This window comes from Tiliqua scincoides, chromosome 5, assembly GCF_035046505.1.
Source record: "Tiliqua scincoides isolate rTilSci1 chromosome 5, rTilSci1.hap2, whole genome shotgun sequence".
NCBI lineage: Eukaryota > Metazoa > Chordata > Lepidosauria > Squamata > Scincidae > Tiliqua > Tiliqua scincoides.
This window is the reverse complement of record NC_089825.1, coordinates 104,620,639-104,686,986: the sequence shown is the minus strand read 5'-3', so window position 1 is coordinate 104,686,986 and position 66,348 is coordinate 104,620,639. Positions and strand designations below refer to the sequence as shown.

The window sequence follows — 66,348 nt, the reverse complement described above, 5'->3', positions numbered from 1 at the left end:
TTGTGGTTCGGCTGTGAGGCACAGAAGCATCGAGCAGGTGTGCAAAGCAGCTCGTAACAGGTTATGGGCCCAGCACACAACAGCTTCTAAGCTGAGAGCACGGAACTTTAATTTACGTTTGCTGTGCCAAGTTTTGCCCTAACCAAAACACCCCGGTGAGTCTGCTGAGCGTCGTTTAGCTCAGAGACCTTTGTACAGAACTGCATGATGGCAGTAGTCCAAGGATATTCTCTCACAAGGCTAAATGAGCACAATTACAGGGGCTGGGCTGTGAAAATGAAAGCCCTACTCGTGAAAGAGTCACTGTGGCATGTTGTTTGGACTGTGCAGTTGGATGAAAGCTCTGAAATGACCACAGCGAATGAGAAAGCCCTGGCCACAATCATTTTGGGTCTGGAGGACTCTCAGCTTCTCCACATCCGTGGCTTGGAGTCAGCGCACCAGTGCTGGAATGCACTCCGTGCGGTGTATGTGTCTGACTCAGCCGTGTCGAAGGTCAGCCTAACAAGAAGGTAGTGCCTGGAACCTGGCACGAGCATGACTGACCATTTACGTGCCATGAGGCAGCTATGCGCCGACCTAGAGGAATGAGGCCTTCAAATTGCAGAACTGCAACAAGTTTTTATAATATTGTCTTCCCTCGATGGATCGTATGACACGACGGCAACAACCTTGGAAGCCCTCCCAGAGCGGCAGCTCACTCTGTCCTACCTAACCGGCAGGTTGATGGAGGAGGAAATGAAGAGAGCTGATAACCGCTGGGAGCGTGGGCTAACTGCCAAGGTATCTACAGAGAGGGAGGATGTTCCACTTAAAGCAGCTGTCCAGGGAAATGGAGAGAGCCCTGGAGTGTTTGTTGTGCGGCGTTGCTATGCCTGTGGATCTACACGGCATCTACGACGTGAGTGTCCCTCCCTGAAAGATCGCTTTGCAGGGAGGAAAGATACCAGGCGGAGGAGGGGCGGCAAGAGCTCCGACGTGTCCGTCGTTCAGCTGGAGGAGCAGGAGAGCGAGCACGAGTGGCTGCTAGACAGCGGAGCCAGCCAGCATGTGGCCTGCCAGAAAGAACTGTTTACATTCCTGCAACCAAATTAAAAGGCTACTGTACATTTAGCTAATGGACTCGACTCCCCAGTGAAGGGGGAGGGCACAGTGACGGTGCTGGGATTTGATGGGTCTGTATGCAATGTATTGTATGTACCTGAGCTCAGACATAATTTACTGAGTGTTCCTGTGTTAGACAGAAAGGGGTATTGTGTAACATTTGACCAAGGGAAATGTAAAATATTGTGTGGTGATAAGGTCTGTGCGCAAGGCACAGAAAGAGGTGGCCTTTATGTACTTGACAGTACACTATTTGAAGGTGCCACAAACCTCTGCAGAAATGAGGTGGAGCACGACAGTTGCTGTCACTTTTGGCACAGGAGACTGGGGCATCCGTCCTATGCTGTGCTAGAAAGGACAGTGCAGAACACCAGTGGCATAAAATTAGAGAAATGCCAAAGGTACCTTGATTGCCAAACCTGTAAAAAGGTAAAATCAAAGGCCTGTCCTGTCAACAAGAAGAGTGACAGACAAACGGACAGACCGTTTCAAGTGGTATCTGCAGATTTGATAGGGCCACTTGATACGTCCATGGGGGGAGCAAAATACGCTCTGACTTTGATCGATCACCATTCCAGGTTCAGTTACTGTTATCCACTTAAAAATATATCTGACACCAGTCAGCACATACGTGAGTGGGTGAAGTTCGTGGAACGAAAATATGCCTGAAAGGTTGGGGAATTGCAGACCGACCGAGGCACAGAATTCACATGTGCAGAATTGGATAATTGGCTGAAAGCACAGGGCATATGTCACAGGTGTACAAACAGGGAAGTGCCTGCAGAAAACGGGATGGTAGAAAGACGCAATGGGTTATTGCAAACAAAAATGAATGCATTGTTGTTAGACGCAAACCTGGGCAGACGTTATTGGGCTGAGGCCATGCAGACCGCAAACTATCTAATAAATCGTCTGTGGACATCTGGAATTGGCAAGACACCGTATGAGGCTTCATATGGTAAACCCCCATCTCTAAGACACCTCCGAACTTTTGGTGTGTCTGCCTGGGTCCAAATCTGCAAGGGACAAAAACCTGGGAGTGAAACGGAAAAGCTAACGTTTCTGGGTTACAAAACAGGCTCAAAAGCTTACCGTTTCTGTGACATAAATTGTAAATTAACAATCTCCCGGTCAGTTGTGTTTAATGAGTCGGAGGGGTGGAGCAGACTTTCAGCCACAGAACCAGAGCAAAGCAAAGTAATTTTGCCTGAAGCGCCAGCCAGCAATCCGCCAAAGCAGAAAGATAAGAGCAGGCTGGAGGGGCCGAGTGCTGAGCAGAGGCAAAGGGACGATTTAACCCTAAAAATGCCAAAATTAGAGCCAGACTCCGAGGAAGCAAGTAAATCTGACATACCGAGGCGTTCAGAAAGGGCAAATAAGGGAATGCCTCCCAGTAGGTATGGTTATGATGGTGAAACAAATTTTGTCACTATATGTAATGTGAAAACAGCAAAAGAAATTGTGAAGTGTAATAAATTGCATTACATGCCCTGGGAAAGAAAACGTAAACTAACGTGTGTAACAAGCTGTGAAAAGATGTATGTAAATGAAATACTGAAATGTACCCACTGTAATGAAAATGTTGCCTTGCTGGAGGGAAATGTAACCATGAATGTAAATGCACTGCACAGCCAGAAATTGGGAGGGGTCTCACGGGTTGAACCCCGGCCTGGCTGGTAATTTACTGGCTGCACAGTAACAGGCCTGAAGCCTTGGCCAAACCAGGAATGCACAGCATCCTGGGAGCTTCATGCTGATGCAATATCTGGTGATATTGCATCAGGTGATTTCATGTGTGTGTGTGTGTGTGTGTGGCAGCAGCTGCACAGTCAGCATGACTGTGCAGTAATTCCCAATGCTGTGATTGGCTGCAAGAAATATAAATGTCCAGCAGAGGCAAGCAAGTGTGTGGGAGAAGCAGAGCATTGTGGGCTGGAGGCTACGTTGGTTGGAGAGTGGATCGTGTACCGTTTGTACTACTTTGGACTTTGTAAATATCTGTACAAAAGTAAAGGAGGAGTGTGGTGGAGAACTTCTGCCTCTGAGTCTTCCTTGTCTCCGGGGGTGATTGTGGTTCGGCCGTGAGGCACAGAAGCATCAAGCAGCTGTGCAAAGCAGCTCGTAACAATTTACAACAATCAACCATATGATCCTGCATTAGGTGCTATCTATATTAAAATCAACTCCTCTTTATTATGGGCACATATCCTGGAGGAGACAGCATGCAGCTGCCATTTCCCTCTCAAGAGCCACCATTCAACCCGATGTCTACTGCTGATGACTTGACCTTTTCAACCCTAAGCCCTGTAAGGGGCTCAAGGCACCAAAAGGATTTGGTCTACTCAAAGCCTGAGAGCTTTAGAAAGAAGCCTCTAGATTCAAAGACAATACTCTTCTTGAGATTGGTCCTGGGCCTCCCTCTGACTTTTTGCTTACTTCAGGGCACACAACAAATCCCTGCTTCTGCACCCTGTCTTGCACTACACCTACCAGCTCTTCTGCACCCTGTCTTGCACTACACCTACCAGCTACAGCCACCCTGGCTAAACATCACATTTTAGGGATAGTCCTGGGTAGGCAAAAAAATGCCATGCCTACAGCTAATTAGGCAAAGAGCAACAAAGTCCTACCCCATCCCCAAGAGTAAACAGATAGTCACTGCTTACCCAGACAGTTGGGTAGGCTGGGGTCACGACACCTGAGTGACAGGACCTTGTACACTGAGAGTCCAGTCCTATCCTTTCCTCTCCACTGGTGCAGCCACACCAAAAACAGCCACACTTTGTTGGGGGGCAGTGATCAGGAGGCTTCAGAGGCAAAAGGAGATTTAAATCCCCTTACACTTCTGTAAGCCTCCACTCCAAAGTGGATCTTTTGAGACCTGTGCTGGCAACTGCATTAGCACAAAAGTGAGGAGAGAAAGGGGTGGGGAGGCTGCACTCCATTGCTGCTGGATCCACCCCTCCTGCAGCCTCCCCACCCTTTCCCACCCAGTTTTGCTCCTCCCCACGCCCACATTTTGTTCAGAAAGAGGGACTCTGTCAGGCTCCCCAAGCCTGTCCCATTCACGACAATGGAGGAAGCAAATCCACATGCACATTCTTTGGATGCAAAATATCTCTGCTACAGCAAACGTCCAAAATGTGAATGCTGATAAGCTCAAGGATATTTTGTAAAGCCCTATTCCCCTTTTTGAGAGGTTCTCATGTCAATATTCCCAGCATATGAATCATGCTTTCCACTGAGATGAATGGATTAGAAGCCTCTATTGAAGAGGCTTTCTGTAGCTTTTGCTTTAGTCCCATTGCACTCTTAGAACATACAAATAAACAAGAGATGGTCCTGCAGAACATCAGTGATCTTTTACAATGACCATTCCCAACACATATGCTGGGGGGTAACATAGACCAAAGATTCATTCAAGCAAATGTTAGCATAGAACCTTTCATTTCACATATTTAAGTGCTACAAGCAATCCTACATAAGTCTGAAGCCCCAGTGCAAACTGAATCAAGTACATACACAACAGCAGCATAGTACCAAAGGTCCCTGGGTCTTGTGAGTATGCAAGGGAGAAAAGAGCCCCTCTGGGTGTTTCAGCAGTAACTATTAGCATCACTCAGAAATTCGTGACTGGCAACCCCAAATGCATGGACTCTGAATGAATGGACAACTTCATTCACCCTAGTGATGGGAAGAGATGGGAATTCTAACAAAAGCAACAAATATCCACCCTCCCTTTCTTGAAAAGTGAAATAGATGCAAAAGAAAATGCGGTTGAGACAAAATGAATTCATTTGTTGTATAAAACAGTTTCATTTTGCTACTTCTTCAAATTGCATCAGACAACATACCAAGCAGGACGTGCCCAGAAGCCTAGATAGTCACAGCGGCTGTCAACAAGGACTCCCCACATTCAGTTCTTCATTTTCTTCTCGGAGGCTAACCATTCTTCCAGAAGCGGGTTTGGACCAGAGATTACAACGAAGACATTTCTGCCCCTAGTTCTCTCATGATCTTGTAACTTTCAAACTGACTAATCAACTCTCAATCACTTGGTGACTCCTGAGCAGAGTTTTGTTTGTTTTACAAATCACAGGAAAGTGGAGTCAAATGCTGCATACATCAGAGTAATGAACTATGCCATGGGTTCTGTCGTATCTAGAGTAGGTTAGTTCATGAAAAGCAAAATGAAAAAAAAAATATATATATAGCATTCTCAGAATGTATCTTATAACACTACACACGATGTGCCTAGAAAGGCATGAAATAACAAATAATGCCTGCAAACTTTTTTTAAATTGTGAATTCATTATTTTTGGTAAGCAAATATATGATGGAAGAGTTCTGCAGAGACCCTTCATTTGACTGCAAAAACCAAGCTCAAGCAGAATGCAACAGAGAAATCTCTGTTGTGAATGGGGAATAAAGTCACAAGGGGATCATTAAAATATTGTCTAAATGTTAGATAACATAATTGGATAAAAGTTGATGTCAATGGCCAATGTCAGAAAAGAATGCTTATTCTCTCTCTCTCTCTCTCTCTCTCTCTCTCTCTCTCTCTCTCTCTCTCTCTCTCTCAGACCTACACAAACCCAATAAGATTTACAGTTGAATCCTAACCAACTTTCTAATACTGATGCAGCTCCACTGTAGCCCTGAGGTAAGGGAACAAAAGTTCTCTTACTTTGAGGAGGCCTCTGTGACTCCCCCCACCCTCTCCAGAATGCACTATGTGCCCTGTTGGCACGGCATCGGTGCAGCAGCAGCAATAATAATAATAATAATAATAATAATAATAATAATAATAATAATAATAATAATAACAACAACAACAACAACAACAACAACAACAACAGGTATTTATATACCGCCTTTATTGGTCTTTATTCAAGACTTTATTCAAGGCGGTTTACAGAGGCAGGCTTTATTTAAATCCCTTATTAAATAGGGATTTTACAATTGAAGGAAGGTTCTTTCTTTCAAGAACCACTACATTCATTCCGATCTGGCTTCGCATTCTGGCCTCCATCCTCCCACGCTCAGAGCAGATGGAATAGCTCGGCTTCAGCTTGTCAGCTGCTTCAAGGTCGCACAGCGCCAGTGGCCTCGACCTGGCGACCTTGTGGATGTTATCTTCAGGCAGACGGAGGCTCTACCCTCTAGATCAGACCTCCTGCCCAATAGCAACCATAATTTTATGCACAAGGTATCCTTATTATTATTTGGTAAGATACCACTCCATTAATTTTGGCGTTCGCCAAAAATGTGGTGAAGTTAGCCCAATTCATTCATTGCTCTCATGAGCGCCTCACAGAAGTGGTATGTTTTGTTCCTGGTTGCAATGGAATTCTAGGAACTGCAATGTCTGTTAGGAAGACGTTATTTGGATTTTGTTATTCTGGTTGCCATAAATTTTTCAACCAGTTTTCTAATTGTGTTTTTCATTTCTGTGTTTCTCAGTGTGAATATCATTGGGTTTAACATTGGAGTGATAAGAGTGTACAAGACTGAGGCTACTTTGTCCACTTGAAAGACTTGGAAAGGTCGGTCATAAATGAACATTGCGGGAACAAAATTCAAACAAATGACTATGATCTGTGCAGCACAGGTGGAGAGGGCTTTGCGCTTGCCTTCTGTGACATGTATTCTAATCTTCCCCAAAATGACACTGTATGATACAAGCAAGATGCAGAAGACTAAAGTGAGGAGCAGGCCACCGTTAGAAACCATGAGCAGCTCAGTGACATACGTGTCTGTACAAGCCAGTTTGATGAGTTGTGGGACATCACAGTAGAAGTTATTCAAAATGTTAGGACCACAGAAGGGTAACTGAGCTATGAGTGTGATCTGAACAACGGAATGAGCAAAGCCACCCAACCAAGCTCCTGCCACCAAGCCTATGCAAACACTTTGATTCATAATTAGCAAATATTGCAGTGGTCTGTAGATAGCAATGTACCTGTCAATAGCCATCACAACTAAAAAGAAGTCCACAGCACCTGCAATGAAATGGAAGAAGAATATATGTGTGATACACCAGTCGTAGGAGATGGAGTTTGTATGGGAAATCAAGCTCCACAGCGTTCTGAGTGCAGTGACTGTGGAGTCACTGATGTCTACGACAGCCAGATTGGCCAGAAGGAAGTACATGGGTGTGTGCAGGTGAGGTGTATAGATCACAGTCAAGATGATGGTGAGGTTCCCAAGCCAGGTTGTGATGTAAATAGTAAGAAAGATAAAGAAGAGGATGGACTGTATTTTTGGATTCTGAGAGAAGCCCAAGAGAATAAATTCGGTCACAGTTGTATTTGGGTTCTTCATAGCCATTTGATGCTCTCACAATGTGCCTGCAAAGAAAATTGCACAAGCATTTATGTCCATTTCTGTGAGAGAAACAAAAGTTATTTGAACAGTGGCTTCGGGTCAACAATTCTTTTTATTAGATATTCACTGATGATGCGATTATAGCATAATCTTAGGCACTTTTACTCAGAAGTAAGATTAATTGTTTTCAATGGGACTTTCACCCAGGACCAGATGCATAGCACTGCAGCCTGAGAGTTCAATCTTATGCACATGATGCACCCCCGGAACTTGTATTTGGGGGCACAGTATGTTATGTGGCTGTGGGAAATGATGACATGCCCTACAGCACAGCCAGGCCTTGGCCACAAGCAGTAATCAGCTGCAGTGGTACACTAGCAACCTGCCAATGACCGCCAATGCCTGTCAGCTTGGAGGGGGAGGAATGGGGTGGAGATTGAGTTCTGGAGAGTCTAGATGGAGTCCAGGAGCAGCAGCAGCAGCAGCGCACCACCAATATCCTCCTTCCAGGCCTTAGTTCACCTTCTCAGGTCCACTTGAACTTGCACCAGCAAAATAGGAGGTGCAAGTCCACTTTACCTATGTCATGCTTCTGCCTACCCAGTGAGTTCTGTGCCAGCTAAATAAATGGTGCAAGTCTGAGGAGTCTTGTGTACAGGCCTAGGAGGACAGGATACAGCAGAGGCCTCATATGTTGAACCTGCCCCCTCCTGGGCCTCATCAGCCCCATTCTGCCCTCCCCACCCCAAAATGCCCCCTCCCCACCTATGTACCAACCGCCCTAAGCCTCTGCACTGCTCGCCACTTTTCTTACCTCTACCAGCAAGAAGAGTCTGGTCACAGTGCGGCGGGCTAGCGTAGGCCTTCCCACTGGTGCTGCTGGCTCCTGAGCAGTTGAATACATGCTTTCCAACACATTTGTGACACCCTATGCCAGCCCAGCAGCTGCTGCACAATTGGACCCAGCACTTAGGATTGCACTGTCAATATCTTATCATAAGCAGGAGTATCTCTAGGAGGAGAGAGGAAATAAATTTAACCAGAAAGCAATATCAGATGATTTAGGGCCTTATACACTTATAGACACACATACACTGATCACCGTGCTCATTGCCTGGAGAGTTCATGCCATTAACCATGTGGAAGGGGTGGCTAGTCTGAACAACCCATTAACATGTGCCCATAGACCTTCTTTAAAATAATACCCCTTACCAAATGATTAGACATTACCCAACCTTTAGGCAATGATGGGTGAGCCCTTGGAACTGATACGGGGCAGCTTCTCCATCATTCACACAGACATCTGCTTGACATCTAGGTGTAGATCATATAGGTGTAGATGAGGTCCAGTTGTGCAAAGTACTGGTTAAATTGTGTTGATATTGTACCTAGTGCACCAATTACTATTGGCAGCACTTTTACATGTGCTTATACACATTATGATTAGGATTAGGATTAGGATTAGGATTATTTCTGTTCAACTGACCCTCCCACACACACATGATGAAAGATATATGCACTCATATCAGGTGCACCCCTCTACACGTTCTAGCGGGATGTTTCAGACAAATCCCCCCCTTGCAATTAAGGAAATGTGCTCAGATTCTTGTGGACATGAAGAGAGAGGTCGAACATGAGTACTTCATTTTCTTTTACATCTAAAAGTACTTCAAGCATCTTTTATTGCACTGGGTTGATCAGAAGAGCATTCAAACCACCCTAAAGAGACTTGTATGGCCAAGTTAATGTTTCCAAAGAGAAGATGAAGGATTTAATTGGCATTGCCTTACCCCTGCCATCACCCCTGGAAGCTCATGAGGATTATCCCTTCTCATTTTCCATCAGCCTCTGGCATTGTCTGAACTTAAGTGTTCCGTTTAAGTACCAAGGCTTGAAACTACTGATACACCCATCATCCATCTCTTATTATCTAGCCATTGGTGTGGAGCCTTCTTCCACCCAAACAATAAAAGAAGTTCAGCTTTGAATTATAAATGGACCACACTTATTGATTTACAACAATCAATTATATGATCCTGCATTAGGTGCAATCTATGTCAAAATCCTCTCCCCTTTATTATGGGCACATATCCTGGAGGAGACAGCGTGCAGCTGCCATTTCCCTCTCAAGAGCCACCATTCAACCCGATGTCTACTGCTGATGACTTGACCTTTTCAACCCTAAGCCCTGTAAGGGGCTCAAGGCACCAAAAGGATTTGGTCTACTCAAAGCCTGAGAGCTTTAGAAAGAAGCCTCTAGATTCAAAGACAATACTCTTCTTGAGATTGGTCCTGGGCCTCCCTCTGACTTTTTGCTTACTTCAGGGCACACAACAAATCCCTGCTTCTGCACCCTGTCTTGCACTACACCTACCAGCTCTTCTGCACCCTGTCTTGCACTACACCTACCAGCTACAGCCACCCTGGCTAAACATCACATTTTAGGGATAGTCCTGGGTAGGCAAAAAAATGCCATGCCTACAGCTAATTAGGCAAAGAGCAACAAAGTCCTACTCCATCCCCAAGAGTAAACAGATAGTCACTGCTTACCCAGACAGTTGGGTAGGCTGGGGTCACGACACCTGAGTGACAGGACCTTGTACACTGAGAGTCCAGTCCTATCCTTTCCTCTCCACTGGTGCAGCCACACCAAAAACAGCCACACTTTGTTGGGGGGCAGTGATCAGAAGGCTTCAGAGGCAAAAGGAGATTTAAATCCCCTTACACTTCTGTAAGCCTCCACTCCAAAGTGGATCTTTTGAGACCTGTGCTGGCAATTGCATTAGCACAAAAGTGAGGAGAGAAAGGGGTGGGGAGGCTGCACTCCATTGCTGCTGGATCCACCCCTCCTGCAGCCTCCCCACCCTTTCCCACCCAGTTTTGCTCCTCCCCACGCCCACATTTTGTTCAGAAAGAGGGACTCTGTCAGGCTCCCCAAGCCTGTCCCATTCACGACAATGGAGGAAGCAAATCCACATGCACATTCTTTGGATGCAAAATATCTCTGCTACAGCAAACGTCCAAAATGTGAACGCTGATAAGCCCAAGGATATTTTGTAAAGCCCTATTCCCCTTTTTGAGAGGTTCTCAAGTGAATATTCCCAGCATATGAATCATGCTTTCCACTGAGATGAATGGATTAGAAGCCTCTATGAAAGAGGCTTTCTGCAGGTTTTGCTTTAGTCCCATTGCACTCTTAGAACATACAAGTAAACAAGAGATGGTCCTGCAGAACATCAGTGATCTTTTACAATGACCATTCCCAACACATATGCTGGGGGGTAACATAAACCAAAGATTCATTCAAGCAAATGTTAGCATAGAACCTTTCATTTCACATATTTAAGTGCTACAAGCAATCCTACATAAGTCTGAACCCCCAGTGCAAACCGAATCAAGTACAAACACAACAGCAGCATAGTACCAAAAGTCCCTGGGTCCTGTGAGTTTGCATGGGAGAAAACAGCCCCTCTGGGTGTTTCAGCAGTAACTATTAGCATCACTCAGAAATTCGTGACTGGCAACCCCAAATGAATGGACTCTGAATGAATGGACAACTTCATTCACCCTAGTGATGGGAAGGGATGGGAATTCTAACAAAAGCAACAAATATCCACCCTCCCTTTCTTGAAAAGTGAAATAGATGCAAAAGAAAATGCGGTTGAGACAAACTGAATTCATCTATTGTATAAAACAGTTTCATTTTGCTACTTCTTCAAATTGCATCAGACAACATACCAAGCAGGACGTGCCCAGAAGCCTGGATAGTCACAGCGGCTGTCAACAAGGACTCCCCACATTCAGTTCTTCATTTTCTTCTCGGAGGCTAACCATTCTTCCGGAAGCAGGTTAGACCAGAGATTACAACAAAGACATTCCTGCCGCTAGTTCTCTCATGATCTTGTAACTTTCAAACTGACTAATCAACTCTCAATCACTTGGTGACTCCTGAGCAGAGTTTTGTTTGTTTTACAAATCACAGGAAAGTGGAGTCAAATGCTGCATACACCAGAATAACGAACTATGCCATGGGTTCTGTGGTATCTAGAGTAGGGTAGTTCATGAAAAGCAAAATGAAAAAAAAATATTATAGCATTCTCAGAATGTATCTTATAACACTACACACGATGTGCCTAGAAAGGCATGAAATAGCAAATAATGCCTGCAAACCTTTTTTAAATTGTGAATTTATTATTTTTGGTAAGCAAATATATGATGGAAGACTTCTGCAGAGACCCTTCATTTGACTGCAAAAACCAAGCTCAAGCAGAATGCAACAGAGAAATCTCTGTTGTGAATGGGGAATAAGTTCACAAGGGGATCTTTAAAATATTGCCTAAATGTTACATAACATAATTGGATAAAAGTTGATGTCAATGGTCAATGTCAGAAAAGAATGCTTATTCTCTCTCTCTCTCTCTCTCTCTCTCTCTCTCTCTCTCTCTCTTTCAGGCACACACCCAATAGGATTTACATTTGAATCCTAACCAAAGTTCCAACACTGATGCAGCTCCACTGTAGCCCTGAGATAAGGGAACAAAAGTTCTCTTACTTTGAGGAGGCCCCTGTGACTCTCCCCACCCTCTCCAGAATGCACTACCTGCCCTGTTGACACGGCATCGGTGCAGCAATAGCAAGCATAATTTTATGCACAAAGTATCCTTATTATTATTTGGTAAGATACCACTCCATTACTTTCGGTGTTCACCATAAATGTGGTGAAGTTAGCCCAATTCATTCATTGCTCTCATGGACACCTCACAGAAGTGGTACGTTTTGTTCTTGGTTGCAGTGGAATTCTAGGAACTGCAATGTCTGTTAGGAAGACGTTATTTGGATTTTGTTATTCTGGTTGCCATAAATTTTTCAATCAGTTTTCTAATTGTGTTTTTCATTTCTGTGTTTCTCAGTGTGAATATCATTGGGTTTAACATTGGAGTGATAAGAGTGTACAAGACTGAGGCTACTTTGTCCACTTGAAAGACTTGGAAAGGTCGGTCATATATGAACATTGCGGGAACAAAATTCAAACAAATGACTATGATCTGTGCAGCACAGGTGGAGAGGGCTTTGCGCTTGCCTTCTGTGACATGTGTTCTAATCTTCACCAAAATGACACTGTATGATACAAGCAAGATGCAGAACATTAAAGTGAGGAGCAGACCACCGTTAGAAACCATGAGCAGCTCAGTGATGTATGTGTCTGTACAAGCCAGTTTAATGAGTTGTGAGACATCACAGTAGAAGTTATTCAAAATGTTAGGACCACAGAAGGGTAGCTGAGCTATGAGTGTGATCTGAACAATGGAATGAGCAAAGCCACCCAACCAAGCTCCTGCCACCAAGCCTATGCAAACACTTTGATTCATAATCAGCAAATATTGCAGTGGTCTGTAGATAGCAATGTACCGGTCAATAGCCATCATAACTAAGAAGAAGTCCACAGCACCTGCAATGAAATGGAAGAAGAATATTTGGGTGATGCACCAGTCGTAGGAGATGGAGTTTGTATGGGAAATCAAGCTCCACAGCGTTCTGAGTGCAGTGACTGTGGAGTCACTGATGTCTATGAGAGCCAGATTGGCCAGAAGGAAGTACATGGGTGTGTGCAGGTGAGGTGTATAGATCACAGTCATGATGACGGTGAGGTTCCCAAGCCAGGTTGTGATGTAAATAGTAAGAAAGATAAAGAAGAGGATGGACTGTATTTTTGGATTCTGAGAAAAGCCCAAGAGAATAAATTCGGTCACAGTTGTATTCGGGTTCTTCATAGCCATTTGATGCTCTTACAGTGTGCCTGCAAAGAAAATAATTGCACAACCATTTATGTCCATTTCTATGAGAGAAACAACAAGCCATTTGAACAGTGGCTTTGGGTCAACAATTCTTTCCATCAGATATTCACTGATGATGCAATTACAGCATAATCTCAGGCACTTTTACTCAGAAGTAAGATTCACTGTATTCAATGGGACTTTTGCCCAGGAATAGATGCATAGCACTGCAGCCTAACAGTTCAATCTTATGCACATGATTCACCCCTGGAACTCATGTTCTGGTGGCACAGTATGTTTTGTGGCTGTTGAAAACGATGACATGCCCTATAAGCAGCAAGCAGCTGCAGTTGTACACCAGCAACCTGCCAGTGACCCACAGTGCCTGTCAGCGTGAGTGGAGGGTGGAATCGGGTGGGGCATGGGAGGAATGGGGTGGAGATTGAAATAGGGAGAGTCCAGATTGAATCCAGAAAGGGGACCGTAGCAGCAGCAGCGGCACCACCAATATCATACCCCCCATCTCAGCCTCAGTTCACCTTCTCAGGTCCACTCATACTTGCACCAGTAAAATAGGAGTCCACCCTTACCCATGTAATGCTTCAGCCTGCCCAATGGGATGGCTCAGTTCTGTACCAGTGGTGCAAGTCTGAGCAGCCTTGTGTAGGGTATTCAGGCCCAGCAGGATAGGTTAAGGTGGAGGCCTCCTATGCTGAATCTGCCCCCTCCCAGGTCTGATCAACCCGCATTTTGCCCTCCCCCACCCTAAAATGCCACCTCCCCACCTCTGTACCACCTGCCCCAAGCCTCTGCACTGCTCACCATTTGTTTTACCCCTACCAGACTTGTGCTACTGATTCCCAAGTCGAAAACATGCTTTCCCGACACATTTGCAACTCTCTAGGCCAGTCTGGCAGCTGCTGTGCCACTGGAGCCAGCATTTAGGATTGCACTGTCAATATCTTATCCCAAGCAGGAGTAGCACTAGGAGTAAACAATTTATCCAGTCTGAGATCTCCTAAAGATGCTGAAATAAATTTAACCATAAAGCCTAGTTGGCATCCTTCAGTCTCGGAAGACCATGGTGTCATGCTCTGAATGGTGGCTCTGGAACAGAGTGTCCTCTCCAGTGCATGAAGCCTGGGTAAAGTAGGTATGGAGGATAGACTGTTACCCATGCAGCAATCCTCCCTCTCCACGTCGCTGAAATGGTCCAATGGAAAGGCAGAAGCCAATACGGTTGGTTCCAGCGGCGTCGCAGGAGTTGCCAGAACGTGACTGTGTTCAGCCATGAACTGCCTCAGGGACTCCGGCTCCGGATTTTGCCTTGAGGTTGACTCCTGAAGCCTTTTCCATAACTGGATGTAGCCACAAGGCAGTGGAGGTTTGAGATCAGAGTTTTCCTTCTCTCAGATGAGCTACTTTCCCAGGCTGATGAGTCCCATCTACCCGGTGGCTGTTTAGTCGCCTCTTACAACAAGTACAGCCAAACTGAGGGCCTATTCTTATCCCCAGCCCCCAGGGGAGACCATAAAGCAACATCATATGATTAACGGCCGAATCCTAACCTACCCTTGGGCTGGTGCCAATCCCTGGCACCGGCCCAGAGGCGTTGCGAAAGTGCCATAAGGCACTTTTTTGCCACTTTGGGAGTTGGGAGGCCACCTCTGGTGCCATTGCGCCAGAGGAAAGGTAGGTCTGCGCCAGCCATGTTGGGCCAGATGGGTGCCTGGGGAGGGTGGGGGGAGGGCAGAATGGGTGCTTTCCAGAGCAGAGGGAAGGCAGGTAGCAGGTGGGCCTGTAGGCAGGCCTGCTGAGGGCGAGCAGGAGATGAGGTCAGGATCTGGCATTGAGGTTGAATCCTAATACCACTCCTGGGCGACCCGGTGCAGCTCCAGGCTGCTCAGATCTGTGCCACCTCTGTTCCAGCGCAGGTTAGGATTGGGCTGTTAAGCAAGTAAGTAATGTCACCGGTGGCCATCCTACACAGAGAGTGAGTTTGGATGCTATTTTGTTGTCGGAATCAGCTGTGAATTGGCACATAAGGGACAGCCGTGGACCTCCTCAGGCCCCGTCAGGAGCCTCAGTGAGGCTTCCTCGGGGTCCTAGTAGCCGGTGCTTTTGCCCCATCTCACCCTATGGTAGGCAAGCAAATGATAAGTGATGTGTGTGATTATACTACACTTACAGCCTGATGCCAACACTCACTGCCTGGAGAGTGCATGCCATTAATCATGAAGGAGATGGTTAATCTGAACCACCCATTAACACATGCCTCTGGGCCTTCTTTAAAATAGTCCATCCCCCCCTTGCCAAATGATTAGACATTACCCATTGACATTTAGGCAATGATGGGTGAGCCCTTGAATCTAATCCAGGGCAGTTTTTCCATTTAAAACGCTTGGGAACGACGGAACTGGATCTATCATTTTACAATTTTTTTTTTTATCTAACTGCAAAACTGAAATATAACTAAATGTAATTTTAGCTTCAAAGTAAGAGAAATGTAGAAGTTATCCGGTAAGCCTTAACTGTAATCCTACCTTCCCACTGCTTTTTGTTTCCAGCTGACTATGGACTAGTTCTGACATTATTATTATTATTATTATTATTATTATTATTATTATTATTATTATTATTATTATTATTATTATCATCATCATCATCATCATCATCATCATCATCATCATCATCATCAGCGGGATGTTTCAGACAAATCCCCCCCCCCCCATGCGATTAAGGAAATGTGCTCAGATTCTTGTGGACATGAAGGGAGAGGCCAAACATGAGTACTTCATTTTCTTTTACATCTAAAAGTACTTCACGCATCTTTTATTGCACTGGGTTAATCAGAAGGGCATTCAAACCACCCCAAAGAGACTTGTGTGGCCAAGTTAATGTTTCCAAAGAGAAGATGAAGGATTTAATAGACATTGCCTTAACCCTGCCATCACCCCTGGAAGCTCATGAAGATTATACCTTCTCATTTTCCATCAGCCTCTGGCATTGTCTGAACTTAAGTGTTCTGTTTAATTACCAAGGCTTGAAACTATTGATACGCCCATCATCCATCTCTTATTATCTAGCCATTGGTGTGGAGCCTTCTTCCACCCAAACAATAAAAGAAGTTCAGCTTTGAATTATAAATGGACCACACTTATTGATTTACAACAATCAATTATATGATCCTGCATTAGGTGCAATCTATGTCAAAATCCTCTCCCCTTTATTATGGGCACATATCCTGGAGGAGACAGCGTGCAGCTGCCATTTCCCTCTCAAGAGCCACCATTCAACCTGATGCCTACTGCTGATGACTTGACCTTTTCAACCCTAAGCCCTGTAAGGGGCTCAAGGCACCATAAGGATTTGGTCTACTCAAAGCCTGAGAGCTTTGGAAATAAGCCTCAAGAGTCAAAGACAACCCTCTTCTTGAGATTGGTCCTGGTCCTCACTCTGACTTTTTGCTTACTTCAGGGCACACAACAAATCCCTGCTTCTGCACCCTGTCTTGCACTACACCTACCAGCTCTTCTGCACCCTGTCTTGCACTACACCTACCAGCTACAGCCACCCTGGCTAAACATCACATTTTAGGGATAGTCCTGGGTAGGCAAAAAAATGCCATGCCTACAGCTAATTAGGCAAAGAGCAACAAAGTCCTACCCCATCCCCAAGAGTAAACAGATAGTCACTGCTTACCCAGACAGTTGGGTAGGCTGGGGTCACGACACCTGTGTGACAGGACCTTGTACACTGAGAGTCCAGTCCTATCCTTTCCTCTCCACTGGTGCAGCCACACCAAAAACAGCCACACTTTGTTGGGGGGAGGAGTGATCAGGAGGCTTCAGAGGCAAAAGGAGATTTAAATCCCCTTTCACTTCTGTAAGCCTCCCCTCCAAAGTGAATCTTTTGAGACCTGTGCTAGCAATTGCATTAGCACAAAAGTGAGGAGAGAAAGGGGTGGGGAGGCTGCACGCCACTGCTGCTGGATCCACCCCTCCCACAGCCTCCCCACCCTTTCCCACCCAGTTTTGCTCCTCCCCACGCCCACATTTTGTTCAGACAGAGGGACTATGTCAGGCTCCCCAAGCCTGTCCCATTCACGACAATGGAGGAAGCAAATCCACATGCACATTCTTTGGATGCAAAATATCTCTGCTACAGCAAACGTCCAAAATGTGAATGCTGATAAGCCCAAGGATATTTTGTAAAGCCCTATTCCCCTTTTTGAGAGGTTCTCAAGTGAATATTCCCAGCATATGCATCATGCTTTCCACTGAGATGAATGGATTAGAAGCCTCTATGAAAGAGGCTTTCTGCAGGTTTTGCTTTAGTCCCATTGCACTCTTAGAACATACAAATAAACAAGAGATGGTCCTGCAGAATATCAGTGATCTTTTACAATGACCATCCCAACACATATGCTGGGGGGTAACATAAACCAAAGATTCATTCAAGCAAATGTTATGGACATGAAGGGAGAGGCCAAACATGAGTACTTCATTATCTTTTACAGCTAAAAGTACTTCATGCATCTTTTATTGCACTGAGTTGATCAGAAGAGCATCCAAACCACCCTAAAGAGACCTGTGAGGCCCAGTTAATGTTACCAAAGAGAAGATTAAGTATTTAATTGGCATTGCCTTACCTGTTCCAATTACTTCACGGAAGAATTGAGATGGTGCCACATCACAGAGTAGATGAGTTTAAAATTCAGCCAAATTGTGGTTTCAGCAGTGTGTCTCTTGTTATGACTTCATATATTCTTCTACCACATCTCACATCTAAGACATTATCGACCCTTCTTTCCTCAGCCCTCATTACAATGTTAAACTCTTCTGTCTATCTACACAGAATTTACATGTCGCATAGCAATATATGAGGTTGTAAAATGAGGTTATCAGTGGCATGAAACAAGCTTGAATGTTCTTCTTGCCGTAAGAGTCATAGCATTTATGTAGTGCTTTGTGTGATTCTTCAGTGTGCAAGGAGAATCCAAACACCAAGCTTTCTGTGGTCAGGTGTAAAAAATCTGGAACTATATTCTCATTCCATCTGTGTAGCACAATACTGTTGCATAAACTAAAACTGCTCCAGTTTTCCAATATAGGGGAAAAAAGAAAGTTGAGCAAATAATCATATTATATTTTTGGTGGTGCCTAATGCTGTTCTCATCAGTGAGGATTTGAAAGTGAACTTGGCACATAAAATTGGTCAGTTCCTAGATCCTAAACTGGCTTGCACTCTCTGACTGAATTATACTATCTGGTTTTTAATTATTCCAAGCACAGGCTTTGCAGCTACACTGACTAAGCAATGCAAAATGCATGTTCATATCATGGATTCAGCAGTGGGAGTGCTCAGTGTAGATATCGGTACATCTGTTTTCCAAAGAAAATTTTGAGATTCAAAGGTATTGGGAAAACAATACTCTGCACTCAGACAAAACTGTGTCTCTATTAACTTACCATCTTTTTCTTCTTTGTTTTTGTTTTTAAAAAAGAGAGAGAAGCACAGCTGAGTTCCCCCAGTGAATTAATGAAGTTGTTGCTTTGAGGATTTGGCCCTGGACCCCAGAGGACTTCATTAAAGAATACATATATTTTTGGAAGTTCTTTTTCATTTGCTCTAGACATCATGAGCACCCTCAAGTGGACAGAAATGAAAAATAAATTGTCAGGAGGGATGGGCAACAGAATCATCCAGTTCCTCTTTGTAGAACAAAAAATGTTCTGCTCTTACAAACCTCCAGAATAGAGTGTGAAAGCTGGAATGGCTTCTGCAATTTTTATTGTGCTGTCGCTGTATCAAACCCAGGATGTTAAACATCTCCAACATTTCAGGAAAGGAGTTCTGTCATCCAGGAAGGGGCAGTTAAAAAAAACAAAAACATCAGAGATATATAATCATAGAATCATAGAGTTAGAAGTTACCTACAATGTCATCTAGTCCAACCCGCTGCCTGTAACAGGAAATCTTCCTAGAGCAGTGGTTTTCAAACTTTTTCATCTCACAGTACACTGACAGGGTGCTAAAATTGTAAAGGCACTCCATCAGCTGTTGTTTTTTTACTATCGACAAGGCACACCATGCTGTCAGCGGGAGGTTCACATCTCCAAACAGCCCTAATAATAAATGACCCTCCCCCAAACTCCTGCGGCATGCCTGTGGACCATTTGTGGCACACCAGTGTGCCATGGCACAGTGGTTGAAAATCACTGTCCTAGAGCATCTCTAGCAGGTACCTGTCAAGGTTCTGCTTGGAGATCTCCAATGAGAGAGAATTTACCACCTCCCTCGGCAATCTGTTTTACTGCCAAACTGCTCTGATGGTCAAGAATTTCTTCCTGGTGTCCAATCGGAATCTATTCTCTTACAGTTTGTACCCCCTGGATCTAGTTCTACTCTCAGAAGCAGCTGAGAATGTATATCACATACATGAATTTATACTGTGCTGACTTACATAGATCAATGGTTCCTTTCCTCCAAAACAGAAAAGGAAACAAACTTCTTTTGCATTCAGAGATCTGACCACAGAAGAGGAGATTCTGAAGAAAGAAACTTTTGGATGTAAACCAAATTCTCCTTTCAAAAAATCAACAAGGGACTTTGGTCCCAATCATATGCATGCCGGCACATTTGCGGGCCCTAGCACCAGTGCTACGCCAGTGCTGGCCGGCACTGGGCTAGCACTGGTGGAGCTCTGGAGCTCTGCTGCTTGGCTGCCGTGCAGACCATGGGCAGTGGAGAGGTAGGTGGAGGCGTGGGGGAAGGAGGGGAGGAGGCATTCTGAAGGGAGGGAGGGAGCGGGGTGGTCGGGAAGCGGGACCAGTGGATCCAGAGCCTCCATGTTGGCTGCCTGACACAGAGGCTCTTCATTCTACGCCAACCCTCAGGTCACCATAGAATTGAGACGCTGCACTGCAAGGCTACTTGCTTTAGCTGGGGGAAGGGAACAAAAGTCCTCTTCTCCCGAGGAGGAGGCAGTGGCTGCCTGGAGCAGGCTGAATGCGGCGGCATCCATTTTCGGCACCGCTGGAGCCCTGGGTGCTGGGCAGCTCAGGATTGGGCTGTTAGCAGGGACTCAGCATGGAACAATTCTATTTAGCAAAGTTAGATAATTTAATTGAAATAAACTGAGCCACTAAGGAAAAAAAATATTTATTGTAATGACCCTTTAAGAAAATTTAGTTTTTTACTGGATCACTCAAAAGCAGGGGTCTCCAAACGTTTTGGCCAGAGGGCCACATGAAATATCTGGTGCAGTGCTGAGGGCTGGGAAAAAATTTAAATATAAAATTTAAATAAATAAATTAGGGATGGAACTTAGATGAATGAATAAATGAATGAGTGGGCTCATTCACTCAGCTTCTCCGGTCCTCAGAATACCCTCCAGATGCAAGCAGAGCACAGCTCTGGTCATGTTCAGTTGAGTGTTCAGTCCTCTTTCAGGGGACAAGAGGCTGGCCGCAGGCCGGATAGAGGCTCACTGCGGGCCGCATCTGGCCCCTGGGCCGGGGTTTGGAGACCCCTGCTCATAAGCAAAACTGGAACTGAAGAACTGATAGTTAACTCTGAAAAACAAATGCTTCATAATATAAATATAAACATGTCTATGTTTGAAATGCACAGTGATGATTCATCCAGCCAACCATGTTTATGTCCCATTTAATCTTTGCTTAAATGTACCCACTACATTTCTATTCCACTCCTAGTTTTCTTTCATGGAAGTATGTGCGATCTCCCCCAGTTTATCTTTACTGCCTTGAGAGATCAATGAAGATGACTAACAGTGACTAGCAGCCCAATCCTATGCATGCCTACTCAGAAGTAAATCCCATTAGAATCAATGGGGCCTACTGCCAGGAAAGTGTGGATAGGATTGGGCTGTAGGTCAATACCTAAGTCAACACCTAGGTGGTACTTATTCAAATCTTTGTAGCTACATGGAGTCTGGAATTTGGGCCTTCCTGATCTGTCTAAACCACTAGACACTATACCAGACTAGCAATCCTCTGTTGAGCTCAGATGATCTTACATGTGCATAACTGTTGCTGGATAGCACCTTAATGTTTCTGTTCATTTCTTAAGAATCACTATGCTTTTCTTGAACACATCCCTTAAGGACTCCTTAACCTTCTCATTCCTCAGACAGTATATGAAAGGGTTTAGCATGGGAGTCACTATTGTGTTCAGCACAGTGCCCATTTTGTTGAAATCTAGAACATTCCCTTTGGTGGGGCGGACATAAATGAAGATAGAACTCCCATAATATAACGTCACCACAGTGATGTGAGAAACACAGGTTGAGAAGGCCTTCTTCCGCCCTTGCGCTGTCGGCATCTTTAGGATAGCAGTAATTATATAGATGTAGGACACAACCGTTACAGAAAGTGAGCCTAGCAGCAGTATACAAGACGTCCCAAAGTCAACCTGTTCAGCCAGTGATGTGTCTGCACAGACCAGTTTCAGCAAGGGGGCGCTGTCACAGAAGAAGTGGTTGACAAGGTTTGGCCCGCAGAATGGTAGGCCAGCAGTCACAATGCTGGGAACCAGAATGATTAAGAAACCTCCAACCCATGATCCGACGAGAAGCTGGAAACAGACCTTGGTGCTCATTATGGATGCATAACGTAGGGGGTAGCATATGGCAAGGTAGCGGTCAAAGGACATGACAGCCAGGATGAAGAATTCCGTTGAGCCCATGAGGAAATAAAAAAATGACTGAGTGAGACATCCCACAAAGGAGATGCTTTTCTTCCCGATGATCATATTCACTAGCATCTTAGGCATGACAGTGGAGGTGATCATGAGCTCCAGGAAGGAGAGATTACTCAAGAAAAAATACATGGGAACTTGAAGTGGGCGGCTGGTCAGTACTAGTGCAATGATTGTGGCATTCCCCGTAATGTTCAGTGCATAGATAAAGAAGAAGGTGACGAAGAGCAGAATCTCCACAGAGCGAATGTTCTGAAACCCCAGCAGGATGAATTCCATCACAATGCTCTTATTACCTTTCTCCATATTTTGGTACATTTTTATTATTCCCTAGGAACCAATGGGTTAAAAAAATGAAAAGTCAGAAATGAGAGCAAAAGTTTCATTCTTTCATTTATTCATTTAACCATTGTCATGATTGGCATTATTGTGATGGGGGAGTTAGGCAAATAAAGGGATCCTATGGCTGCAATCCTATGCCCACTGACCTAGGAGTAAGACCCACTGAACTCAATGGGACTTACTTCTGAGTACACTTGAATAGGAATGTGCTGTAAGTCTTTTAACCATTGTTAACTATGACATGTGCAGGCACTATGACTATAATTAACAGTTGTTGGAAAGAAAACATGGGGGAAGGCTTTTGCTTTAGTCCCACTTATGAAATTTAGGGTGAAAAACTGTGAAAAGCCGATGAGAAATGTGTCAGTTTTTTTTTTCCTTTGAACTGCATTCTTTTCTGAGAAATCTTATACTATTGTTTAAAGTCCTTCAGTTTAGAAAGTCTTTTGCCATGGACAAAGGAAAGGGGAAAGGGGTAAAAAGAGAAAGAAACATGCCAAAGTCCCTAGTTGCATAGTTCTTATTGGCTTGTATGTTTATTCTGATCACCAGTTCTTTACAGCATAATTATGTTCTTGTTCATTCAGAAGTAACTCTCACTATGTTCAGTGGTGTTTACTCTCAGATAGGCATGGATAGGCTTGCAGCCTTTAGATGAATCGCTATGAACCTTAACTTCAAAACACCCAATTTCTGTTTTGAACATAAAATCAACGTAATTTCTATTCACTCACAACAATAACAGATTTTGGGTGCAATGGGCATATCACACATGAGGGAGTCATTCAAATGGTTTGCTTGAAGTTGGAAATGACTGTGGGCTGGTTTACCCATTCACTGATCTAATACTACAGTATGCTTATTGGGGTTGCTACAGGGATGTATGTGTGGGGTGTATGTCTATGCAGCATTTCACCTGTATGTACAATCCCATTATCCATCCTCCTCCAAAAGTAATAAAAGTATTGTTAAGACTGAATATCTGCACATACAGAACTGTAGCTGTTGCATTGCATTCAATGCACCGATCTGATAACACCCACCATATATATGGAATTAACCCAAATGACAAGTGTATGAATGGCCCACAGGCTGGTATTATCCATGTCAGAGTAACTACCAAAAGAACCACTATCCATGTGACCAAAGGTATAGTCCAGGGGTCTCCAAACCCTGGCCCGGGGGCTAGATGCAGCCTACGGAGAGCTTCTGTCTGGCCCGCGGCCAGCCTCTGATCCCCTGAGAGCCTCTGGCCCAGTTGACCAAACACAACCAGAGTTGTGCTTGTGGGGTGGAGGAATGGGGGTCCATTTAAGTGTGTGTGCTTTATTTCTTGGGCTGTGTTGGTGCTTGGAGAAATCCTGAACATTTGAGCCCATTCATTCATTCATTTCAGTCATTCTTCTAAGTTCCATTGCTAATGTATTTATTTAAATTTTATATTTTTTTTTCCGGCCCTTGACACCATGCCAGAAATTTGATGAGGCCCTTCGGCTGAAAAGTTTAGAGACCCCTGGTATAGTTTTATCCCAAACCTAAACGTATATACCAAAACATCTGCTCCATTGATTTAGGGCCCAATCCTATCCCGGTGCAGCTCCGGTGCAGCTCCAGTGCAGCCCCTAGGCAAGGGAACAAATGTTCCCTTACCTTGTGGAGGCCTTCATAACTATCCTCCCACAACAGGATGCAGTGCAAACCCCATTGTCACGGCTACACCAGGGGTGAAAAGTTGGGTAGGATTTGACCCTTAGCTCCCTGGGCTGTGATGTTATTTTGCATAACATAAAAACGTACACAAAGCCCTACTGATCAGGTGAAAGATCAATCTAGTTCAGTATTCTGTTTCCCCAGTAGTCCACCCCCTGCCCCTGGAAAACCAATAAGCTGGAGAGAAAGGCATGCTTCTCTCCTGCTATCATTTCTGCACCTGATATTCAGAGAAATACTGTCTCTGAATGTGGAAGGAGCACAAAGCCATTGTAACTTGTAGCCATTAGGACAGACTGGAATATTGAGTGCCAACACACATTTAGACTGACAGAACCAGGTCTCTAAAACTCATACATTATATATATGAATGCCATTTAACAAATTAGAGGAGAAATAGCTTCCCAATGCAAATGTTTTCTAAATGCTTACCTTCAAGAGCTAAAGGAAATCACCTCGGTTGCACTGGAAATTTGTCTTCTTTCCAGGTACCCAAATATGTATCTGTGAGATTGTTGACAGAACTTGGGAATCTCTGATTAATTAACACCGAATCACATTAAATTGGTAGAACTTCCATCTATTTGATATATTATTTCTTCAATTAAAAGGAATCTATTTTTCTTTTCAAAATGGACCTTCTTGTTAGTTTCCTATTGTTCAACAAGATTATTTTCAATGGGGCCATTTAAGGATTCTTGCCAACTACTGCATGCACAGATATGGATAGACAGCTCAACCATTCCCTCTTTGATCTGTTGTAATCCATGCCTGCGAGGACTATAAAGTTTTTGAATTGCTCCTGGTCTGAGTCTCCACATAGGTTACGCATTGAAAAACTGTCCCCCATTCCTAACTTAAATGACTAGTGTTGATAAATCCAAGTGATTAATTACTGCTCCTTCTAGGCACCCATGTGCATTTGCTAGAGCTAGATCATCCAGTCATCCTCTGAGGATAAATTAAGGCACTGCAACTCAGAAAGTGATAGAAAAGACACAGACTTCACAAATATAATAGCTTTATTGGATGTAATAAACCAAAATGTTCATGTTTGGGGTACAAGTGATCAACCACTGAAGAATGATTTCTCTTTTGCAATATCTACATCCTAGGCCACATTAAGCCACATCCTAAAGACAATTCAGAGCCCAATTCTGGGCTTGGTGCTGTGGCTTTGTGTCGCTGTGCACTGTCGCAAATGTGCCATAAGGCACATTTGCAAGCCTCACCTCACCTCACCGGCTGGTGCTGGGCTGGCACGGGGCTAGTGTGGGTGGGTACCCAGCCTCTGCAGCTTGGCAGTCTCACAGGGGGAGGGAAGGAGGCATTCTGGGGAGGGGGGAGGCCGGCGGGGGGTGGAGAGAGGGCATGGGGAGGCGTGACCAAAGTCCCCTTCTCGGTAGCCCGGAGCACACAGGATCCGGTAGCAACCATTCTCAGTGCCAGCAAGGCTGGGTGCCCTGGGCAGCTCAGGATCGGCCTGCCCGACAATTCAGAACCTCTTTAGGTTTGCTAGCTTCTGCCTGGTTCAGATGCACTTTCTGTCAACTGGATGCAGGAGACTGATTCCAATTAATGGTTAGGTCTTGGACATGGCAGGAAATATACATGAGATTATGCAGGAAGTTTCCTTACACTTAGTCAGAATCTTGGTTTATTTAGATCCGTATTGCCTAAGCCAGTGGTTCTCAAACTCTCAGGGAGAGTTTGGGAACCTGTAAGTGCTTGCGGGGGAGAGGGCAGGTGACATGATCAATCTGCCACCAGATTCATGATCAATCTTCATGATCAATCTTCCGCCAGCAAAGGACAGTTGTTTTTGTTTTTTTTAAACTTACCTGGGGGTTGGTATGGCTCTCTGGGGAGCCTATGACCCCTTATGAGCACCTTCCTACACAAAAAAGAGGGCCATTTCCAGTTTTGCAACAAAAGGACTGTAGAGGAGGTCACAGATTCCCTGGACCCTGAGGAGAGCCAGAGTGACCCCCAGGTAAGAACCTAAGAACAGCCCCACTGGATCAGGCCATAGGCCCATCTAGTCCAGCTTCCTGTATCTCACAGCGGCCCACCAAATGCCCCAGGGAGCACACCAGATAACAAGAGACCTCATCCTGGTGCCCTCCCTTGCACCTGGCATTCTGACATAACCCATTTCTAAAATCAGGAGGTTGCGCATACACATCATAGCTTGTAACCCGTAATGGATTTTTCCTCCAGAAACTTTCCAATCCCCTTTTAAAGGCGTCCAGACCAGACGCCATCACCACAAAAAACCCTTTTGTCCTAGGCAGTAGCACAATTGTGGTGATTGCTTTCTTGCAGTCGCTACTGCCCCGCACCTTAGGGGGCAGTGGCAGAGGTTCCCTGGCTGGGGCACCGTTGCACCCCAGTTTAGGAACTTTGGATCTAAGCTGACATGCATAAATTCTCTTCCCAAATCTGCCTGGATAAGTAAGGGATTAAACCCAGAACCTTCAATGTGTAAAGCATGTGCTCTTCTTTGGAGTTCCAGAACCACCTCTAATATCCTGCTAGCCACAACAATGAAAGTCCATGTTTAATGTTACTTGGCCAATACATTCCTTCCAATAGCTCTCATCAATGAGTCCTTGACTTCCTTATTCCTGAAACTATAGATGATTGGGTTCAACATTGGGTTGATGACAGCATAAAACACTGAAATCAATTTGTCATTCTCGGGTGAGTAACTGGATTTGGGCCTCATGTACATGAACATCCCTGTCCCATAATAGATCGTAACCACTACCAAATGAGACGAGCAGGTGGAAAAAGCTTTGCGCCTGCTGCCAGTACTTTGCAGTCTGACGATCGCGCAGATGATATGGCCATAGGACACCAGAACCAAGATGAAAGGCAGCATTAGCGTACCTGCTCCCCCTATTAACATTAGCAGTTCATTCAACGAAGTATCAGTGCAGATCATGTGCAGCAAGACAGGGGCCTCACAGAAAACATGGTTAATGACATAAGGTCCACAAAGAGGGAGCAAACTTAAATAGAGTGGGACCACAGAGGTGAGAAAGCTGATTGTCCAAGATACAGCTGCAATCCTCACACAGACCTGGTGGTTCATTATTATGGTGTAACGCAGGGGGTGACACACAGCGACATAGCGGTCAAAAGCCATTACAGCCAGAAGGACACATTCTGCTGCTCCCAGAAAGAGAGTGATATAAGTTTGAGTGAAGCAAAAATGATATGATATGGTTTTCTTGGTGAATATCAGGTTGGACAACATCTTGGGGACTACAGCCGTGGTGTAGCAAAGGTTCAAAAACGCCAGGTGCCTCAGGAAAAAGTACATAGGGGTGTGTAAGCGGGGATCTGCTGTGGCTAGGGCAATGATGCCAATGTTCCCAAACAAGGTTGCGGTGTATACAAGGAAGAAGATTATGAAGAGAATGGGTTCCAGTTTGGGATGATTTGAAAAACCAAGCAGTATGAATTCCAAAGCTTCTGTTTCATTCTCTTCTGGCATCATATCACAGAGAACCCACCTATGAAGGAAAACATAGGGCAGTAGCATCTGACACAGGAACAAGTAAAGTGAGTTCATTTCAAGTATTCTCCTAAATTCCTACACTTTGAGCATCCTTGACTCAAGGAAATAGAACTTCTGAAGGAGATTCTATGAGTCCCAATAAGTACGTAAATCTTAACCAGTGCATCCAATAAAATTGCAGCTATCCATTGAAACCCATAATGGTGTATGCTATTATGTGTCCAACTCTGGATCATATGATTGAGCGACATGTTGCTTATGTTCAATATATGCTATATACTATAGTAGCTAGGCCACTGGTTCCCAAACTGTGAATCAGGACCCACTGGTGGGTTGTGACCTGATTTTTGATGGGTTGCCCAAGGGCAATGGAAAGATCAGATAACTAGTTGCCTCAAGCCCTGAGGCTATTGAAAAATCAGATACTGTAGTTGTAATTACCCTGTAAGGAGCCGAGCTCCTGAAGTTGGCAAGCATGTGTAAATATAGGGTGATAAATGTTTGAGGGTCTTTTTTTCTGGTCATTTTTGCTAATAAATAAATAATCTCCTAGATCTAGTCTGGTAAACCTAAGTGGATCCTGACAGAGTGTTGTTTTTAAAAAGTGGGTCCCAATGCTAAAAAGTTTGGGAACCACTGGGCTAGCCTCAACACTTCTTAGAGACTTTGTGGAGAGCATAGCAATTTTCTGGTTGGCTTGGCTCACAGAATAGTGTTCGTTTAAAAAAAGATGAGCATACATTTTCTGTTTAATAAATTTCTTGCCCTAACAGTCATAGCATAGTCTCCCAAATCCACTTTTCTGACAGCTCATTTTCCTAAATTGCATTTATTTACTTACTGATTTACAAGCATCATGATCTTGTACATTTTTACTTGAAAATAAATATAACTTCCTTTAATGGCAATTTCCCCCAAATAACTGTGCACAGGATTGCACCTACACTTACATACAGTTTCTGCATCTGAAGGTGCTTTTCTAAAGATGGTTAAAGTGGGATGAGGGAACCAAATAAAATTGTGAAGCACCCACAATACAAATATTCAAAATCCAATGAAATTAGAAACACTAAAACTAGAATAACATCAAAGAGGCTGATAAAACTAACAGCAACTTAGGACACAAATCTACTGTCACCAATTCAACTCTACAGGATGTATTTCTCAGTAGGCATGTATGGGATTGCTCTGTATGACCATGTATCCTGATAGTTTCCCAAATGCCAATCTAAAGGACACCATTTTTCATTGCCTCAGGGAGCTCACGTTCACTGTTAAGGTTTTGTCTTCAGCATCTTTTTAATACTTTAAGTTCTCCCCTCCCCCATTTTGAGGAGAGTATACCAACATTACCATTCTCTTATTTACTGTACAATTGCTTTCACAGATTGCTTTTCCTTAGATTGTAAACACTACTACTTTTCTTAGATTGCGACTTTGCTACCCTCCATGCTCATTTGTCTTAATTAAGGCCAAACAAGAATTTTGAATGGATAGTAAATAAACAATTGAAAATTAGTACCATGGATGCCGCTGGATTTTCCAAATCCGTGAAAATTTTGTGATCAAATTTTTGTCCAAACAATTTTTAGGGGGAAAAAAGATGCTGATTGAAAAGTTCTTTCATGGTGGCATATCCTGCCATGATCATCTTTGGTTTGGTGTAGGGAGCTTTCACATAGGAATATCTCATTTCTGTTGGTAGATGAGTCTGTTGTGGAAAGGCACTTGCTTGATGGAAAGATGCTAATGTAACCTAATGGGACTTACTGCTGTGCAAATGTCCTCAAGACCGAGCATTTAAACTAAGGAATTGGCTAAGAACGGAGCTCAAAAAATAGAAAATGGAGCAAGCAATTGTGTTAATAGCCCAATCTTAATAGCCAAAGAAGCTAAATTTGTTATCATATCTCTGTTTTTGTTTGTTTGTTTTTCACTCAATTCCTCCTTCTCCACTTATTTCCAGGCATATTACTTATTTTACTACTTAAGTCTAAACCTATTACTCATTTTTGTTACGCATCATGGTATAAATGCTGTAAGCCATTTAATGCTGTAAGTTACTTGTTTTGCAATAACAATAACAATAATGTATTTTTAACACTATTTCATGATTGGTTATGCAAATACACTATGCTAAATTGAAACGTATAGCCTACCTGTTCACTGCTCATATCTGTGACGAGCAGGTTTAGAAAAGATCAACAAGAATCCTTGACACAATAGCTTTATTCATACTTTAATGAGAAAATCTCAAGTGTCCAATTAAATGCCTGAAAGTGATTTAGAAGAAAAAAAAATTGCTTTCATCATTCGCAGGATTAACAGTGCAATCCATGTTTACTCAGGAGTAAGTCCCACTCTGTTCAGTAGTACTTACTTGCATGTAAGGGTATATAGGAATGAAACCTAAAAAAGGATAAAATGGCATGTAGGAAGAGGATCCGTTCTGAAGGTGCTCTCTGGGACCATCATAACTTCCTAACAAAATATGTCAGACAGCCGAATCCTATCTTTCCCATGGTCATAGCATGCAGCCATCTCAAAACAGGCTGTACTGTATGCTATGGGGGTGGGGGCAACTGGGAGGCTTGGGAAAATATTTTCCCTTAAGCCTCCATAAGCCCCTCAATCACTGATGGATCTCCCTGGATCTGTGTCAGCTCTTTAGCTGCCCCAAGTCCAAGGAAAGGGGGTGTATAGGATGGTTTGGGGGACATAGCATTCCTGTACAAGCTGTTTCTGCCAAAATACACCCCTTCCTGCCTCCTCTGACATGACCCAATCCCTCCTCTGATCCACTCCATTGCACCCACCCCAGCCCCATCCCGCACAATTACCAATGTTGCTGTAGTCTCTCCTGGCCGCCACTGCTCTCAAGGTGCTCTGTAGCATCTGCAGTGGCAACCCTGATGCACACAGCAAAGCATGCTTCCATAACACCATTTACAACACCATAAAGATCACTCCGTTGCTGGACGCTAGCTCCGGCAGCAGAGCCAAAGAACAGAATTGGGCTGAAAATCCCATTTGAAAAGCTTTGAGGGGGCTTTTAAAAAATGCAACTGACCTGCTTCTGGGGTGCAGGGCTCCCCATGGCTTGTAGAAAGTAAAAAAAGCTATCGCGACCTGGAAATGGGTCGTGATCGCTTTCTTAACCTTCTACGACCCAGGGGAGCCTTGCAGAGGGGTCTGCAGGCCTCCCTGCTCCCCTCAGCAGGCAAGTTACATTTTTTTTAAAAGCCCCCTATTCCCCCGCAGCGGCGCAATTCTGAGGATCACATTGCTCCCTTCCTCCTGACCCTGGTATCCAGCTGGTGGGTCAGATACCCAATTGGAAGAGTTCCAATTTTTTAAATTCTACATCAGTTATGCTCAAACGTGAGCACATTCTAGTTTCTAGAAATTATGAAAACATACTGTCACACATGAATTTGATTTCTAGTTTACAAAACACATTTGCACAATGTAAATGACAACAGATATTTACACAATCAAATTATTTGTCTCTAAAAGCACAATGAATTTCTCAGGATAATAACCAGTACTTTTCCTTACCAATGCTTAACTGTCAAGGAGACGTTTGAATACTACATAGCTCCTAAGAACGGCTATGTTCCATTTTTCTGGGAAATATATTATTCTGCATCGTGAAAATTGTGTTTAATTGATTTTTTATTTATTTTACCCCTCCATTGTTGTGAACAAATACAGACTTCATCAAATTCACCATTAAATCTCATGCATGTACTCCAGCAAAATGATCTGTGAGATCAGTTGCTCTAACTGAAGCTAGGGGATCTAGGACTGTGTTCCTTGGAGGTGGAAGAGGCCAACACTTTAGTAGAAAGAGGTACTGCTTGCAAGGAAAGAAGGCCAATCCTTTCATATTTCTATTATGCCTGGCCATTCTAAAGGCTTCATTTTGCCTGCCCATCAGAATGACCAATGTTGTACACCAATACTCTCTTCTGTTGCTGAAGAAGGTTACGAGGTCTGAGCACAGACAGATAGTACTTGTAGTTCATTTATCTAGGTAGCAGGGCACACAATTCACAGATTAAGCTTTAGAATCCTAACAACGTATGTGATTTTGGGCCCAATCCTATCCAATTTTGCAGCGCTAATGCAGCCTCAGTGCAGCCACAGGTAAGGCGACAAACATTCCCTTGCCTTGAGGAGATCTCTGTAATTCCCCCCTCCCCCCCCAAAAAAACAAAACAAAACAGCAGGATGCACCACATACCCCTGCATCTGTGCTGGAAAGTTGGCATGGCTCTGTCCTTAAAGGCATTATGCTGTGACACTGACACTGTGAATGTTACTATAAAGCAGTATTTTCTGAAAGTTTTACACAGTGTTATCAGCCATCTTTTATTTTTGAAGCTATTCTCTTTAGGGCATCTCTCAATGCCTCTTTCATTTGTTCATTCCTTAGACTAAATATGAAAGGGTTCAATAAGGGTGTTAAGATCCCAGAGAAAACGGCCAATGCTTTGTTCATACTCATGATGTCACTCTGGGATGGTCTGACGTAAACAAATATGGAGATTCCATAGCCCATGGAGACCACTGTGAAGTGAGAGGCACAAGTGGCAAAGGCTTTCTTCCTGCCCTTTGCAGAAGGGATCTTGAGAATAGTAGTAATTATGTAGACATAAGAAGTAGCAGTAAAAGAGAGAGAACCAAGGAGAAGGATCAAAGAACCAACAAAGTCAAGCAACTCAATCAGGCTAATGTCTGTGCAGGCAAGATGCAGCAAAGGGGCACTGTCACAGAAGAAATGATTGATGACATTGGGGCCACAATAAGGCAGCCTCACTTTCAGCACCGTAGATAAGAACACCGAGAAGAACCCACTGATCCAGGAGCCAATCACCATCTTGACGCAAACTGTCCCGGTCATGAGGGTTGGGTACCTAAGTGGGTAGCAGATGGCCATGTAGCGGTCAAAAGACATCGCAGCAAAAAGGATGAACTCTGTAGAACCCATGAAGAAGTAGAAATATGACTGAGCGAAGCAGCCACCAAAGGAAATTGCTTTCTTTTCAGCCAAGAGATTGGCCAACATTTTAGGCACCACGCAGGTGGTCATGAAGATCTCAATGAAAGACAAGTTGCTGAGGAAAAAGTACATGGGGGAGTGGAGGCGCTGATCCATGCAGATGAGGACAATGATGAGTGCATTCCCCAGCACTGTCGCCACGTAGACAAGGAGGAAGAGCAGAAAGAGGAGGATTTCCAAATCAGGGCTGTATACAAATCCAAGCAAAAGGAATTCAGTGACAGTTGTTGCATTTTCCATGCCCATGTTTTGGCATCTGGAATCAATGAAGAAAAATCAGAAGTTATATTGGCAGTGGTTGCGGGCAGGGGAGGAAAGTAATACAAGTATCATGTTGAAATGGACAGGAATATTTTCTTCCATGTCTGAGAGTTCGAGTCCACTTGACCCAGCCTATACACACTTACCAAAGTCCTACGTACTTCCAAATAGACATGCATAGAATTGTGCTGCTAGACAATTACATGGCATGCCTATTCTGTCAACAGGCAAACATGGTGGGGAGCATGTCACAGATGTATGGTCTAGTCCAGTGGTTCCCAAATTTTTTAGCACTAGGACCCACTTTTTAAAATGACATTATATCAAGACCCATCTAGGTTTATCAGACTTTTTTTGTTTTTTAAAAAAAGGAGATCTAGAAAGAAAGTTCATTCATTCACTTATAAGTAATAATGACCAGAAGAAAGACCCTCAAACATTTATTCCCCCCATATTTACACGTGCTTCCAAACTGCAGGAGCTGAGCTCTTTGCAGGGCAATTAGCAGCTACAGTATCTGATTTTTTTAAAGGCTTCAGGCAATTAATTATCTGATCTTTCCATCACTCTTGGGTGACCCACCAAAAATCAGGTTGCAATTCACTAGTAGGTCCCGACCCACAGTTTGGGAACCACTGTTCTAGTCCATGTTCCTTGGAAAGGAGATGCTTATTTGTCTCAATACTGTGTTTTTGTGGATGTCACTTGGTGCATCTGATGTACTGATTGGCAATAGTCCACTTGTAGGCTGCAGTCCATAAAAGCTTACTGTCTGCTATAATGAGTTATGTTTATAAGGTGCCACAAGAGTCTTTGTTGTTTTGCTCCTTCAAACTAGATTGACTACCCCTTTGGACACTTGTTTGTTTTTGTTCCTGTGAATGCACAAATATGAGTGAAAAACAAGAAAGGTGGGAGGGAAGGATTTTTTTTTTGGGGGGGGGGGTATTCAGGACATCAGTTAGTTGCACTGTAACAGTGTGGCTATTACTTAACTTTATCTTTCACATATGGAGACTACTTTAAAAAGTTAAAATATACTCAGTGGAATGGGGCTGAAAGCCTGAACTCAGTAAAAAGTTTAGAATTTTTCTCACCTTCCATCTGGGTTAACCCTAACAGTGCAAGATTTTGGACAAACATCCTAAAAGTTGGCCATGTTTCTATGTGTCATAGAATTCATGTTAACTCACAAGTAAACCTACCCCTGATTTCAATGGGCTTTTCCTCCTGTAAGTAATCATGGAATTGCAGCTATAGTCAAATTTTGCTGCATTGTACTTTTAACTCTACCTAACTCTTACTCTACTTAACAGAATCTTTGGCAATTGTAACTATTATCATTTCTTTTTGATGGCATACATTTACAAAATTCTAACACCTTTAAAGAAACTGATTACTATAATAAAGAATACATCCATCCTCCATCCATCATATCTGATTGCCAAATCATGGAACATGTTTTAGACATTTTGCTAGAATACAGCCCAAGGATATTTTTTACATATTTTATGATTTTATTGTTACATTTACCATTCTGTTCAACAGAAATTTCCTCAGTGGAAGAGAGTCAACACAAAGAAGACTCTGTTAAAAAAATCATTAGTAATAATATCATGATATTATCAATAATCATGATCAATAATATCATCATATCAATAATCAATATCAATAATATCATGAGTTACAAATAGATTTGCATAGCTCCCAAAAGCATGTTACTTTTATATCCTCATTTGATCTTTATAGAAAAGCCCAATTTAGAGTCATAAGAAAATAAGAACATAAAAAGAGCCCCGATGGCCAAAAGCCCATCTAGTCCAGCTTCCTGTAGTGCAACAGTGGCCCACCAGATGCCTCAGAGTGCACACAAGACAAGAGACCTGCATCCTGGTGCAATTCCCTTTTATCTGGCATTTTGAGGTAGCTTACTTCTAAAATCAGAATGTTGCGCACACCCATCATGGCTTGTAACTTGTGATGGACGTTTCCTCCAGATATCTGTCCAATCCCCTTTTAAAGGCATCTAGGCCAGATGCCATCACCGCATGCTGTGGCAAGGAGTTCCACAGACTATTGGTCCTAGATACTTCAGATGATCCAAGTGCATTTTGTGATGGTTATCAAAGATAGGTACTGCAATCAGTGCTGTATTACCTTATTCATGATCCATTGGTCTTACAGATGGAAGATGATTGAAGAAATTCAAGGCATTTCCATGTGCATATCTGCTTTAAATGCTGCATCCTGGAATAATACATCTCATCTATACTAACATCATCAGCTACTATGATTACAAGACATTCTTCCCAAATGTAGCTCCACATCTGTACGAATCAAACATTCAGCCAACATCTAAATAGTAGTGACACCACTTTAGAATGTTTAGATAAGTTTAGATTTACCCCTACCCAAATGACAGAGAATAACCTCTTTTAATGTTTTAACACATTCTCTGTTCCAGTTTAGTATAAATACTGATGAATTCTGTTGTTTCATACATTATACAAGTCCTCCTCTTCCCTAGGAGACCTTGGCTATCAAAGGACCTGAACACATCCCTGGGGAAAGAAACTTCTTAACATCATATCTTTGTTCATAGCCTGCCTGGAACTTCATGTCCACAGAGTTCCATTGAAACAAAGATAGAACCTGTTTTATTTATTTTTTAAATAATAAACCAATACAGATCACACTAACAGGAAAAACATAAAATTGCAAGATTTGTCTGAGTAAGCCCAGCACTGCATTGAGCTGTTAGTCATGATTAACATGTCTTGATAGATTTCAACCAGTAACAGGACCATTGTGTCCTGAACAACTGAGTCCTTGCCAAATGTGTCCCAGTCCTTGGCATCCTAGGACATTTCTGCCCAGTGTGTGTGTGTGTGTGTGTGTGTGTGTGTGTGTGTGTGTGTGTACTGGACCTTTGTGACCCAATATATGTATATTTATATTAGATGTACTTTTTTTATTTTAAAAGGCAAAGGTATGCTTTAAATTCATCTTTGAGGAAGGAGGTGGTGCCTCTGGCATTAAAGCAAGCAGTGGTTCACCCCCTCCTGAAAAAGCCCTCTCTGGACCCCTCTATGTTGGATAATTATTGGCCAGTCTCGAACCTCCCATTTCTGGGCAAAGAGATTGAGCGGATGGTGGCGTCTCAGCTTCAGAGGATCCTGGATGAAGCAGATTATATGGATCCCTTTCAATTTGGCTTCAGGCCTGGCTTCGGGATGGAGACGGCCTTGGTCACCTTGGTGGATGACCTACGCCGAGGGCTGGATGGAGGGAGTGAATCCTTGCTAGTCCTTTTGGACCTCCCAGTGGCTTTTGACACCATTGACCATGGTGTCCTTCTGGGATGGTTGGCCGAGGTGGGGATCGGGGACACTGTTTTGTAGTGGTTCTGGTCCTTCTTGGCTGACAGGTCCCAGATGATGCTTTTGGGGGACTCCTGTTCGGCACCCTGGCCCTTGAGTTGTGGGGTGCCACAGGGTTCTATATTGTCCCCCATGTCCCAACATCTACATGAAACCCAACATCTACATGAAACCACTGGGAGAGGTCATCTGGGGATTTTTGGAACTTTTTGGGACAAGCGGGGCCTGTACATGAGGGATGGGCTCCACTTGAACCAGAATGGAACCAGACTGCTGGCGCATAACATTAAAAAGGTGGCAGAGCAGCTTTTAAACTGATCCCTGGGGGAAGGCCGACAGGAGCCGAGGGGCATCCGGTTCGGGACTCCTCATCCCTATGGGATGAGGATGGGGAGGTTAGAGAACAACAAGACAAAGGCAGAGTAGGAGAAGAAATTGGGAAAGGTAGCGTGATGGGATGTGATAGACGGTTTGGCACAATGAGAGGATGCGGGGACAAAGGAGCGAATAAGCAGCGCATCCTGGGGCATTCCATGTACAAATGCTTTTATGCGAATGCCCGAAGTCTGTGAGCAAAGGTGGGAGAACTGGAATGTCTGGTGACAAGGGAAAATATTGACATAGTGGGCATAACGGAAACCTGGTGGAATGCGGCGAATCAGTGGGATACCGCAATCCCGGGCTATAAACTCTACAGGAGGGACAGGCAGGGGCGTGTTGGAGGTGGGGTGGCCTTTTATGTTAAGGAAGGGATAGAATCCAGCAAAGTAGAGATTGAAGGTGGGTCCGACTCCACCGTAGAATCTCTGTGGGTTAAATTACCAGGCTTGTGCAGCGATGTAATACTGGGGGCGTGCTATCGTCCTCCAGACCAGAAATCGGATGGGGACCTTGAAATGAGGAAACAGATCAGGGAGGTGACAAGGAGGGACAGGGTTGTAATCATGGGGGACTTCAATTATCCTCATATTGACTGGGTCAATTTGTGTTCTGGTCACGATAAGGAAACCGGATTTCTTGACGTACTAAATGACTGTGGCTTAGAGCAGCTAGTCACGGAGCCCACCAGGTACAGGTGACTCTGGATTTAATATTGTGCGGTATGCAGGACCTGGTTAGAGATGTAAACGTTACTGAGCCATTGGGGAACAGTGATCATGCTGCGATCCGTTTTGACATGCACGTTGGGGGAAGAATACCAGGCAAATCTCTAACAAAAACCCTTGACTTCCGACGGCCGAACTTTCCTCAAATGAGGAGGCTGGTTAGAAGGAGGTTGAAAGGGAGGGTAAAAAGAGTCCAATCTCTCCAGAGTGCATGGAGGCTGCTTAAAACAACAGTAATAGAGGCCCAGCAGAGGTGTATACCGCAAAGAAAGAAGGGTTCCACTAAATCCAGGAGGGTGCCCGCATGGCTAACCAGCCAAGTTAGAGAGGCTGTGAAGGGCAAGGAAGCTTCCTTCCGTAAATGGAAGTCTTGCCCTAATGAGGAGAATAAAAAGGAACATAAACTGTGGCAAAAGAAATGTAAGAAGGTGATACTGGAGGCCAAGCGAGACTATGAGGAACGCATGGCCAGCAACATTAAGGGGAATAATAAAAACTTCTTCAAATATGTTAGAAGCAGGAAACCCGCCAGAGAAGCGGTTGGCCCTCTAGATGGTGAGGGAGGGAAAGGGGAGATAAAAGGAGACTTAGAGATGGCAGAGAAATTAAACGAGTTCTTTGCATCTGTCTTCATGGCAGAAGACCTCAGGCAGATACCGCTGCCCGAACGGCCCCTCCTAACCGAGGAGTTAAGTCAGATAGAGGTTAAAAGAGAAGATGTTTCAACATAAGAACATAAGAACATAAGAACAGCCCCACTGGATCAGGCCATAGGCCCATCTAGTCCAGCTTCCTGTATCTCACAGCGGCCCACCAAATGCCCCAGGGAGCACACCAGATAACAAGAGACCTCATCCTGGTGCTCTCCCCTACATCTGGCATTCTGACTTAACCCATTCCTAAAATCAGGAGGTTGCGCATACACATCATGGCTTGTACCCCATAATGGATTTTTCCTCCAGAAACTCGTCCAATCCCCTTTTAAAGGCGTCTAGGCTAGACACCAGCACCACATCCTGTGGCAAGGAGTTCCACAGACCGACCACGCGCTGAGTAAAGAAATATTTTCTTTTGTCTGTCCTAACCCGCCCAACACTCAATTTTAGTGGATGTCCCCTGGTTCTGGTATTATGTGAGAGTGTAAAGAGCATCTCCCTATCCACTCTGTCCATCCCCTGCATAATTTTGTATGTCTCAATGTTTGTTTCAGACCTTATTGATAAATTAAAGATCAATAAGTCACCAGGCCCTGATGGCATCCACCCAAGAGTTATTAAGGAATTGAAGAATGAAGTTGCAGATCTCTTGACTAAGGTATGCAACTTGTCCCTCAAAACGGCCATGGTGCCAGAAGATTGGAGGATAGCAAATGTCACACCTATTTTTTAAAAGGGAAAGAGGGGGGACCCGGGAAACTATTGGCCGGTCAGCCTAACATCCATACCGGGTAAGATGGTGGAATGCCTCATCAAAGATAGGATCTCAAAACACATAGACGAACAGGCCTTGCTGAGGGAGAGTCAGCATGGCTTCTGTAAGGGTAAGTCTTGCCTCACGAACTTATAGAATTCTTTGAAAAGGTCAACAGGCATGTGGATGCGGGAGAACCCGTGGACATTATATATCTGGATTTTCAGAAGGCATTTGACACGATCCCTCACCAAAGGCTACTGAAAAAACTCCACAGTCAGGGAATTAGAGGACAGGTCCTCTTGTGGATTGAGAACTGGTTGGAGGCCAGGAAGCAGAGAGTGGGTGTCAATGGGCAATTTTCACAATGGAGAGAGGTGAAAAGTGGTGTGCCCCAAGGATCTGTCCTGGGACCGGTGCTTTTCAACCTCTTCATAAATGACCTGGAGACAGGGTTGAGCAGTGAAGTGGCTAAGTTTGCAGACGACACCAAACTTTTCCGAGTGGTAAAGACCAGAAGTGATTGTGAGGAGCTCCAGAAGGATCTCTCCAGACTGGCAGAATGGGCAGCAAAATGGCAGATGCGCTTCAATGTCAGTAAGTGTAAAGTCATGCACATTGGGGCAAAAAATCAAAACTTTAGATATAGGCTGATGGGTTCTGAGCTGTCTGTGACAGATCAGGAGAGAGATCTTGGGGTGGTGGTGGACAGGTCGATGAAAGTGTCGACCCAATGTGCGGCGGCAGTGAAGAAGGCCAATTCTATGCTTGGGATCATTAGGAAGGGTATTGAGAACAAAACGGCTAATATTATAATGCCGTTGTACAAATCGATGGTAAGGCCACACCTGGAGTATTGTGTCCAGTTCTGGTCGCCGCATCTCAAAAAAGACATAGTGGAAATGGAAAAGGTGCAAAAGAGAGTGACTAAGATGATTACGGGGCTGGGGCACCTTCCTTATGAGGAAAGGCTATGGCGTTTGGGCCTCTTCAGCCTAGAAAAGAGACGCTTGAGGGGGGACATGATTGAGACATACAAAATTATGCAGGGGATGGACAGAGTGGATAGGGAGATGCTCTTTACACTCTCACATAATACCAGAACCAGGGGACATCCACTAAAATTGAGTGTTGGGTGGGTTAGGACAGACAAAAGAAAATATTTCTTTACTCAGTGTGTGGTCGGTCTGTGGAACTCCTTGCCACAGGATGTGGTGCTGGTGTCTATCCTGGACGCCTTTAAAAGGGGATTGGACAAGTTTCTGGAGGAAAAATTCATTATGGGGTACAAGCCATGATGTGTATGCGGAACCTCCTGATTTTAGAAATGGGCTATGTCAGAATGCCAGATGCAGGGGAGGGCACCAGGATGAGGTCTCTTGTTATCTAGTGTGCTCCCTGGGGCATTTGGTGGGCCGCTGTGAGATACAGGAAGCTGGACTAGATGGGCCTATGACCTGATCCAGTGGGGCTGTTCTTATGTTCTTATGATTTGGAGTTGGGTGCCATCAGTATGCTGATGACACTCAGCTCTATCTCTCCTTTCCACCTGACTCCAGGGTGGCTGTCTCTGTCTTGGAGCGTTGCCTGGTGGCAGTTGGGATTGGAATGAGGGCAAACAAGCTGAGATTAAATCCGGATAAGACAGAGGTCCTCCTGGTGCAGAAATCCACGATGCGGGTGCTGGACTATCGCCCTGCTCTGAATGGGGTTGCACTCCCCCTGAAAGAGCAGGTTCGCAGCTTGGGGGTTCTCCTGGACTCGCAGCTCCTCCTGTATGTCCAGGTGTCAGCTGTGGCCAGGGGTGCCTTTGCCCAGCTTCGGCTGGTGCGCCAGCTGCTTCCGTACCTGTCTCAGGCAGATCTGGCCACAGTGGTCCATGCCATAGTGGCAACAAGATTAGATTATTGTAACGTGTTCTACGTGGGGCTGCCCCTGAAGACGATCCGGAAGCTACAGCTAGTGCAGAATGCGGCAGCTCGTGTAGTTGCTGAGGGTCGGCGGTTTGACTCTGTCACGCCGCTACTCCGGCAGCTGCACTGGCTGCCCATTTGCTTCTGGGCTGAATTCAAGATGCTGGTTATGACCTTTAAAGCCCTAAATGGCTTGGGACCGGAGTATTTGAGAGTCCACCTTCTTCCATATAATCCAGTCCGTTCTCTTAGGTCATCAGAAGGGGCCCTGTTGGTTGTGCCATCATTGAGAGTGGTGAGTGGAATGGCAGCCAGAAACAGGGCCTTTTTGGTGGTGGCACCTGCACTATGGAATTCCCTCCACTTTGAATTGAGAGCAGCTTCCTCATTATTAACGTTCCGGCGGGACCTGAAGACTTTTTTATTCAGGAAAGCCTTTGAGGCACCATAAGGGCTGTTTTTATAAATTTGTCTTTTACTACGTGCTATGTATTTTATCCAATTATTTTATTTTGTTTTAATTGTTTTTAACTGTTTTGTATTTTAAATGTTTATCTGTTGTTTTGTATTTTTAACTTGATTGTTAGCCACCTTGGGTGCCCTTTGGGGAGAAAGGCGGAATATATATATATATATATATATATATATATATATATATATATATATATATATATATATATATATATATATATATATATAAATAAATAAATAAATAAATAAATAAATAAATAAAGTTAGGGCTGAGATAAGAGGCTTAGCAATTGTAACATGGGGTTTGTTGCCCATTTATAGTGGGATGCAACTAATTGGTACACACACACACAAATGTCCGGTTTTGCCAATGAGCAGGACTCAGTTTGACCAGCACAATTGTCCAGGACGCAGATATCCTAGTATCAATTCAACCATGTTGGACAGCCCAATCCTATCCTGTGCTGGAACAGGCAGCCAGGGTGGTCTGTGCTGTATCCAGCACAGGGTTTGAGGTGGATCCTGAGCAACTTGGACTTATTTCCCTTTACCCCGTATTGCGCAGCAGTCACATCAATGGGGTTACTTGGTGTAATGCTGGGCTGCTTGGAAGGGGGGTTAGGATTTGGTGTAAGTGTCAGAGGCTGGTCCCACCACCCTCCTGGGCCTGCTCCACCCACCAGCCTGCCTGCTGCCAGTCCTCCTCCTGCCCTAAAACGCCCCTGGAAAGATGACAATGAGGATTATGATTAGGGAATTGGTAGGCTGTACATTTAAATAAGTAACTTAAAACTATGCAACCTTGAGGCCTGCAAAACTTGTGACTCGCCAAGCCAACTTCATCCCACCAGCTCTATTCTGTGCATCCTGCAGGCCTGAGGAGAGGGACGGGGGATTCCCAGGGCCTGGGCTTCCAGGGTGCCTGGACCATGACAAATCAAACTATGAACAAATTTATTCAGAGTTGTATTTCCACTATAGCTTTAATCCACTTTCAAAACACTTCTATTCCCCTAGTGAGTTCTGGAGATGGTAGCTTATTAAGGGTAGCTCCAACAGCTTTCAGATTCCTTAACTACAGTCCCCCTAAAAGGCACTGAAGGAATAGAAGTGCATTGAAAGTGGAGGTCTTTTCCATTAGCACCAACATTTATTAGTACAATTCAAACATGGGAAAGTGAAACTTCCACCTTTAGATCAAAAGTACGAGCCTGCGGTACCAGTAGTAGTCACCAGTTCACAGAATAATCAGCTGCACCCCTTCTTCTAGTTTTTAAAAAATCTAATTAAAAACATATTTTTAAAATGTAGTAATATCTGGTTCACAGGAAAATTTAGGGAGGGGGGAGCAATCAAGCATTCAACTCTCAGTGGCCCTGGTAGCCTACCAAGTGCTTGACAGTTCCTGCCCCCTTGCATTGGCAGTCAGCCCAAACAGTCTCCCGATCGCCCAATTGAAGGGTGATCGGAGTTTGTTTGGCCTGGCCTGGGACACAAGAGTCTCCTCCCAATGGGGAGTGGAGGGGGGCTGGGGCTGGCAGCTATGGCAGGCCTTTTAAAAGGCGCAAGACCCAGTCCTCTTCCTCCTTTTGCACGTGGGCACCGTGGGAATACCCCCCCCCCGCCCTAGAGGCAGTCTGAGTTTAACTGGTCACCATTTGGGGCCGGGTAGGACTTTTTTGCTGCCTGCCAAGATTGGCCAAGGGGCAGGCAGTTTTTTCGCCTACCCCAGACTGTCATGGGCCAGGGGGTTGCCTCCCCTTTTCAAGCTGCCATTGGTCACTTTAAGAGGGCAGGTGGTGCAGACTAGGAGATGTGAATGGGACTTTGGGCATGCACCTTCAGGCGGCATAGGCAGGGCGGAACCCTATTTCAGTCCTCAGGGGCTCGGCGGCACGAGGATGTAGACAGGGCCCTGGCCAGGACAGCGGGGCACACCTCAGAGGCTCAGCGGCTCGAGGTGGCGCAGCCCACGGTCCGGCTGTCTTCCTCTTAAGGGACAGACATGGATGAGATGCGCCGCCCAACAATGGGGTGCGACTTGGAGTCGGGTGCATGCCCGCCTGGGGGCAGAGGTGTTCTGGTACCACCCAGAGGTCTCGCCTCTGCACCACAGGGGGCTTTCGCTGCCTCGGATGCTGCAGGTCTCAGCCTCCTCTACTGCTGTAACTACTAAATAAAGTGGCCCTTTCTCCCATATCTGTTGTCTCGAGTGCTCATTGGACAGTGCAGAAACAAAGCCCATAGACAGGCCAAACTGGATGCAAATTGAGCCCTTGTATTTGGCAGGGTGAATCACAAGTTGTGCAGGCTTCAAGTAAGCAAATTGCAATATGATTTGGAGCTTGCTATCAGTCGGACGTCCGGCCATATAGGCAGACATGGCTCTAAGTCCTTTAAGGATTGGGCAATAACTGTAAGGGCTGTGTAGAAAAAGAAATTTCAGCAGACAATGCTTTTTCTCACCATTTCCATAAGAGAAACAAAAGTTACTTGAACAGTAGCTTAAAGTCATTAATTCTTTCTATTAAATATACACTGATGATGGGATTACAGCATAATCTTAGGCACTTTTACTCAGAAGTAAGATCCACTGTGTTCAAAGGGACTTACATCCAAGAATGGATGCATAGCGCTGCATCCATTAGACTTTTTTAAAAAAATATTATTTTTTTAGGACTGCCAATTCAGACCGAAGCTATTTCTAAAGATGCAATCTTGGAAATTTCTAGCGTTAAGATTGATTCCTGAAGACTTCAGGACAATCCTAGAAGGTTGCTTCTTGCTAAATAAGAAGAGATTGTTCAGTTTAATATCAATGCATTCAGCAGGTATGCTTTAATATTTAATATGTACGTATTACAATGTAGAAAATATGGACTTGTGCTGTAGCTGTTTTCCTTGAATCAAAGAGTTAAGGAGAATGTAATAAATGGGTTGTAATGATGGGTACTGATCTTTGGGTCATGATCATTATGTACTATACTGTGCTTTCTAAAGATTCTTTTTTTCCTCCCAAGAAAAGCATGGATTCTCCTAGCAATGGATATTACACCAGAAATGAACAGAAGCATTTTAGCAGAACATTATTGTCAAGAGGGTAATTAACAATATTCACACTTTTAATGAGATGGTGCATTGCCTTTGGAGATCAAGTGAATCAGGGAAGGTACTCTATGCTTGTTCTCTATGCTGTACCTATACTTGCCAATTTAAGTTTGATATTTTTTAATTAGTTCATTGCAACTGAGTATATTACAGAAATACCTTTCTTTGCCTTTTAGTAGTATGACATTGTCTGGGGAATAAGGCACTAAGGAAACCATGCAATCCTGTGTAAGATGCTTGCATCCCAGTAAGATGACTGAGAAATCAAATTATTTTTCATATCATCAGACAATAAAGGCTGTTAGACAAGTTTGCTGCTGATGGAACTGTTCATGCTTCAAGAACAAAAGTGGGGAAAGTATGATGGAGGAACATCCTCCTATGATGGAGGAACCAATTTCCATTCTGACCCTCCAACCTCTGCCCATCCATAGCAAAAAATCCAGACTAATCCACACAGACAGACAGATAATGGTGCTGCCAACCGAAATGTAGCAGGCTCACTGTACAGTTCCACGATGTAGCCACACCATAGAGGTGTGCATGCTGCACCCTATGGGGGGAGATCAGGAAGTTTCCTCAAGTTCCTTTATTATCAGGAAGGCTCCTGAAGCCCTATGGGTTTCTTCAGACCTGTGCCGGCTCTATAACTAGTGAAAGATCAAGGAGAGTAAGGAGTTTGCACATCTCAAATTTGGGGGAGATAGGATCTGGCATTTGTCTCTGAGATTACCTCCTCCCCAGCTCCTGCCCTCCCCCCAAAATGCCTAGTTACTTGTCCTTGCTTGCAGAAGTCAGTGTGAATGCAGTTTGGGGATCAGGGTCAGGAAGGTGGATAAGATATTGGCATGCACTGCTTCCACAAATACCACCTCCTTCTGTCTTCCTATCTGTTCCATCTCTGCCCTGTTCTGTCCCTTCCTCGCCTCCCTCCCACCCCCTGAGCTGACTTACTGGCTCTGATGGGCATCCTCCAGTCTGCTTCATTGATCTACTTGTGGCAGCAGCTAGGCTGCATTGACTGGCATGTCACATTTTGAGACAGCTGTAAAGATGTCATGAGTGTAAAACACTCATTCTGATGGCGTAAGGCCCTAATAAGACTGGGCTGTAATTGTGACAGTATGTATGTTGTGGCCTACCATACAATTTTCATATTACAATGTGACCTTTGAACTAACAAATTTGCCTGTCCCAGTTGAAAATCATTAGAACACCTTTTAAGGATGTTTCTGAAACAAAGCACCTCTATGGAAGCCTCACACATTTTAAAAAATAAGCAGACTTGTGTACTCATCTCCCATGCCACTTTTTCTGTACCAATCCTCTGATGAGTCAAAAACAGGAGTCTGGTATCCTACCTGAGCATCCACTCAGAAAAATTCACTACAAGATCAGCTATGATGCATTTGATACAAGAATTTCAGCATCTAATTCACTGGAAGGATTCTAAAATAAATGCTACATATTTCCACATGTACTTTGGTCATAGTTCAACTGAAATAAGTTGGGCATATGGCTGGAAAAGCATTATTAGATAGCTTTTCAGTTGGGACTTGCATTTATTTATTTATTTATTTATTTATTTTTCCTTTGGTTTTTCTTTGATACATACAAGTGTCTTTGTTATGGATGCATACATTAAATCTATTCTTCTCGACACCCATCAGTGAAGTAAGGTGTAAAACAGTGGAATTGTTGAGAAAATGAGCCACAGAAACAAGTTTGCAAGGATGTTTTCTGTGTTAAAATAGACAGCAAACAGTTCCACCTCCTACTGTAAGCTTGATTTTAAATTGAAGACAAAATGAACATTTTACAAATAGTGGGAAAGCTCCAGCTTATTGAGTGTCTCCATAGGTAGAGCCTCTAAAGAAATTTTAAATGAGAGAGCAAGGGAAAGGTTGTGCAATTTTGAAATGACTTTTATGTACCATTGTGAATGAAGCACTAAACGAGATGGCTCAAATTTTTCCTTGCCCATTGAAGCTCATGGGGCAATGCTGGACAATCATTATGTCTCAGCTTAACCTATCACAGGGTTGTTGTCAGTAAAAAGGGATGTGTATACACCATGGTCTGCTCCTTGGAAGAAGAGTAGGGGATAAAGGAATAAAAATAAATGCCAGGCTTGTTTAACCCATTTGGTGTTTTGTTCCTATGTACTTTTTAACTGTGTCCCTGAAAACCTCTTGGACCTTCTGGTTTCTAAAGGTGAATATGATAGGGTTGAGCAGGGGTGTCACTGCAGTGGTAACCAGAGAAGCAATTTTGTTGAGATTCATGGAGCTGGCCTGGGAGGGCCTGACATAGATGAAGACAGATGTGCCGTAGCCAATGGTCACCACGGTGAAGTGGGACGCACAAGTTGAGAAAGCCTTTTGCCTCCCTGTGGCAGAAGGGATCCGAAGGATGGTGCTTATAATATAAAAATAAGAAACGACCGTCAGGAAAAGAGAGCCCAGAAGAATGGGAAGGGAAACAATGAAGTCAATAAACTCCACTAGGCGGATATCGGCACAAGCTAAACGGAGCAGAGGGGCACTGTCACAGAAAAAGTGATCTATCACATTGGGACCACAGTAGGGCAAGCCCAGCTTCATCACAGTGGGAATGAGTATGGAAAAGAACCCACCGAGCCAAGAGCTCACAACTAGACATATACAAACCTTCCTACTCATGATGGTGTTGTAGCGAAGTGGGGCACATATGGCTATGTACCTGTCATAGGACATCATCGCTAGTAGAACATATTCAGAAGTACCAAACAAGAAATAGAAGTATGATTGAGCCAGGCATCCATAGAAGGAGATGGTCTTCTTTTCCAGTAGGAAGTTCTGCATCATTTTGGGAACTACAGTCAGAGTTCCAAAGATTTCGATGATGGACAAGTGGAAAAGGAAGAAGTACATGGGAGAATTAAGACGGTAATCTGTGAATATCAGAGCTATGATGATCATGTTCCCAAACATGGTTGCCACCAGAATGAGGAGGAATAACAGAAACAAGAGGATTTCTATCGCCCAGGGATTGGGGAATCCAATCAAAATGAATTCAGTCACAAATGTTATGTTTGCTACTTGTGTTGCAGTCCCTTTTCCCATGTTCCTTCATGTTGGTCTCTTTATCTAGTGAAAAAAGATAATCTTGTTATATAGTGAAGGAGAACAGCAGTGCCACATCTCAAAGTCTTGTTGATACAACTGGGCAGCTCATCCATACTCCAGTTTCTAATTTATGTATGTCATAGTCCTTCAGACTGAACTGATTTGGGTCCCACTGAGTCTAAACTATTGTATGCCTGATTTTTTTTGGAACAAATTAACCTTAAGGCTAATTATTTAGGATTTCATACAGCTGTGATTCACATTTTCACAGTGCTTTCACAGGATCAGAATTAATCCCAGGTAGATCCAATATGGCACAACCTTAATTGAATTCCATGTTGTATTTCTCCCCCTGCCATAATCATCCATTTGAAAGCCCACACTATTACCTCATGCTTAGAGTAACATTTGAAATTACAGAGCATTTGAAGTGTATTAAACACATGTGCTTTTAGTTTCTAGTATGTTTTCAAGGCACTGAGTTCGTGTTCAGAACTTCCACCATACTATGAGTGGGTTTCTCTTGCCACATTTCTATGCGTGTCTACTCAGAAGTAAGCCCTACTGAAGCCAATGGAACTTACTCCTGGGTAAGTGTGTCTAGGCTGACTCAGAGTCCAAGCTTATGCATATCTACTCAGAAGTAAGTTCCATTATAGTCAACAGGGCTTACTCCAATGTAAGTGCAGATAGGATTACAGTCTTAATTAGATTAGCCTCTGCCACTTGCAAAACAGATTTAGAATTACACAAAGGGCTGTGAGGATAATGAAACACTAATGACAATTGCTCCATTTAAAAACACACATACTCTTGCTGTTTCTTAATATGTTTCCAAAACAAAGCAGAGAAGATAGGTCCCTGATGAGACAGGGAACAGCAGGAAAGAAAAAAATATGGAATCTTTATATATTAGTAGTATTTATTATTATTATTCCTATTATTAATAAAACTGTTCTTGCTACTTTTTTAGTAAAGCAATTAATATAGGAAAAAAGTTTAAAACTGATTTTTTTAAAGTACAGCTAAATGTGCATATAATTATAGGTTTAGTATGATTTTACAGAGTAGTAACAATTACTCACTTTATTGTAGATGGAGTCATCCATATTCCACCTTTAGAGGCTTCGGCCAGCTCTATAGATCTCGCTTCCCATAGATTCGTTTAAAAGCAGAGGTTCCCACTGAGAAAACGTAGAATTTATTTTCAATGTGCTGATTGTTGCCAGGCTCTTTTGGCCATAACATTGAAAGCAAAACCAGACAATACAGAGGTTGCAGATGTCTATGACAAAAATTACACTTGAGGACAGGAAGACAGAAATAAATGCAATGAACCTGGAATTTAGTATGTCTCCATGGTGGGTTGAAACTGATTTTAAATGCAGATAATTGAGAATATCAATCCAGGAGGACCATGTGGAAAGAGGCAGTCAATCTAATTTAGATAGAAGAGCAAGTTTTTCAGCAATCAGTCATTGAAGAGCATAGTTGCCAACTAATGGTTGTTGAAAGGGAGCATCTACGCTGACATCCATATACCTGCAGGGTAGAATAGCAAATAGGCTGGCAGCAATAACAAGATCATCCTACAACCCTGGGCAAGCTCTCTGTTTCTATTTCAAATCAGAATGAGTTTCTCCAATAGCAAGTGACATCACAATCTCCATCTCTCTAAAACACCTAGTCTATATTTCTGTTCTTTATATGTATTCGTAATTTGCCATTTCCCCCTTCTTACAGTCCTCTGAGGCCCAGTTAGAATGAAAGTACAGATATTCCAAAGAGGAAAATGTCTCCTTTGTGGTTCTTTAAGGAATTAGATTGCAAAAAGAAAAGAAAAAAAGTCATAAGGCCTACAGTTCCTTGTGGCATTTGCATGACTCAGTTGTGATGTAGATTTACATGCTGATGGTCACTGATGCTCTCCTTCTTCCAGATTATTGCAGGTTGGCCAAGTTTAGCAGCTAATGTATAATACCCGTTCAGTTACATTTGGATCCAGCAATGAAAATCAGACCAATGTAGCCATAATATTGGCAACCTTCAGTCTCGAAAGACTATGGTATCACGCTCTGAATGGTGGTTCTGGAACAGCGTCTAGTGTGGCTGAAAAGGCCAATTCGGGAGTGACAATCCCTGTAGCCATGAACCAGATTAGAAAGCAAGCAATACAAAACTAATGCCTCTAGGGACATCCTTTTTTAATGTGTTTATTTATATATTGCTTCCAGACTGTGCTAATGTCATTTATGAAGATAGCAAGAATGAACTTAGGGTGCAATCCTAGAAATTACTTTGGCTGGCGAAAGACCCTTGGGTTGACCTGGGAGGGTTGCAAACATGCCGTAAAGCACATTTGTGCCTCCTCAAGAGGAAGCAGGGCCAGCGCTCCAAGAAGCGCCAGCCTGCAGAGGCTGACATAAGCCTCCGCGCCAGCTTCCTCTCAGATGCTTGTGTCGGACCGGGTGGGCTGAAGCAAGCGGAAAAGGTAGGTGGGGGAGGTGGGGAGGAGGTGGAAGGGAGGCGTTCCTGGGTGGGGGAAGGGTGGGCGGCCCCAGGTTTGGGCTGGAAACAGGAGGCAGGGCTGGGATCTGGCAGTTATGCCAGATCCCAACCCCCGTTTCCAGGAGAACGGAGCGGCTTCAAGCCACTATGCTCTCCTCGGACTTGCGCCACCTCCAGAGGTGGTGCAAGTCTGAGGAGATCCATAGGGGCCAGTGGCCCTTACCCAGGGGTAAGGGGAGAAGTTTCCTCTTGCCTCTGGCTAAGCCGCTTATGGCCACTATCTTGCGCTGGATACACTATCCTGCGCTTCTTGACTTGCCTGTTCCAGTGCAGAATAGGATTGTGCCCTTAATTTCATTTTCTCACAAGAAAACCAAACTGAGCATTAAGCAAAAGCAATGCAGGATTTCCTCAACCCTGAACTAAATGGGAATTCAGCAGAACCAAATGGCATTCAGGTTTGGAAAAATCCAGTTCTAGCAAATGGTTGCTGGATGCTGCCCTAGTAAAACCTTCTTCTTGGCTGTTTACTGTAGTATTAGGTGGCATTCTGAGGAACAACAGTGCCTCACAGAGATGCATCAGGGAGACATTCATCAGGTTATCTCTAGCAAACATTTGGGAAAGGGTCATAGAATTTTTTTCCTGAATATAGCCAACCAGTTGTCAAACTGAAAGACAAAGCCAAAATGCAAGTGCATTGAGTATTGTCTGTACAGCCAACCTCATATATGAAACCACAGGTGGGACCTCGGTATCCACTGACTTGGTATCCACTGATTTGACTCACCACTGACACTGAGGCACACCTTTAAATGCCTTGTAAAAAGGAAAAAAAAAGCACCAAAATCCAATTTCCCACCATTGTGCTGTTAAATAATTATAATTTCATTCCACTAAATTCCATTATTCACTCCGCTCAGGGTCTGAATGCAGTATAATATCTATACAAATGTATTCTGAGGTGACAATGGAGCACCAAGAAACCTGGAAGTGGGTCTTTGAAGCTATTTTTCCACTGATTTGGTATCCACTGATTTTGTTTTAATCAGTGGATAACAAGGCACAACCTGTATATAAAATCTTTACTGCTTACAAGTTGCAGAAATTAACCCATTTTTGCCCAGCCCACAGGTGTACACATGTGGTCCCTGTTGCATATATGCAACCTTGGGCAAAAATGGCTTAAGATGATCGCCTTAATGTATACTTTCCCATGCTTTTTGGAAAACAAGTGCAAAACATAAATACCTTCACACTGCTCATCTTCAACCAAAGTCACAAGCTGAGTTTTTACTGAATATTATTATTAAGAATATCAACAGCCCAATTGTAATGGGACTGCCCATGCTATGGATCAGCAGCACTGAAACTGCTGCTGGTATCCCACTGGGGCAGGGAGGCAGCTGAAGGTCTTCTTAAGATAAGGGAACATTAGTTCCCTTATATCATGTTGAGCTGTGGCAGCTACTATGGCTCTACTTGGATCTGTACTAGCGATTGAGCTGGCCAACCAGTACTCTCATATGTTATTACGGACCAGCTTAATCTTCACCTGGACTGACACTGTTTGGAATAATATGTAGAGACCCCCCCCTTTTTTTTTTAAATAAAAGTGAAGAAAAGTGATATTTCTGTGGATTTTGTGGCAAAACTGTAATCAATGGAAATTTTGGCCCAGACTAAATGTGCAGTACAACTGTGTGAAATCACATCTGTGTCAACTCACATGGGATTTGCAACCACACATTTACTCCAATCTCTGGGTTTATCTGTGAGAAAAACTATACTAGTCCCTCCTCTGACACTGTCAATCATGCTTTGGCTGATTTACTGGCTGTACATACAGAGGCATAATGACAGGCAATGGTACCCAGGGCTGTGATGTCACAGCATGATGCAATGTTGAGATGTCACATGACGTTTTGATATCACTTCCCAGTTCGGAGGAGGGTGGTGGTGACCTCACAGTGTGGCTGCCGCTGCCGTTCCCTGTACAGCAGTGTCCCCACTCTCTTTCATCCTCTGCCATAGTTTGGCAGAAGATAAAAGTCGGCTGGAAAGTTCTGACTTACTCTTGGTTTCTGCCCAGCCGTGACAGACCTCCCAGCACAGCGCTGCAGTTGGGCAGAAAAATTGTGTCCCTCATTGACCCTCGTTACGCCTCTGTGTACATATCCCAGCAGCACTTGCTTGCCAAAAGGGACAGAGATTGTCTCTCAAGAGTTTGCCTTTCAGGGGCAGTACATGTCCTGGCCCTGCAAACCCTCACCTGGAGACAGTCTACGATGCTGTCTCACCTCCTCTGAGGGCTCAAAGTCCATGGATATGGACAACTACATAGAGTTTTCCAACCATCTAGTTGAAACCCATGTGGAAGACTCCAAACTCATGGATGAAGAAGATGGGAAAGATACTTGGCTTATTCTGTGAGGGGGGACAACGACTCATGGGTAAGGAAACTCGCTTGGATTTTGCATCCAAATGTGCATCCATAAAATAGGTGGTAGGATTGCACTTACAGAAGGTGAAGAAAATGTAGTCAAAGGTGCATTATTCCTGCAGCCTCTCCAAAGTGAATAAAGAACAAATGTTCATCCTGCACAGAGGCAAACTTAAATACTTTTTGCTTTTAACAGAACATAAACACATAACTTTGCACTTGTACCAAGTTGCAGAGAACCTTTCCTGGTCCCTGAAGTGATTCTAACAGTCTCACTGTCTCATGAGAGCAACCTGGGAAGCATATCCCCATGTTACATAGACAGAAAGATATATTCACATAAAGGGATATTTAGGGTGTTGTCTGGGACATCATGAGATCAGCCACTGCCACAAGAAACAGCTTTCAGAAGTGATGCAGATGGACTGTCTTATGGACACCAGCACTTGCTTCTGAAAATTTTGAACCAATTTTCAAAAGCCATTTCCTTCTCTTAAGTCTTTCAGGATGCAAACAAGAGTGGACTCAGCTTTGCAAAATCAGTCCAAGCTTGGACAAGCTGAGATGATCTGGAAATCATTCTACCGATGTATATGTTTCTGTAGTTATCGGGGAGAAGACAAGTAAGGTGCTCCTCTTCTCTGAAGAGCTGCTTTCATTGCTGACGGATCACCACCAAAGACAAAGCATGATTCATGTGAGTCACTTCTAGCCTGCTAACAATCTTGGTTACACCGTCTTAACAAATCTGCTTATTTGAAATGGGCTGACAGTCAGGCTTAGGACTGGAAATAAATGATATAGCAACCAGCACAAGTGCCTTTGATATCAGTGGGACATAAGTGCAGCTAACTTTATAGTTCAATGCATTTCTCTCTTCCTCTGAAAGTGGGGCATCCTTTTCCAGGTTGAATATATGCTCTTTTTAGTTTTCCTTTCCTCCCAATTACACCAAATCGTCTTCTATTTCTCCATCTTATTATGTTTCCTTTGGGTTTGCTTTTTTTTTTTTTTACACCTTCCTCCTTTTTCTTCTCCACTTTCCCTCCAATGGCAAGGGGAGGCAATAGTTGACCTAAGCATTGAACAAGATCAAGGCATCGCTTTTGATAGCAGGCAAATGAATGTGTTGATTGGTAGTGTTGCTTAATTCTCTCTGTCACCAGGACCACTTTTGCCATCTCTTTTCTTCTCCCTGATATCTTGCTAATCATGGTCACCTTATCTCCACCTGCCTCTCCCAGAACCCTCTGAAACCGTGATGGAGAACCAAACGGTCCTTACAGATTTCATCCTGCTTGGCTTTCCTGAACTGCATCAGCTAAAGCATCTCCTGGCTGTCACCCTCCTTGCTTCCTACCTGCTTGCCTTAGCTGGGAACATCATGATTATCGTTCTGGTCATCCATGATTCTCACCTACACACTCCCATGTACTTCTTCTTATGGAATCTTTCCTGCTTAGAGATCCTAATTACAACAACCGTAGTGCCCAAGGTACTGGCCAGCCTTTTCTTTAGCTTCAAATCCATTTCACACCCAGCATGCCTTTCTCAGTGCTATTTCTTTTTCTTCTTGGGAAGCAGTGACTTTGTCCTGTTGGCCGTCATGTCGTACGACCGCTACATAGCCATTTGCAAACCGCTGCACTATGTGGTCATTATGAGTGGACAAATCTGCTTGTGGCTAGTAGCAGGATCTTATGCTGCTAGCTTCTTTGCTACCATTGCCCCCACTATCCTGATTGCAAACCTATCTTTTTGCCATAGTAATCACATTGATCACTTTTTCTGTGACAGTGTGGCCTTGATGAAGCTGGCTTGCACTGATACCAGCCTTGTGGAACTGGTCAGCTTCTTCTCATCCTCAGTCACTCTATTGGGCTCCTTAATTTTCACCGTGATGTCCTACATTTACATAGTCACCACCATTCTCAAGATTCCATCGGTCTCTGGGCGCCACAAGGCATTCTCCACCTGCTCCTCCCACTTAATGGTGGTCAGCCTTGGCTATGGCAGTTGCATCTTCATGTACGTTCGGCCTTCAGGCAGCAATCCCTCAGTGAATAAGATGGTTTCATTGATCAACGTCGTGTTGACCCCTTTGCTTAGCCCCTTCATCTTCAGTCTGAGAAATAAGCAGATGAAAGATGCTCTGAAGACGCTTTTCATCAAACATGCAATTTATTCAAACAAAAATTTAGATTTGGGATCTGGATGCTCCAGGAGAAAGGAGTTGAATAAATGAAAGCAATGACTGAAATGAACATTTCTTGTTTTCTGCCTGTGGTGTAATAACATCTGAACTATAATAATGTATGAATGCCTATTTACTTAGTCCATTTATAACCACCCATTTATACGTTCACATTTGTACTGAATCACCTTCAAAATTCCTGTTTTTTCCCCTTTCCTGCAACCATTTTTCTGTGTAAGATGATTCTCTGTTTCCCAGATAAGATCAACCATTTACTTCTGTGGTCCTATGTATTGGGGGGGGGGGGTGGTGGTGGAAGAGGAAACATTCATTCATTGAATTTTCCTTCTCATGCCCTGTTCTTCAGTGGTGTTGGGTTGCTTCCTCTTGATAATGGTCTCATACATCGTTTTGAAGGTGCCATCCCCTGGAGGAAGTTATAGAACACTCCATGTGCACGACCCATCTAAGGGCCCAATCCTATCCAACTTCCCAGTGCCGATGCAGCCACAGTGCAGTTCTGAGGAAAGGGAACATAAGAACAGCCCCACTGGATCAGGCCATAGGCCCATCTAGTCCAGCTTCCTGTATCTCACAGCAGCCCACCAAATGCCCCAGGGAGCACACCAGATAACAAAAGACCTCATCCTGATGCCCTCCCTTGCATCTGGCCTTCTGACATAGCCCATTTCTAAAATCAGGAGGTTGCTCATACACATCATGGCTTGTAACCCGTAATGGATTTTTCCTCCAGAAACTTGTCCAATCCCCTTTTAAAGGCATCCAGGCCAGATGCTGTCACCACATCCTGCGGCAAGGAGTTCTACAGACCAACCACACGCTGAGTAAAGTAATATTTTCTTTTGTCTGTCCTAACCCTCCCAACACTCAATTTTAGTGGATGTCCCCTGGTTCTGGTGTTATGTGAGAGTGTAAAGAGCATCTCTCTATCCACTTTATCCTTCCCATGCATAATTTTGTATGTCTCAATCATGTCCCCCCTCAGGCGTCTCTTTTCTAGGCTGAAGAGGCCCAAACACCGTAGCCTTTCCTCATAAGGAAGGTGCCCCAGCCCAGTAATCATCTTAATTGCTCTCTTTTGCACCTTTTCCATTTCCACTCTATCCTTTTTGAGATGTGGTGACCAGAACTGGACACAATACTCCCAGTGTGGCCTTACCATCGATTTGTACAATGGCTTTATAATATTAGCCGTTTTGTTCTCAATACCTTTCCTAATGATCCCAAGCATAGAATTGGCCTTCTTCACTGCTGCCGCACATTGGGTCGACACTTTCATCGACCTGTCCACCACCACCCCAAGATCTCTCTCCTGATCTGTCACAGACAGCTCAGAACCCATCAGCCTATATCTAAAGTTTTGATTTTTTGCCCCAATGTGCATGACTTTACACTTACTTACATTGAAACACATCTGCCATTTTGCTGCCCATTCTGCCAGTCTGGAGAGATCCTTCTGGAGCTCCTCACAATCACTTCTGGTCTTCACCACTCGGAAAAGTTTGGTGTCGTCCTTGCCACCTCACTGCTCACCCCTGTCTCCAGGTCATTTATGAAGAGGTTGAAAAGCACCGGTCCCAGGACAGATCCTTGGGGCACACCACTTTTCACCTCTCTCCATTGTGAAAATTGCCCATTGACACCCACTCTCTGTTTCCTGGTCTTCAACCAGGTCTCAATCCAGGAGAGGACCTGCCCTCTAATTCCCTGATTGTGGAGTTTTTTCAGTAGCCTTTGGTGAGGGACCATGTCAAATGCCTTCTGAAAGTCCAGATATATAATGTCCATGGGTTCTCCCACATCCACCTGCCTGTTGACCTTTTCAAAGAATTCTAAAAGGTTTGTGAGGCAAGACTTACCCTTACAGAAGCCATGCTGATTCTCCCTCAGCAAGGCCTGTTCGTCTACGTGTTTTGAGATTCTATCTTTGATGAGGTATTCCACCATCTTACCTGGTATAGATGTTAGGCTGACTGGCCTATAGTTTCCCGGGTCCCCCCTCTTTCCCTTTTTAAAGATCAGTATGACATTTGCTATCCTCCAACCCTCTGGCACCGTGGCCGTTTTGAGGGACAAGTTGCATATTTTAGTCAAGAGATCAGCAACTTCATTCTTTAATTTATTAATAACTCTTGGGTGGATGCCATCCGGGCCCAGTGACTTATTGATCTTTAATTTATCAATGAGGTCTGAAACATCTTCTCTTTCAACCTTTATCTGAACTTAATTCCTTGGTCAGGAGGGGCCATTCGGGCAGCAGTATTTGCCAGAGGTCTTCTGCCGTGAAGACAGATGCAAAGAACTCATTTAATTTCTCTGCCATTTCTAAGTCTCCTTTTATCTCCCCTTTCCCTCCCTTTGTAAGGGAGCAAACATTCCGTTACCTTGATTAGGCCTCCATTACTATTCTTCCCCTGCAGAATGCAGTACATGTTCCATTGGCATTGCTGCATCAGTGGTAGAAAGTTGGATAGGTTTGGGGCCTTAGGGCCAAATCCTAGCCAATTTTCCATTGCCGGTGCAGCTGTGCCATTGGGGTGTACACGGCATCCTGTTGTGGGGAGGCAGTCACAGAGGCCTTCTCAAGGTATGGGAACATTTGCTCCCTTACCTCGGGGCAGCATTGCGACTGCACTGGTGCTGGAAAGTTGGATAGGATTGGGCCTATAGTGTACTATTAATACAGGGCCAAAGTTAAGCAGAAAGTGACATCATTAAGCAGATGATGGCCAAAAATAAGCACTTTGTTCTCACATAGAAACTCATTAGCTGCAAATGACAGAAGAGAAAATGTGCAAATTTTGTTCGCATTTTCAAGATATGAGAGAGCCCAATTATCAAGCTGGGAGAGCCCAATTATAATGGGGACCGGAAAAATTGCATTCAGGCCTGTATTTGGTCCACAGGCCTTATGTTTGACACCTGTGTATTAATGTATTGTGATTCATTCATGTATATGTATGTGAGGTCTTCAGTGCAGGACACCCATGATTTGGACAAAATAGTATCATCTACTGTGTGGGGACCCCATTTCTGAACCCCTTCATTTACAGCTTGAAGAATAACAAGGTTCATGAAGCTTTCAAAAGCATGCAAGTTTCAAAAAAAGCATGCAATAAAGAGGATTCTTTATTAGAATTCAGATTAAGAAAATGCAATAAAGCACATTTACCGTGTGTGTGTGTGTGTGTGTGTGTGTGTGTGTGTGTGTGTGTGTGTGTGTGAACAAGGTTCATGAAGCTTTATTGACAAGGTTTATTCACTTCATCATCATCCTCATCATACTGCTTTTTCAACAAGCAGTTCACCTAGGACTTGGCTTTATATTTAGGTCTAAAAATTGAATGTTCTCATTCATCCAATCTCTTTTCAACTCATCCACGACTGGATGGATATTTATATTCCCTTGGTTCTGTAGTTGCTTGGTTTTTACCCCAACCCCTTACTGTCCTGTAGGCAGATTTAAAATCAGTTCCCACACAAAATAATCTCCATCACTTTGGGGGCAGGGGGCTGCTTTGAAGGATTAGGCAGCGGGGAAAGGGGGCATTTTCTGAGTCTTGGACTTCCATCATTCAATAAGGGCACAATCCTAACCAGGTCTACTCAGAAGTAAGTCCTATTTTGTTCAATGGGGCTTACTCGCAGGAAAGTGTGGTTAGGATTGCAGCCTAAGAGTATAAGAAACGAAAAGGGGAGGGGAGCTACGCACGTTTGGATTTTAAATTTAATTATTTTACTCTTACTTTGTTATACTTCTCATGTCACAATTGCGTTGATTTGACTTAATAAAATCTGAATGAATGAATGAATGAATGAATGAATGAAATTAAAAAGCATAAAGCTTTAGGTTACAATCATATATACAGTTAATGGGGCGCCTGTCTAATTAAACTCAATGGATCTTACTTCTACGTGGACCTGCACTGTCTTGCAATGTAATCTTCCTAAGAAAATTGAGACACAACAGCTGGCTACACACAATCCCTTCAAATGACTGTAGAAATTTAGATTTCATATGGAGCCTTGCTTGTTTCTATCTGCAGCAAACTCCAAACAGATACAGCGAGGATTCCAAACAGAGTGTGTGTGTGTGTGTGTGTGTGTGTGTGTATTGCAGGCCCCAACCTGGCCCAACCCTATCCCGTGTTCCAGCACTGATACAGCAGGGCCAATGGGGCATGTGCTACATTCTGTGGTGGGGGGAGGCAGTCATGGAGGTCTCCTCAAGGTAGGGGAAATGTGTATTCTCTTTCCTCAGGGCTGCATAGTGACTGCACCAGTGCAGGAAAGCTGGATGGGATCTGGCCCTAAATCTCCTTCTGCAGGCCCCTGCATGCCAAGGAGTGCACTGCATCCTATGTGCATCCTATGTGCATCCTATGTGCGGGGGAAGTCTCAGAATTCTCCTCATGGTAACTTTTATTCCTTGACCTTTGGGGAAAGACTCTGCTTTCCCTATTGGTCTCCTTGGTTCTGTGCCAGCTATTTTGCTGATGCAGGAGAGTAAGGGAGAAAGAAAAGAAGAGGAAAGGGGGTAGGATACGGCTGCACATGAGTGCTGCTCATCCTTTCTCCTCTTTTCCCCATTGTGCATCCCTCCCTGTACTATTCCCACCCAGAAACACCCATGTCCCTCTCCTTCCTATTCTATTGAGAATTCCATCACCGCGCTGGGCATGAAGAGCCTGGACAGCTCAAGTGAGCGAAGAACCATGGGTGCAGTACTTGCTTGTGTGCCCAGTTTCTCATTTAGCCAGAGATACATGCTTCCAAGCATGTTTGTCTCTAGCTGGTTTGGAACAGTTGCATTAACTTTGCAGGGGGTATTTAAAAGGTCTTTTGAGTTGAACTTAAAAACAAAAAACACCACGTTTTCCCTTCCACCCTAAACCTCCTCTCTCCAAATTTCTCGCTATTTAGATTCATTCACTTTTATTTTTCTACATTTGAATGTCCCTTGTATCTGAACTGCTGTAAAATTCAAAGTGTATTTATATCCCACTTTTCTTCCAACATTCACATCAAGGGGATGCACATAGAGGTCCCAGGTAGTCTTCCATTCAGGCACTGATAAGCGCTAAACTTACTAAGAGCCCAATCCTATCCATTACTCTCCCTGACAATGTAGCAGCACAAAAAAATGCCAGATGCAAGGGAGGGCACCAGGATGAGGTCTCTTGTTATCAGGTGTACGCCCTGGGGCATTTGGTGGGCTGCTGTGAGATACAGGAAGCTGGACTAGATGGGCCTATGGCCTGATCCAGTGGGGCTGTTCTTATGTTCTTATGTTCTTACTGCTGCATCCTGCAGAAGATCAGTCACAGAGGTCTCCTCTGAGTAGAAGAACATTTGTTTCCTTACCTGGGGTAAGCCTCCACAATCTGGGAGGGGTCTACTCAGACCTGCACCAAAGAAATGTTGGAGCAGATTCACATGGATCCAGGGTAGTGGCTTGGGACCTGGAAGGGCGTTATGATTTGTCCACCAGTACTACCACTGAACCCACCCCCTTTGTGGACCTGATCCACAATCCCCTGCCCTTTTTGCTGCCCCATTCCACCCTCCCACCACCCCATCCCACCATCTGATCTGCTTTGTCGGGTTCTCCAGGATCCACCAACTCGTGCAGGAAAGCTTCGGCCTTTTTGCCAGCACTTCTGCAGTGTGGTAATCAGTGCCCTGCTGGAGCACCTTTTATGACTGCTTGATGGCAGTCAGTGTTGGAGGAATGCTCCTTCTCTCAGTGGGGCAGGTCAATCACTGTTAAGTTTCTGCAAAGTGGATGCTTCACATATCCTCAGGCCATGCCTCAGGAAACATCCACGGAAAATAAACAAAAGCTGTAACAAGCGGTATAGTGCTGTGTGTTTCAACAAATTCCTACATTGGAGTGGCAGGGGGCCACTCCAAGCAAACTCCAAAGCACATCTGGCCAGTGTTTCAGATAATTAAGATTTTTCATCATCCTTTATAAAAATAGTGAAGGGAGAGCAGAGCCAAAACTATTTAGAAGCGTGTTATTTTAATGGTATGTTGTAAAATACTAAATATCTACATACACGGATAAACAACAATTAACATGAACAATGTATGAACTGCATTCATACATCCAGCCGAAGTGACAGCACTTACTCTATATCAGGGGTGTCAAACTCATTTCTTACAGAGGGCCGTACAGCATTCATGATGCCTGCTGAGGGCCGGAAGTGATGTCATTAAGCAGGAAGTGATGTCATTAAGCAAAAAAGTACTTTTTCTCACCTAGGAACTCATTCGCTGAAAATAGAAGAGAAAATATGCAAATCTTGATGACATTTTCAAGGTACGAGACAGTCCAATTATCATGTGGGAAGCCCTTTCAGCAGTGACAATTCAGCACAGCTTAGCTGCTGGTGGTGTTGCTGGGAGAGGCCAAGGGCCAGATAAAGAGCTTCCATTGGTCGCATTTGGCCCCTGGGCCTTATGTTTGACACCCCTGCTCTATATTAACAACCATTCTCCATATTTTTTTTTTTCCTGAGGTCTCAGATTCTCCCCTCCCTATTGTTAAACAAGGACACAACATGAACAGATAAACATAAAATCCCCTTCTCACAGTCTGTGGCCCCCTTCAAAAGTGCCAGTTCTCCTCAGGGGGCCATATGGCTCCTGTTGAGAAAGGCAGCTCTATAAGGCTATTATTCCATTCCTGGGTTGCTCATAGATGGCTTGCACACTGTTGCAAACATACTAGAAGGCACACTGTGGTAGCACAGAGACTCAAGGTGCCAGCGCAACAGCCTGCACTGGCCTGCCGGCACTAGTCAAAGGCCTGCGCCCACCAGTAGGCACCTCACAGGACAGTGGAGAGGAAGAGGGAGGGCAGAACAGAGGCAGTAGGGGATGTGATGAGGTGGGCAGGGGTTGGGATGTGTGGATCAGGCCTGGGAGGAAGGCAGGAATGGTGGCAGTGGCCCCTTCCTAGGCCTGATTTCCTGACCTGGGGCTGCTGTTCTTGCACCAGTACCAGCGGCTGCACCCGTGATTTTGCTGGTGCAAACATGGGTAGCCCCATAGAGGCTGCTGAGGACAGTCTCAAAAGACAAAAGGACAAAAGTCCCTTTACTGTGGGAAGACCACCAGCAGCTTCTATTCCCATGCTGGATGCAGCGGAGGCTGCACCGGCACCACTATATCGCAGTGTGGGATATAGGATTAGGCTATAAGCCTCCAATTCTATACACACTTTCCGTATTGAATGTAATGGGACTTACTTCTGAGAAGACATGCATAGGATTGTGCTGTAAAAATGCTACTGATGTGTGAGGTGCAAGTGTCTGCCATGTGAATACATAAGTGAACTCATCCTTAAAGGCAAAGTAAATCAGTTGATTTCCTCTCTATGCTTTACAAGCTATGAAGGTCATGCTTCCTATCAACTAATTTCCTCAAGGCCTCTTTGAAGTCTTTGTTCCTTAGACTGTAGATGACAGGGTTCAGAAGTGGGGTTACCACAGTATAAAAGATGGAGACTATCTTATTCAGCTCTGAGGAGAGACCAGCACTGGGCCGAACATACATGGAGATCATTGTGCCATAATATATCACGACCACTGCCAAGTGCGAGCCACAGGTGGAGAAAGTCTTCTTCTTCCCGGAAGCAGAGGGAATTTTTAGGATGGTCATGATGATGAACGCATAAGAGACTAAGGTAAGCAGGAAGCAAGTGATGAGGACCACCACAGAGAGAAGAAATATGGTCATCTCTGTGACAGATGTGTCTGAACAGGAGAGCTGCAGCAAAGGTGGGATGTCACAGAAGAAGTGATTGATCAGGTTGGATCTGCAGAAACTTAATCTGGAGATCAATAAAGATGGTAACAAACCTGTGCAGAGGCCAATCGCCCAAGATCCCACTTCCAAGTGAGTGCAAAACTGTGTGTTCATAGCAATGGTATAATGGAGTGGGTCACAGATTGCTAGGTATCGGTCATATGCCATCACAGACAGCAGGAAGCATTCAGTTGCACCAAAACAGACAAAGCAGTAGAGTTGTGTTATGCATCCACTGAAGGAGATGGTTTTGTTATTTATTAGCAGGCTGTTAAGCAACTTGGGCACAATGGTGGTGGTGTACCAGATCTCCAAGAAAGAAAGGTTTTGGAGGAAAGAGTACATGGGAGAATGAAGACATGGCTCCAGTTTGATCACTGAGATGATCACCACATTGCCTGTGATGGTTAGGAGGTAGATAATCAAGAACATAGTGAAGAGTGGAGTCTGCCACCCTGGGAGGTTTTGGAAGCCCAGAAGTTGGAATTCAGATACGGTAGTGTGGTTATCCATTTGATTCACTGATCTTGTGCTCTGCTGCAGGTATGAACCAGTAACAAAGTCCACCATGAACAAGACCTTAGGTAAATTGCTATCACTTCTGAAAAAAACAAAGAGATTCAAGAACAAGAAGTGTGGTGGTACATAATAAACTTGTTTGATAATGGTCAAACTTACTTACTTGAATGGGATGCCAATTAAAAATACAGTGAAACCCATATTTTATGGTAGTAGCAAGGACATGAGAAGACTGTCAGATCAAGGGTCCATCTAGTTTAGGAATGTATTTCCAACAGTGCCAGCCACATGCCTCTAGGAAGTTTACTGAGCAGAAAAGGCAACAGCCTTCTTTGCTTGCTTGCACTGTCAGTATTTGCTATCCAGATCTATAATGTATCTGGATTTGCTGTTCCATTTAGCTATCATGAATAACATCTATAGGTACTACTGTTATTAAATGGTGGTAGTTGTGGACATCTCCTTGAGATGCCCCCGGGGAAAAGGTCGGCAAAGTCACCCCCCTGCATGAAACTGCCTCCCCCACTCAACTGGAGCAAAACAGAGCTCCACGTGTCTCCAGGACCGACCAGATAAGCCATCTGAGGCTTCCGCACAGGCTTAAACTATGCTTTGGGCAAGCCAGATGCACAATTTCCGACCGCTTTGGGAGCTTCATTAAGGTTTCCCGTGTGGTCCTGGAGGCATGTGGGTTCCACTCCCAGGGCATTTGCCCTGATCAGTGAATGGGAGGTCCACTACTGAATGGTGGTTGTTATGATGAACAAGACATTATTTTACATTACATTATCTAATGGAGTGTTGGGGGAGGGAGAAACTCAAAAAATGAAAGAGATTACTGTGGGTCCTTCATATCCATGGGGGTTTGGTTCTGGAACCCCACACGGATCCCAAAATTCACAAATCATCAAGTCCGCAGATGTCACACTGACAAAATGGCAAAAATTTACATAAATTGTGTAAATCTGCGCAAATGGCATACATTGACTAAAACATATGTAAATTGACTACACTTGTGTAAATGAGCTGACACAAGGCAAATGAGACTACAGCAGGATATGTGGATTTTTTAAAATACATTTACACTCCAGCACTGATTAAATCCACAGAGGTGGAGCCCATGGATATGGTAGATCCAGTGTATTTTTAATACTATAGTAGAGATGGTGATCTGTAAATACAGTCAGCTAAGAGGTAGGTGAGAAAACCCCAAGACACTCTCTCTCTCTCTCTCTCTCTCTCTCTCTCTCTCTCTCTCTCTCTGTGTGTGTGTGTGTGTATGTGTTTTGCTTCTTCCCCCAATTCCTGATGTGTTTCATTTGAGTAGGAGCCCCCTCCCCCCACCCAGATTTTCTTTGAATTTAAATTTTGTGGGAATAAACTTGATTGATAAAACCAGATATTTCATTCAGATTATAGAACACAATGAATACAAAGAAGATGCAGGGTCATAATACTTAAATTGTACTAGAGGTGCAATTGGAAAGGACTCATTGCAAATGTTCAGAATTATCTGTGGAATCAGAATTCCAAAAGCTGAGATTTACATATGAACAGGTCCTCAGAACATAATTTGACTCAGAGTTTGCCAGACCTTTCAATCAATTAGGCACTCAGTAACAACAACAACAACAACTTCAATGAAACTTCATTGATTTTTTAGAGTTACTGGGAGAGGAAGACCCTGTTCACACAGATGATAATAATAATATAATAATAAACTTTATTTATATCCCGCCCTTCTCCCCAAAGGGACCCAGGGCGGCTCACAACATATTAAAAACAGATTAAAAACATAATTTAACCACAAATAAAAACATATTAAAAACACATTAACATATACCCATAAAAACCATAGTCAGATAAAAAGTTAGATAAAAAGAGCAAAATGTAGCAAATCAGAGGAATCAGGCCTGTAAAAATACTAAAAGATACAGAAAAGATGTTTAAAAAGGCCATACACTCAGAAGGCTTCTTTAAACAAAAATGTCTTCAGGCCTCACTGAAAAGTCTCAAGAGAGGGAGCCATTCTCAAGTCAAGGGGAAGGGAGATCCATAATGTTGGTGCCACTACTGAGAAGGCCCTATTTCTTGCAGCCGCCCCACGTACCTCCTTAGGCGACGGCACTTGTAAAAAGGCCTTCTCTGATGACCTAAGAGGATGAGCGAGATTGTACGGAAGTCTGTAAGCAGATTGTAAGCAGATCTGATCTGCTTGCTGAACCAAGCAATGTCATGAAGATTTAATAATTCATCTCAAGAAACCAAGCATGCCTTGTGTAAGCAGAAGAAAGTTTTCAGTTGTTCAAAACAGTAGCAGACAGTTTGCGATTGGCATCCCTCCTATGGAATGCCACCAGTCCCCCACATGCAAATCTCCCCCCCCCCCCACTTACCTAGAGTGTATAGAGCCTCGCTCAACTCTAGGACACTTTGGGGAAGCCTCCTGAAGCTTCTCCAAAGTTTTATATTGTGCTTCCAGCAAACCAGAAGCACAGTTTCTGACAGCATTTGGAGCCTCACGGAGGTTTCCACATGGTCCTAGAGGTGCATGAGACTCCACACCAGGGGCATCTGCCCCATTAATTTAATGGCAGGTCCGCCACTGGTTCAAAAGCGCCTGCATTTGGTCCTAAGGTTCACATTTGACTCCCATTGTATTTGGCAATACCTTTTCCATGCTTGCAGGGAAGAACAGCACCCTTTCTTCTACTAGGCTTCAGAGAGGAAAGAAGAGTCATGAATACCTTCTACTAATTGGTTTCACCTTTGTAACCATATCAAAAATAATAGAGAAATTATACACATAACATAGTAATTGTGTATCAGCCTAATCTACTGGATATCACAATCATACAGTTAACAATGTACACATCTATTATTTTAAAAAATACACTGGCAAGCAGATCTCTTTATCTTGCCTAAAATGGGATAAGAACATAAGAACATAAGAACAGCCCACTGGATCAGGCCATAGGCCCATCTAGTCCAGCTTCCTGTATCTCACAGCGGCCCACCAAATGCCCCAGGGAGCACACCAGATAACAAGAGACCTCATCCTGGTGCCCTCCCCTACATCTGGCATTCTGACTTAACCCATTCCTAAAATCAGGAGGTTGCGCATACACATCATGGCTTGTACCCCATAATGGATTTTTCCTCCAGAACCTGGAGGAACCTGGATCCTGATAGAATGAAAGGCTTTGATAGGCTTTGGGGGCTCACAGGGAGAAGAAAAGGCAGATGGTCCTAGAATGGCAAAGGCACCCTCATAATTGTAAGCAAGCTTGAAGTGTCCATTGCCCAAGCCCTGGATGGATAATACAGTAATATTATCATTATACAGTAATAGATACAGATCTAAGTCTTACTAGCAATGTTCAAATAACTCACCTATGAAACTATCACAGTTGCCTTCCAAGCAATCAAGGAAAATAGCAGGTGACTGATCAAAATAATTTCATCTCACATCCAAGCCTGACCTGAATTTTGCTTGCCTTTGGTTTCATTCTGATGAGGACAA

General features: G+C 44.0%; 8 protein-coding genes across 8 annotated transcripts; 1 reads left to right on the top strand and 7 right to left on the bottom strand.

Moving 5' to 3' along the window:
- Positions 1-6,486: 6,486 nt before the first annotated feature.
- On the bottom strand, positions 6,487-7,434 carry LOC136652858 (olfactory receptor 4D1-like). Its single transcript, XM_066629785.1, has one exon. It carries the CDS (start codon positions 7,432-7,434, stop codon positions 6,487-6,489), a length of 948 nt encoding a protein of 315 aa, XP_066485882.1.
- Positions 7,435-8,657: 1,223 nt separating this feature from the next.
- On the bottom strand, positions 8,658-13,208 carry LOC136652857 (olfactory receptor 4D1-like). The gene is made up of 3 exons (XM_066629784.1): positions 12,302-13,208; positions 10,306-10,378; positions 8,658-8,745 (listed from the first exon to the last, which is right to left on the bottom strand). Exons 1-3 carry the CDS (start codon positions 13,206-13,208, stop codon positions 8,658-8,660), a joined length of 1,068 nt encoding a protein of 355 aa, XP_066485881.1.
- An 8,079-nt stretch (positions 13,209-21,287) lies between these two features.
- LOC136652856 (olfactory receptor 6M1-like) lies at positions 21,288-22,232 on the bottom strand. Its single transcript, XM_066629783.1, has one exon. It carries the CDS (start codon positions 22,230-22,232, stop codon positions 21,288-21,290), a length of 945 nt encoding a protein of 314 aa, XP_066485880.1.
- Positions 22,233-26,544: 4,312 nt separating this feature from the next.
- On the bottom strand, positions 26,545-27,480 carry LOC136652855 (olfactory receptor 2G3-like). Its single transcript, XM_066629782.1, has one exon. It carries the CDS (start codon positions 27,478-27,480, stop codon positions 26,545-26,547), a length of 936 nt encoding a protein of 311 aa, XP_066485879.1.
- Positions 27,481-31,867: 4,387 nt separating this feature from the next.
- Positions 31,868-32,815, bottom strand: LOC136652854 (olfactory receptor 6M1-like). The gene has a single exon (XM_066629781.1). It carries the CDS (start codon positions 32,813-32,815, stop codon positions 31,868-31,870), a length of 948 nt encoding a protein of 315 aa, XP_066485878.1.
- A 13,538-nt stretch (positions 32,816-46,353) lies between these two features.
- On the bottom strand, positions 46,354-47,322 carry LOC136652853 (olfactory receptor 6M1-like). The gene has a single exon (XM_066629779.1). The coding sequence runs from the start codon at positions 47,320-47,322 to the stop codon at positions 46,354-46,356; it is 969 nt and encodes a 322-aa protein (XP_066485876.1).
- A 6,215-nt stretch (positions 47,323-53,537) lies between these two features.
- On the top strand, positions 53,538-54,521 carry LOC136652852 (olfactory receptor 2AP1-like). The gene has a single exon (XM_066629778.1). It carries the CDS (start codon positions 53,538-53,540, stop codon positions 54,519-54,521), a length of 984 nt encoding a protein of 327 aa, XP_066485875.1.
- A 7,359-nt stretch (positions 54,522-61,880) lies between these two features.
- LOC136652851 (olfactory receptor 11L1-like) lies at positions 61,881-62,822 on the bottom strand. The gene has a single exon (XM_066629777.1). It carries the CDS (start codon positions 62,817-62,819, stop codon positions 61,881-61,883), a length of 939 nt encoding a protein of 312 aa, XP_066485874.1. The 5' UTR covers positions 62,820-62,822.
- Positions 62,823-66,348: the final 3,526 nt, after the last annotated feature.

What these genes read in the sequence shown, in the direction of transcription:
- LOC136652858 (XM_066629785.1), bottom strand. Translation starts at nt 7,434, where the DNA reads ATGGCTATGAAGAACCCAAATACAACTGTGACCGAATTTATTCTCTTG.
- LOC136652857 (XM_066629784.1), bottom strand. Translation starts at nt 13,208, where the DNA reads ATGGCTATGAAGAACCCGAATACAACTGTGACCGAATTTATTCTCTTG. An exon ending in AAACACAATTAGAAAACTGA is followed by an intron (nt 10,379 to 12,301) that starts TTGAAAAATTTA and finishes ATTGTCGTGAAT; the next exon opens with GGGACAGGCTTGGGGAGCCT. An exon ending in GTGGGGAGGAGCAAAACTGG is followed by an intron (nt 8,746 to 10,305) that starts GTGGGAAAGGGT and finishes ATCTACACCTAG; the next exon opens with ATGTCAAGCAGATGTCTGTG.
- LOC136652856 (XM_066629783.1), bottom strand. Translation starts at nt 22,232, where the DNA reads ATGGAGAAAGGTAATAAGAGCATTGTGATGGAATTCATCCTGCTGGGG.
- LOC136652855 (XM_066629782.1), bottom strand. Translation starts at nt 27,480, where the DNA reads ATGCCAGAAGAGAATGAAACAGAAGCTTTGGAATTCATACTGCTTGGT.
- LOC136652854 (XM_066629781.1), bottom strand. Translation starts at nt 32,815, where the DNA reads ATGGGCATGGAAAATGCAACAACTGTCACTGAATTCCTTTTGCTTGGA.
- LOC136652853 (XM_066629779.1), bottom strand. Translation starts at nt 47,322, where the DNA reads ATGGGAAAAGGGACTGCAACACAAGTAGCAAACATAACATTTGTGACT.
- LOC136652852 (XM_066629778.1), top strand. Translation starts at nt 53,538, where the DNA reads ATGGAGAACCAAACGGTCCTTACAGATTTCATCCTGCTTGGCTTTCCT.
- LOC136652851 (XM_066629777.1), bottom strand. Translation starts at nt 62,819, where the DNA reads ATGGATAACCACACTACCGTATCTGAATTCCAACTTCTGGGCTTCCAA.